This window comes from Lygodium microphyllum, chromosome 7, assembly GCF_053477565.2.
Source record: "Lygodium microphyllum isolate KBCC chromosome 7, Lygodium_microphyllum_v1.1.10, whole genome shotgun sequence".
In the NCBI taxonomy this organism is placed as follows: Eukaryota; Viridiplantae; Streptophyta; class Polypodiopsida; order Schizaeales; family Lygodiaceae; genus Lygodium; species Lygodium microphyllum.
The window spans coordinates 85,762,021-85,834,109 of NC_141141.1; the positions used below are offsets into that span (position 1 = coordinate 85,762,021).

General features: G+C 42.0%; 1 protein-coding gene and 1 pseudogene across 3 annotated transcripts; one reads left to right on the plus strand and one right to left on the minus strand.

Moving 5' to 3' along the window:
- Nucleotides 1–2,254: 2,254 nt before the first annotated feature.
- On the minus strand, nt 2,255–29,162 carry LOC148033649 (polygalacturonate 4-alpha-galacturonosyltransferase-like). 3 transcript variants are annotated; one of them, XM_087681568.1, is made up of 12 exons: nt 28,943–29,162; nt 28,424–28,800; nt 28,020–28,337; nt 27,897–27,937; nt 27,738–27,797; nt 27,526–27,648; nt 27,286–27,436; nt 27,127–27,194; nt 26,625–26,959; nt 4,040–4,397; nt 3,347–3,934; nt 2,255–3,254 (listed from the first exon to the last, which is right to left on the minus strand). In XM_087681568.1, exons 3-12 carry the CDS (start codon nt 28,177–28,179, stop codon nt 2,982–2,984), a joined length of 2,157 nt encoding a protein of 718 aa, XP_087537694.1. In that variant the 5' UTR covers nt 28,180–28,337; nt 28,424–28,800; nt 28,943–29,162; the 3' UTR covers nt 2,255–2,981. The 3 variants fall into 3 exon arrangements, with proteins under 3 accessions (XP_087537694.1, XP_087537693.1, XP_087537695.1); XM_087681567.1 differs by having other exon boundaries at nt 28,424–28,808; XM_087681569.1 differs by lacking the exon at nt 28,943–29,162 and having other exon boundaries at nt 28,020–28,277; nt 28,368–28,935.
- A 2,027-nt stretch (nt 29,163–31,189) lies between these two features.
- Nucleotides 31,190–33,118, plus strand: LOC148033650 (uncharacterized; annotated as a pseudogene).
- Nucleotides 33,119–72,089: the final 38,971 nt, after the last annotated feature.

Here is a 72,089-nt window from a genome sequence, read left to right on the forward strand (position 1 = left end):
GATAGCAAAATACTCAAGTCAAACACATATTAAGACAATCCAAGAGTCTCTAGACATTCACAGAGATACATTCCATCTCTTGATTATGCCATGGTAATAGACTGCAAAGAGCCTTCATGTTATAAAAATGTTATCTCTAAAAAAGGTAGTCGTAAGTGAAAGAAGGCTATGCAATCAAAGACTAATTCTTTGGTTAAAAGTGTAACCCGGGAGTTGGTTTTGTTGCCTTCGTTGCATTAGTACACAAACATTAGCAATGGTAGACTAAACCAAAGTGATATGAATGGTCTATCTTTCCCTTATTCTTCTTACACTATCCTAAACTAGCCATATACATATTTCAATAGTTATGTTTTCTCTAAGGGAGAGCAATGGCTTACTCAATCCCCTTCAAGCAATCAAGGCCTCCTTTTTGTCATAATGGTGGAAATATTATCACTTGAAATCTACCTTGGCCCTAACGATTGACTCATATGTTACCCCAAATGAGCTTGACATAATGGGACTAGGCAAAACACTTTAACCTTCAAGCTTGCTACTCTCCAAGCTCAAACAAGCTCAGCTAGTCAAGTGGTACAAGTGCTTTAAAAAATTAGTGCACTCCCTACTCTCAACCAAGCAATGGAAGCACACAACCAAACTCAAAAGGCACAAGGCATGATGTAGTAGACTCACCCCTCTTTCATTGTAGTCTATGCCACTAAGAAGTAAGGAGTAGTCTCACAATCCTTGCATTTGCTCCTTAAAAATGCCAAAGACTCCTCTACAATATCTGTACTGCCATCTCCAAAAGCAAAGAGAAGAACAAAAGAAGCAAGACAACAAGAAAACAAAGATTTCTTCAACCTCTTTATATGCCCTCTATGTATGTGTATGTGCATGCGTGTGGTAAAAGCAAGAAAGATGAAGAAAATAAGAGCAAGCTCCCATGTTTATAAGCACAAGAATGTAATCTCTAATTATTTTTGCACATTATATACATAGGGATTTCCTTTTCGATGTCACTCTTAAACTTAAATCCCTCTCTCATCCACTTAAAATACTCAATCTTTAGCCCAAACCTTTATGACTTGCTCATTTATAAAATGTGCAAATGCATGAGCTCCACAATCAAAATTTTCATTATACATTCTATGTATTGCAAATCTTCCAAAACTAACAAATTTTTTCATTATACATTCTATGTATTGCAAATCTTCCAAAACTAACTCTAAGATTGTATGGCATAGTTATGGAACTAAAAATAACTAGAGATACAACTTAAACAGATGAAACTCTTCTTTTTCTCTTGCCTTGGTTTACTATTTTCAACAACCAACCATCACTATTTTCAACGACCATCTTTTACAGCAATATGTAGGTTATTTTTAACAGCTTTTCAAAACAATGCTTTTTGTGACTGTGCTAATATACTTGGTATCAAGAATCCCTAATGGACACATGACAATGGGTGAAGAAGAAAAGCAACACAAAAGTTGGCACATACGTAGAGTCCACCATAAAGCATAGCGATCTTAAAATAAACAAAGGTACATGCGGATGCACTGAAGAGTTATTCTATTGCAAGTTTCTTCGTTTAGTTTTTACTCTAGGTTTCTAACAAGCCTTATCAAAAGATTCTTCAATTAATGTCAACGAGAACTCCAACAACTTATTGTGCAAAGTAGCTTCGTTACAGGGAGGTTCGGATTACAAGTTCATCATTTTTGCCCTATTTTGACTGAACACCAGGCCACAAAAAAGACACTTCGAGAGCTTTAATCGCATCTACATAGATTTTAATGCAAAGTTTATTTGAATCTACAACGCTTTAAATGCTGACAGTGGGACGGTGGGATTTATAATCGACGTTGAGTTTTATTATGGCTACTTGGGTTCACCCTCCAACAATTAAAAATGCGTCATGATGACCACCTCAAAGTCGGCCCTTTGATCTAGGTCATGGAATGATGGATCCCAACTCTTTGAGCCTTGAGGTATCTGTGGGGTCACCGATCCCAAGGTCTTTACTACCCCGTGGGGGATAGAATGCTTGAGGGCCGAGGCTCTTTAAGATCTTTCTTGCTCGGTGGGGTTACGGGTATACCCACCATGATGGATCATCACTGTATCACCAACCAAAAAAAAAAGGAGCAATCCGCACCAAAGTGTGCTGTGCCCCCATGCACTTCAACGTTACACTACAACTTCTAGTATTTATTTGTGAATAACACCTTCGGCGGACGCATAATGCATTGGGCAGGAGTCAAGCATGAGCAAGAAGCCTCAATCACCTCAATCATTAATAATGTGGACAGTATGTTGATTTGTGGTGGAGCGCAAGACGGTGGCCCGCGGGGCAATCATCCATTCGTACAACCATGAACTCTTTTATTTCAAAAACCGAAAAAGGCAGCTTTCTGATAGTAGGCACAAAAAGTCGATGACATTCGTTTATCCAAAACTTCATTTAACATGCAGTAATTTAGCAAAGTCCGTTTGGACAAATGTCGTCAAACACCAGCTCAACTCACTCTAGGTCCTGTAGATTAGAATCTTAATGACTGGTGAGTCCGTCTTTGTACTTACTACTGACTAAAAGGGTGGCAGGTCGATTTGCAAGAGAGTACGACACGAATTTGACAGGTATGTCCATCATGTGCCTTTGCTCCATGATATTTTCGTCTCCCAGAAGTGCCGCCCTTCCCTTACTCTTGACAATGTTTCAGCCGGAAGGCCCCTCGGGCCTCGATACAAGAATGGTGGCAGCATTATTTTATACAAACGGCAAAACTCTACCGTATAAATAAAATTACCGCTGCCTGTAAAACCCCAATACAACATACCTTTTTGGAGGTGACACAGGTAAAGGCCTTACTCCTGTGACCTGTCGCGATTCCAAAGCGATGGTTACATCCCCCCCCCACAACACGCACCGGCAAAGAATGATGGATCTCGAGGACCAACAAGCCACGAATCCCCTTGGCCCTTGGCTCCGGCTACTAACTGATATTACATTGCTGCAAAAAGTAGTGGTCGTATTTTACATACCGTGCCCAATAATGTTTATATTTGGACATCGCAAGCTCGAGCCAGGGTTTCATGTTCCCGTTGTAGTGTATAACGGCAGCACCTTCTATCTCACCACGGTCCACGCTAGGGTTGTACCCTAGCCCTAATACGTGCCATGACTTCTCCAATGGATGCGTCAAATTGTAGAATGTTATAAGACCCGGTGGCAGTGTCCCAAGCTTCCACAGAACCCGGTCCTCGTTCTAAGACAAAAGCAGTATATCAGTTTTACATTCACCAGCACTTGAGAAAATCCCATCGCCGCAGCCGAGTCACATAAATACCAGTCACTTACCATATTTTGCCACTTGTGGTAGATGCCAGTGATATCCCTCTTCTTCCATTCCTGAAGATCGAACATGTTCATGCCATAAGCCCATCCGCACGCACGAGGATCAAAGTTTCTTCTGATGTGAGGGTTTGAGAAGTTCAAGTATTTGTCAAAACGGTGGAAACTGTGGCCACACGTCTCGACCGCGCCATTGACTTTGCCACGCAGATTTACTGACCACAGAGGTGTCAAGTCCTTCTGTACCACGATGTCATCATCCAGGAAAAGAATCTTATCCAATTTTGGATAAACCTCAGGGAGGTAGAAACGGAGATGATTTAGCATGGACAGATATTTAGGGTTTCTGTACTTCAGGTTGGAGGAGCCTGCCGCTAGTGTCGTGGGGCGATCCGCTTTAAAATAGTATTCCTTCATTGCAGCTGATTCAAGCTGCCTTAATACAGGACAATAGGATGCATTCAACCAGGAGAATTCGTCAATGTTCTGAACATCAATAGTTGCATTGCCTGGTGGATTTGTCCAAAACCACATCTTCATTGATGCATAGTTCAGTTTGTCGGTGACCAAGTGAAAGACATGCTTCCACGGTTCCTGCCAGACACAACGAATCAGTATATGAGTTTTCAGCTCACCCCTTACGAGTAGTACTATAACATTAAGCATAATTGCCAAATTCTGTGCATAGCTTTTCCCAACCTTAGCATTGTGAATGGTTGAATTGACAACAACTGAAGCTGCTAAAACATTATCCGAAAATAATGCATAGTGGAACAGGCTGTTGTCATCTAGCTTGTCCCTGCCAGGAAACCCTCTTTGGTCCTCGCTCAGTCTGTGGTATTCAATTGTAAGGAACATGGATAGACAATGTATGCCTTTCGGAAGAGTCTTGGCTGCTAGTTGGCTCAAGAATGTGCTTTGTTTTTTGAGTACACGTGCCTGCTCTTCTGAGGACTGCAGCATGGCCCTCAACTTCTTCGTTATTCCAGCACAGTCATACAATTGTTCTCTGGCCCTCGATAGCATTTGACCCATTGACTTCACCCTTTCAGACGCACTGCAGCATCAAGCTGTACTATTGTTACTTGTAAGCAAAGTAGCATACTTGGAAAAGCTGTGTTCCACATACATACATGTACTACAAAAGCATAGACAAAGTTCGAATACAAGCAATCGATAAATTTGGCCGGTCTATGTTCACAGTTCAGGAATAAGATTTGTGCAGACCTATATGATCTATCTTGTTGCTAAGTTATGCAGTGATGTGAAATTTTCAAATGCATCGCTCACAACATGCTTGTTTGACATGTTGGCCAATCGACACAAATCCTGTCTAGCTTCGCCTACCCCACATTTCACTTAGGGTGCAGTAAGTTTCTGCATTTCAAAATTTATTAGGCAGAGGTTTCGTGGATGCAGTAAGTTCCTGCATTTCAAAGTTTCTTTTGCCGTGGCAGTTAAGCAAATGCAAGCGCATCTAGCATCTAGCATCAGAGTCCCTTAATGCCAATAACCAGCAGCTGTGAATATATATCTTTTGTGCGCAAATGCATTATTTAGACTTAGAGCAAGTTGTAAATAGCAGAAGAAACAAAGAACTTGACTACATTGAAAACATCTCTCTTAACATGGAGAAATAGAAATAGAATCCACGATACTCGGACAAAGTTGGCACCTCAACTCGCTCTATTCAGTAGGTCTATTTGTTAGATTGCTAATTCTCGTTCTTTCTTTTTTAGTATAGGAAGCTGTCTTTCAGAGTTAAGTTTGTACACATCGAGTTCTTTTTCCATTAGCAGATGGCCATGAACTTCTCTTTCCTATGACTATCCTAATCTATATGCTCATACGAGTGCTTAGAGGGTTGAAATATGACTGAGATCTCAAAGATCAATTGCATGGAAATTGATTTGTACTCAGCTCTGATATGCCTAAACTGAGTGTCATATGCTTGCATCCCGTTTGCCACATGGTCGCTTTGGCTTGGCCGTTAGTTTGAATGGTGGTGCTCGGACATTGCTATCCACAGTTTGCTCAATGGATTCCTAGCCTAGAGTAAGACACTGGCATAATTGTCTTACTCTAGGTAGAAATACTTTTATCGGTTAGTCAGCCAATTGATGCTCTCATGGTCAAATAGTATTTCTAGCCTAAACTAAGACAGTGGCACAAATGATCTAGCAAACCACATCCCTCAGCTGCATTTCGTGCATGCAACTATTATTCGTTCCTAATCCACCTACCAAGATGGCACTATGCATGCTTCTCCTGGGATCTCATCTATGGGCACAGCTCAGGACATGGGCCTTAGGATGAGGTGAAGCGAATCGATGCACTCCAGCACATCTTGCAGAAAATAGTACTTGATTCTGCCATGAGATGCACAGCGAGGGATCGGATTCTGGCTTGTAAGTCTTTCAAGGGCTCATTTGGTTGTGGTAATGCGCAGGAGGGCATGTTCACTAAGGGGGCTTCCTTAAGATGGAAGGGATTTGGGTAAGATGAGCCCAAGCTTCTAAGTGTCAGCAATTCCTATTTTGAATGATTGGCTCTTCTTGCTTGGAGCAATTGTGGAGCTCCTACAATCACATTGCCTTCAAGAAGAGGAGCAGCCTCGGTGTGCAAAAGGCTAATAATTTAGTCTTCGCCAATGCAAATTTGTATGTGATTTTTAAGTTCCCCCCGCCTCCCGGTTCCCTACCCCTCCCATTCCTATTGCTTTCCTCGTTCTTAGTACCTACGGTGGGCCTACCCTATTGTAGACGTCAATACCTACTTTATTTCTACACGCATGGCCTAGCTCCTTCTCCCTATTATCCTTACTCAAAGAGCCATCTAAACTCATGCTTCGATACAATTTTTCTCTTTTTTCCCTCGTATCGGTGAGAACTCTCTATATTGTTTTCGACAATCGTGAGAAGGGAGAAATATTACATTATCATAATCTATGATAGACCTCGACCTAAACATTTGAGAGTGAAAGCAAAACACCTAGGACAAATACATGGTTATTGCCATCACAATGACGTATATTTTTAATGCTTAGCTTTGGTATTATTGAGTTGTGCACAAGTGAGGTGCACGTGTGACATGCAAAACAGTTGAGGCATAGAGACAATCTAAAACCCTAAGCATACAGGTGGTGACAATGGCAAAAGTTGTTCTAAGTTGTGTTGGACAAGTATTTGTGGGGTGCCTTGGTGTTAGAGCATTAATTAGGCCCTAGAAATGTTGTATGGTGACATTTGGGCTAGGTAATAATTAAATAATTAATGCTAGACTACGACCGATTAAAGTTGTGAACAACTTTTAGGGACCAGCACATTAAGGTTGAGGCCAATTAACGGTAAGGGTCAATTGCGATTAATTAATTTTCAAAAATAATGCTGAAATTTGCCTTTTAATGCTCCCATTTGGCAAATTTGCCAATGCAAACTAAGGGAAGCTGTTTGGGGCCTAGCTGAGTGTGGAGACAACCATTTTGAGGCTGAGAGAAGCAGCAGCAGTTGGAGCTCGTTTGCTGCACCTGCTGCCAAGGGAGTTTCCAGCGCCTAGAAGACCATACGCTGTTGGCGACTGCTCCAAGAGGACTCCAAGCTATAGGCAATTGCTATACCAGCATCAAGGACAATAAGCAACAGGTTTCTAGGAGTGAAGATCCGCTAGCGACAACATATTTGCTGTCAGATCCCAAGCAACGTTGATTTGGGGCAATTTTCCATGAAAAATCTGAGAAATTTCTCTCCTCGACCCTTTCTCAATTTCTTTGAGATTCCCTCAATAATTCTCAACATAGCAACACTTGGTGAAGAGCATTAGTGGTCTACTACTATCAAACCCTAGTTTCTGCTGGGGTTTTCTCAACCACCTTAGGACCCATGCACATTAATTTAAGACCCAGGCAACAGATTAGCAGCCGTAATCTAAGGAATTGCAGCTGATTCAAAGGGTAGTTCCATCCCCCTTTTGTTTTATCCCACATGCAGGAGCTTGAAGAACAATTTGTGCACAAATTGTAACCCAATCAAGTGGCAAATTGATTCTTAGTGCTGCTGGTCATTTATGACAGCTCATAGTATTGAAGATTGAAGGAGGTCAGCCCATATATTAATGCAAGGGGCACCAGTTGTTGGGTCCAATCAAGTATATGCTGACCAAGATTAATGGGTAAGGTGTGTAATTTCAGATTTGTGTATTTGTTGCTTGATGTAAATCGTGTTAAAATCAGGTCACATACCAACCTATCCAAGAGATGGTCCCTTAAGCCGAGAACATCAAGAGTGCCTCTTAGGACAGAGAAGATTTCGACATTAGTCATATATGGTTTTTATTACGTTACACGTACAACCCACCATCCTAGAACATAAGATCCTGTTATTGAGCATAAAATACAAGTTCAAAGAGTCATACTAGGTAGGTTTAAGTTAGTAACATCTGGGTTGAGTAAGCGTGTCGCATAGGAAGATGAGATTTCAATGTCGGTCATAGATGATTGTTAAGTATAAACCAACTTAAGACACAAGGTCCAATTTTTTAGCTTAACGCACGAGTTGAAAGAATGTTCAAACTCCATCATTGCTAATAACTACTCTATAACACTAGCATATTCTAGTTTTACATGAAATATTTACTCCCATGTACTCTTTCTTTCCCCTCGAAAGTGCAAGACTCAAAAGACTTGCAATCACCGCCCCTATCAAAACCCAATTGCATGATCAAGCGGCACTTTGTTAAATCAATTGCCCATAGTCCTACACTAAATAGAGTTCCTATAATAAGGAGGCCAAATTCTTGACAACAATCTTCAAAGTCTCTTTCGTTTAATCACACATATGATTTGAAGGGAATATCTTGCTCATGCACCCAAGTCCCACATTCACAAGGAGACAGAATTGAAGATTAGTATTTGATTATATTGTCATGCCCTCCTAGTCTATTGGATCAGCTCACATAAAAGCTAGATAGACGTTGATATGAGGTGGAAGGCCCAAATTCTACATGTAACTTGTAATGGAACTCAATGTTGTAATTAAAGCTCTTATGAGTCATAAGAGGTTAAAGTTTATTCTGTCTTAGTTATTTTCTTTTTATGTGCCTTGATGGCAAGCATACTCAAAGTGGAATGTAAAGAATCATTTGATATGTCCTAAAGGTCAATTTTAGCCTCCAATGGATGAAAGTGTGAAAGAGTCTACCTTTACAAGGAATTCACTTAACGTCTACCAATACCTATTGGGCTGTTTGCATGAGTCTAGTTAGTTCAGCAACTGGACACGGAGTTTTGACAAGTGGCTTACATGCTCAGTGAAACTTCAGCCTTTTTAATGTTACCTGACAAGTTCATGTGGTTCATGCTTAGGTTTATATATCTGTAGGACACTTTTATACAGGAAGAGGTTTACCTAGCCTTAATGTATGCTTCTTGGGACTTTAGGAAGGGGCTTTTTGGGGTGAAATTGGACGTGAATGAGTGCAGGGAATTCAGCACAAATTCAAGGAGAACAAAAGCGCCATCTAAAGGGAATGTGCTGATCAAAATAGTGAAGAAAAAGGGAGATATCTCATACTTTTTGTTCATGAAGAAAAGTAGTTCATAGTAGGGGACGCTAAGAGAGAGCAAAGCTTGAAGAGAGAATTCTTGAAGGTCTTTTATGAGCTGATCTACAGCAAATCATTACTATAATACAAGATATATAAGCTGAATATTGCAGTCCATAGTTTTATAGTCAGAGCTCTCTTGATCCAAGTGCTTTCTCTTACCTGTAGCTTTCCCGATGAGACATAGTATGAACAAATTAGAAGATTTCTTGATTTACTATATTTGTAGCTTTCCCGGTGAGACAAAGTATAAACAAATTTGAAGATTTCTTGATTTACTGTTAAAGGTCTTGATGCAAGAGATTATTTTGGGTTGAAATAAGTGTCTTCTGAAAGCTCCAACAAAAAGCTTTTGGATTTATGCAGGCTGCTTTGTCTTGAATGAAATCTATGCATGAACGAACTTTGTTCCTAGTAAAGGGGTCTATGCCTTGATTTTGGATCATGTTTACAATAATTGGATTGATGCATACAAGGGATTTTTGAGCTGTCAGACTGCACTATCATCTCAATAAAATTACCTTGAACTATCGTCTCAAACTTGCCTAAATTGGATTCATGTATGCTGTATAAGATCTAAATCAAAGACTCCCCTATAACTGGGTTTCCGATATTTATTGTGTCTCTATTGCAGAATATATTCTTTCTTTCAAAGATTTCTTCTCTCTTCTTTGTGACTCTTCTTATTGAATCCCTATGATTAAACCCTTTCACTTAAGCTTCCCTAATGTTTAGTGAAGGCAACATGAAAAGCCATCTAAAGTCACAAGATGGGTGATGCTACAAGATCTTCTACTGGTTATTCTAATGAAGCTTTGTAGGCTGTTGAAAGTCGATTAAAATTATTTAATGGTCAAAATGTTTGGACCTATCTAAAGATATATGCACAAAAGATAGGTTTTTTGAGATAGTTGAAATTATTTGGAGTTAGTATTGTATACGGCTCACAATGCATAAACTGAAACTGTGTATCACTGAGTTATGTATGAAAAATGGGTTAAGCAAGAAAGATTATGCGTGAATGATGAGCTGAAGTAAAAGTTGAAACAAAGTATAAAACTATGGACAAGCAAGTAAAACCAATTGCAATGCCATTGCCACCAAACAGTGAAGAAATATACAACTGGGCAATACTTGGGTACATTAACAAGGAAAGATGGTTAGTCACATAAAGAGCTCAAGAGAATGAGGAGAAAATTATATGCTTATTTTCTAAAGGATGGCTTTCTTTGGAATCACCCAAAAAGAAAGAAGAATTTCCCATTGCAAGTGGTCTACAACAATTAAGGCCATTTAATTGCAAATTATGCAAGAATTCCATGAGACTTTGAGCTGGTCATAGAAGTGTATGGACTACTTTTGAGATGATTAAAGAGGTACTAGTGAAAAGCTATATACAAGGATGTTTCACAATTTGTTGAGTCTTGCAATACTTGCCAAATGTATTCATTTGGGAGATACAAGGATGGTTTGCAATCTACATATCTTCTCTTGATACATTATAAATAGATTGTTGAACCTCTTACAAGGCCTTTGGGACTATAGCAAATGAGGTATATTGTGCTTGCTCGTGAGGACCTTACTAGTCAGATTGAAGGAAGAGCCTTGAGAACCAAAGCTAAAAATGTTGTATGCAAGTTTCTACTAGAAAAAGTGTTTTGTTGCTATGGATGTGTGTGTAAGATTATTGCACATAGAGAAGGAACTTGGTACTCATGAGACTCGAGATTTCTTCTCTAGATTGGGGTCCAAACTTGTACTAACTTTAGCTTATAATTCAAAGAGAATGGAAAGAGAGAAAGAGAGCATCCTCCAATTGTCAAGGCCATAGCAAAGGCATACTGGGGTAAAATTTGAGAGAGGTCATGATTGCTTCTGTATACATTATGGGCCAATTGCACTAGTTATGATGTTGTACCAAATTACATGCCAATAGAGCTGATGTATGGGCAAAAACCAATCATTCCAACTAAAGCAACAGCTACTATTTGGAATGTCTTGCCATGGGAAGAGGAGATGAGCAAGGAAGAACTATTAGCTCTAAAGATTCGTCGGTTCAAACAAAGGCCAAAAAACATAGAGATTGCAATTGAAATATTGAGAGCAACTAGGATTCCAAACAAAGAGAGGTTTGACAAAAAGCACAAACTTACATTAAGAGCTATAGAGGACATAAACTCGGTACTTGTGTATAATAGCAGCTTGGACAATCGGCATAGTACTATCAAGAAGGTTTCTAAGAGATGGTTTGGTCCCTACATTGTTAAGCAGTGTTGGACAATGCTACCTATGCTCTTTGTGAGTAACATGGTATAGATATAAAGATTCCACTTGCACGAAAGAGGATTAAATTGTTTAAGAGAAGAGATTCAAACACATATAAAGAGGATGGACAAGATATTGAGCTTACTAATGACAATATAGAAAAGGAATGAGAGGAAAATCAACAAGGTAATGAAGATGAAGAAGACAAAGGCTTTGAACATGCTACAGACTAAGAAGTTTGGTACATATCAAGGAGCAGCAAGTTTAGAGTGGCTATGGTAGGAGTCGTAAATATTGTATATACGGGTTGCAAAGTAGATTATTGAAATTGATAGTTTTAGATAGGTTTAATATTCTGAAATCTGGTGTTGATTAGTGATGAGGCACAACACATCGAAGTGCATCTTCACACCTAAGAAAGATCACTACCAAGTTTGGTAGCCAACCGAGTAAATACGAGGTCAATATCTATAGTGGACAGCAAGCTATGCAAAGTTGTGATTGGAAAGTTATGAGCAGTTTTATACACAGTTGTCCTAATAGACAAGTTTTTGAGAGCAGAGAGTGACTAATCATGGTGGGTGAAAAGCACCAACTAAAAAGCACTAACCCCAAAATTGAGTAGCATGGCACTGAAGGATGTGTAAGTTTAGAGGGGGTGGATATCATGCAGTATCATATCCAATGGATGAAACAATGAAAGAGTTCATCTTTATGGGGAATTCACTTAGTACTCCTATTGACACTTGTTGGGTTGCCTACATGAGGAGTCAAGTTAGTTCAATGACTAGACAAGGAGGTTTAACAAATAGCTTTCATGCTTCGTGAAACTTCACTCTTTTTAATATTACTTGGCAAGTTTATGTGGTTCATACTTAAGTTCAAATGTTTACAGGACACGTCATACTAAAAAAGTTTTAATTGGCCTTGATGTAAGCTTTTGGGGACTTTGGAAGGGAATTTTCGGGCTGACATTGAACATGAACCAAGGAATTCAACACAACTCCAAGGAGAATAGGGACACCATTTGCAAGGATTTGTTGATCAAAAACATGAAGAGAAGGGAGATATCTCGTGCTTTTTGTTCATAAAGAGAAGCAATTCATAGGAAGATAACACCAAGAGATAGCAAAGCTTGAAAAGAGAGAGTCCTTGGAGGCCTTTTATGAACTGAACTACAACAAATCGCTATTGTAATACAGGGTATACATGCTTTTACACTCAAAGCTCTCTTGATTCGATACCTTCTCTTGCTTGTAGCTATTCCAATGAGACATAGTATGGAAAATTTTGAAATTTTCTTGATTTATTGCTTAAGGTCTACATACAAGAGTTTATCTTGGGTTGAAATAAGTGTTTTTTGAAAGCTCCAACATAGAGCTTTTGGATTTATATGGGCTGCTTTGTCTTATGCCTATACGTGCTTTGATTCTGGCAAAGGGATCTATCTTGATTTTGAAATGTGTATAGCAATTCGATTGATACATAGAGGATATTTCTAAGGTATCATCTCACTAAAATTATCTCCAGCTATCATCTCCAACTTGTTTGAATTAGATTCATGTCTATTGTATAAGATCTGAATTAAAGACTCTTCTATAGCTAGGTTAGCAATATTTCTTGTGTCTCTATTAAAAAATACATTCTTTCTTTCAAGAATTTCTTCTCTCTTTTATGTATGACTCTTCTTACTAAATCTTGTAACTAAGGCCTTTCACTTAAGATCCTCCCAACAACATTAATAGAGCGCTCTCTCTCTCTCTCTCTCTCTCTCTCATATCATCTTGCATATCACCAATCTTCGTTCCAACTTTGTATCTAAGCGGCTTGAATTTTTCTTATCAAAGTCTAATTTCAATCTTCTGAGGCTTTCTTTTCAAGCTTGAAGGATGCTTGGTCTTTAATTTGCAACTATAATTTCGTCTACTCCTTCGACTGTGGTCCAAGAGTTGCGGATTCCTTCTGCATCGTTGGTGCTCCTCGAGTCTTCTTCATAGAATAGTGGCTTTCGACATGCTTCATCAAGTTCTTTTAGAAGCTGCTTTCAGATGACTTTGGTGGCTCCATCTCTATGTATCCAAATGAGATGATATCATGCTTCATCATTGGTGATCATACTAACTGATCAACGGTGGTGACCAATCCAAAGAGTCACAATATACTTTTGTGCCAGTGTGGATTATGGCAGCAGTTGGCAAGGGGTGGACAGCCACTGATGGCTGGAAATTGCACAGGAGTGATGACCTACAAAGAAGGAACAAACTGAATGGAGTAGGTAGCCTTCTATTTATAGGTATGGATCCTTCCAAAATCAAGGTTTTGGCTTATGGGACACAAAAACTTTGGTAATCTTTGAGGTTTGGGGCTGTTTTAATGAGCTAATGAAGATGTAATGTGTAATGCATCGGTTTGTACAATACATCTCTTGTATCGTGTTATGGATACCATTGCCCATTCATTAATTGTTTGGTTCTTGTGTTCTTTGTAGTATTCTTCTCTATTCTTTGTGTTCCTACAATCTATTACACCAACGTTTCTCACTTCCATTGTTTCCCCCTATTTTGACATATGACCCTTCCCCTTGGCCTTGGCTCAAAAGGGCATATCACCCTATGCCAATGGTCTGTCTTCTTCATTGAAGGAAAAAGGAAATGGCACGATACCATCTAAACAAAGACCTTTGTGCCATCACTTGCCTTAAGAAATAGATATTGTATGTTTTGCTAGAAGCCCACTCATATAGATGACAATTGTATTTGAAAGGCCAAGGGTATTACACCAATACTAAATATCAGCACTGCTAAGGAAATTCTATCCACACAAAAGCTCAATCATATCCCAAAACCAACCTTAGTCCTATTCAACCATGGTAGTGCCACTTCATCATGGTTGACATGAGTTCATCCCCAAGGTGGTCACGTAGTTTCTACACCCCACTTGCCTAAAGAATATAGATATTGTAGATTTTCCAAAAACTAAACCACATAGGTGGCACTGTCATTCAAAGGCGAAGGGTATTAAACCAATATCAAAAATGAAGATTGTTAAATGAATTGTATCCATATCAAATCTTAATCCTATCCTAAAACCAGCCTAAGTTCCATCCAACAACAGTAGTACCACTCCATAGTGGTTGACAAGGGGTTATCCCCAAAGCAATAGTAAAATTTGTCTTACCCTATTGCTATCTATGTTCATCAATGGCTAGCCAATAGTGTGGTGGAATCTCAATCTTTCCCTCAACCAGTGCCTTATAACTTATCTTACTTGTTCGATTGGTATTCTCCTTTAGGCCCTTTTTCTTAGGATTCCTAGGTATTATGACTATAAGGAGGCTAGTCAAACTACAATCCTCTAGGTTTAAGTTAGGCTTAAAAACACCATAGGCTACCATAGGGTAAATTTTATTTAAGCCCTTCTTTTGTCTTTCATTGCATACTCAAATCACCTATTTTTTTTTTTTTAACTTCCATTGCTCATACAATGAGAACCATCTAGCTTTTAGCCAAGTATCAAAGTTATCTTAATATGATCTAGCTTTAGCTAAGTACCAAAAGTATCTTAATATGAAACATCCGGTACATAGGTTGTAGTTCCCCTTATAGCACTTACATACTAGGTTTTATACTCTAGTAAGAACTAGCATTGCAAGATTCTAGTGGTCTAGATTGAATCGAGGCATGGGCTTTTGATCCTTACCTTGGTGGGTTGTGCCTCCACTATCCTTGATCAATATGGAGACAAAGATGGTATTCTCTCTTTTGATGCCAAGTCTCGGGTATCATTACACTTATCATGCCAACTATCTTTCCTCGTTCCTCTTCCAATTGAGGCATCCTTTTTGTTAAGCATCAGTTATTATCACTCATTTCATGTTTGATGGACCGCGACCTTGGTGTTGGTGGATTTGCATTCTTGATTGGCATTGAAGCCATCTCTTGAGGTCAAGTTTCAACCACACCTATGACACTTGGTCAAGGGAATGCCCCAACTAAGAGCACCTTGTGAAGAAAAAATCTACACAAAAAAAGTGTTGGGCTACAAGTAATGTACCTAGATGAAAATTTATTGAAACATGATTATTGAGACTTATGCTCCACTTGGAGACCGTAATGTAAGCTTAACCTAGATGAACACCATAAGATCCCAAGTTGAAGGAATCTAAGCCACATTACAAGTTAGATTCATGTTGGTTATGTAAATCAAGTTTTTCATCATAGCAACAAATAAACTCTTTGAAAAAACTAAGGCTTCAATACCATGTGAAGATTCTATGGTTGGCATAGAGAAACACTCAAAAGTGTACGAACACGAATGTAACAAAATGAGCTAACCTAAGAGAAAAATAAGGGACGATGGAGCTGTGAGAGTGCGCAACGGAAGAAGAACACGAACACAGAGGAGAGGAGAGAGAAAGCAGAGAATGAAGGAAGAAAGTTTGCACTGACTGAGATGAATGCTGAATACACTGAAATGGACAGAGCAGTCCCTGCACGCAGCCCGGAGCGTCAGTGAGGGGACCAGGACAGACTGGAAGCATTGGCAGCACCAATGCCGGAGACGGAGATGACGGAGGCAGTGCTGAACCTGCAGAGCATAATACTGGAATGACTGGGGGGGCTGCTATATATAGCCCCCAGGCCAGAAAACTGGCTGGTCACCTGGTCAGATTTGGCCGACCAGCCAGATCTGGCCGACTTTGGCCAGATCTGGCCGACTGCCCAGAAAATGGGCAGACTGCACAAAAAACAGCCCAGTTTGGGCTGTATGACACCCACAGGCTGCTGGCTAACCAGGACAGCCACAAAATGAACTGACAGAGCTCCTCTGTCTCCTATCAGACTCTGACAGGAGCTCACAACCAGGAGATGACAGACTGAGAATGATAAAGAGCAGGCTAACACCCCCTCTCAACTCCTGGGAGAGTCTGAAGACCCAAGAACCGCATGTGATGAAGCAAAGAAGCCTGAGGCAAAGGCTTCGTAAAGAGATCAGCTGCATTGTCCGCCGTAGGACAATAGACCACCACCAGCTCCGAATCCACGATCCGCTCTCGAACATAGTGATACTGAACCTCAATGTGCTTTGTGCGAGCATGAAACACCGGGTTTGTGTTCGGATGGGAATACTCCATCCGAATACCATGATCCCTGCAAAACTGAGAGAAAAGGTGAGAAGTGAACTCGCCGCCGTGATCAGCTCGAACGCCACGAACCTTGGAAGTTGTTTGGGTCTCCACAAACACCTGCCACTCACAGAAACGGGAGTACGCCTCGCTCTTGTACTCCAAGAAATAAGGCCACACATAACGACTAAAGTCGTCCACAATCAGCATCAAATACTTGGCCTTCCCAAGGGAGGCCGTGCCCATAGGTCCGCAAAGGTCGGTGTGAACCAACTCAAGCAGAGAAGTAGCCCTCCTAGAAGCAACCTGCGGGTGAGGCTGCCGGTGCTGCTTGCCCCTCAAGCAGCTAGGGCACAAAGTGTGTAGAGGAGGGAAATCAGGAAGTCCCTCCACCATCTTCCTCCTAGAAGCCCAGCGAAGAGAATCGAGGTTCAAATGACCATACCGAGCATGCCAAAGCAGCCCAAGCTCATGGGAAGTCCGCGCAACCAAGGCTGTGAGCGTATAAAGCCCACCCTCTTGTGTACCTGTCCAAAGAGCATCACCTGTAGAAGCATCCTCCACTGTGACTGCATCCTGAGTAAAAATGACTCGGGTACCTAACTGAGTAAGACCATGCACAGATAATAGGTTGAAACCCAAATCAGGGACATAGAGAACTTTGGCGGAGAAAGACCGTCTGTCTGAAAACATAGGTAAAGTCCCCACACCTCGAACAGGAACTGTAGAATTGTCACCAATGGTGACTGTACCCCCTCTGGAACGAAGATCCTGAAGCCAATCCTGACGGAAGGTCATATGTGAAGATGCTCCACTATCGACGAGCCAAGGCTTCTCCTGTGTGGTAGAAGCTAGGGCAGTGTCCTCCTCAACAAAGACATGCACAAACGTAGATTCTGTTGTGGCTGGGGCCGCCTTCGAGTCCTTCTCCTTAGGCTTCAAATGGGGATACTTCTGCCAACACTTCTCCTCGGGATGAGTGCCCTTTCCACAATGGGGACACTTGGGCTTCTTCTCCTTCGCATCCTTCTTGTCCTCCTCCTTCTTGTCCTTGGCCTTCTCCTTCTTTTGTTTCTTCTTCTTGCCGCCACCTGTGCCGGCCGTAAATGCCTTGGTGGAGCCACTGGCTCCCACCTCTATGAGTCGCTCGTCATGCTCCAAGACAAGCGGGGAAAGCTCCTCCCATAGGAGTGTCTCACGGGACCTCGAAGTGATGAGGCTGGTGTAGAAGATATCATAACGGGGTGATGGCAGCTGAGTCAACAGAATCATCGCCATATCCTCAGACGATATCAGACGACCAAGAGAGGCTAGCTCGCCTCGCATATCCTCCATCTTCGTGATGTGCTCCTTCATGGAAGAAGAACCATCAAGACTGAGCATCCGCAACTTCTTCTCCAGGGAAATCTTGTGGGCAAATGTCTTGTGCTGATACAAAGACGCAAGCTTCGTCCACACTTCCGCCGTGGTCTGTAACCTGTGAACATGTACAAAAACAGAATCATGGAGACTCATAAAAAGAAAGGAACGGGCTCGAGAGTTAAGCCTATCCCATAAGGCTGCACGGTCCATAGAGGTGCCATCGGACGAATCCACAGGGGGACGGTCGATGGGTGAAGAAACAAGCTCCCAAAGGTCAAAGGTATCGAGGATGCAGGCCACCTTGCATGACCATAGGGAGTAGTTGGAACCATCCAACTTATCTTCCTTCGGAAAGGAAGGGAGAATCGGCACCTGAATAGAGGGAATCAAGGAAGGCATCCGCACATCTGAAGCAATCTTCACTGAAGAAACCTTCACGGTAGATGGAACCCTCTGAGATGCATGGACTGAAGAAGGACGAGTGCGAGGAGGTTCTTCCCGATGTCGAACTTCACGATAATCCCGCCTCCGCTCAGAGGAAAGATGAGAAAGAAGTTCATCCTCTGAGTCTTCAAAGCCTGAAAACTGGTAAGACATCTTCCAATCTGCAAAATACCAAAGAAAGTTGTGCCCTTGTTGAAATAGGACCAGCAATGTGGTCACCAACCACCAAGACGCAGGCAGAGAGTGCCTACAAACACCTGGATCTGCAAAACGCAAAGATAACTGATGTCGATCACCAAGAAAGAGACCACCAGCACCAGGAAAGAAGTCGCCAGCAGGAATGTGCCGTCTCGAGGGAAAACGACCAGCAGGACAGCAAAACGCAGCCTGTAGGGAGGTCGCCCAGCGGAAAGAGGGACAGCCTGGTGGTAAACGCAGGATTTCTGCGTTGCTGGATGACGTGGCAGCCTCTGCAGGCAGCGTGGGCAGCAAAACGCAGGCTGAAAGGCCTCCTGTAGCAGTCGCCTGGCAGTTGTTGATCTGTTGGCAACAGCAGTAGAGTATCTCACTCTTGAGGGTATGTCCTCCGTGCTTTCAATCAGGCGATGATACCATGTGAGAGTGCGCAATGGAAGAAGAACACGAACACAGAGGAGAGGAGAGAGAAAGCAGAGAATGAAGGAAGAAAGTCTGCACTGACTGAGATGAATGCTGAATACACTGAAATAGACAGAGCAGTCCCTGCACGCAGCCCGGAGCGTCAGTGAGGGGACCAGGACAGACTGGAAGCAGTGGCAGCACCAATGCCGGAGACGGAGATGACGGAGGCAGTGCTGAACCTGCAGAGCATAATACTGGAATGACTGGGGGGGCTGCTATATATAGCCCCCGGGCCAGAAAACTGGCCGACCAGCCAAATCTGGCCGACCTGGCCAGATTTGGCCGACCAGCCAGATCTGGCCAACTTTGGCCAGATCTGGCCAACTGCCCAGAAAATGGGCAGACTGCACAAAAAACAGCCCAGTTTGGGCTGTATGACACCCACAGGCTGCTGGCTAACCAGGACAGCCACAAAATGAACTGACAGAGCTCCTCTGTCTCCTGTCAGACTCTGACAGGAGCTCACAACCAGGAGATGACAAGACTGAGAATGATAAAGAGCAGGCTAACAGGAGCAAGCTATATCTCATGCAAGCAAATTAAGAGTGTCAAAGTGTCATCCTTCGAGAACAAATTCAAGTGCAACTAAACCACCAAGAATGATGTGATGCAATAGACTAGAGTTAAAGATTATGAAAGCATAACCATTATGGGCCGATTCTATCAAAGTAAAGCAATGCAGAAGCAAATTACCAAGACAAAGAGTGAACAGAAAGAGAAGAGAGAGAGAGAAAGAGGCAGCGAAATGCAAAAAATCTGCAGTGATAAGGATGCAGAAATATACACAGGTGCAAAGAGAATGTATGCGTATGTCTCCATCTCGAAGATCTTGGTCTCCGTCAGCCCCGAGGGTAGTCTCCATAAGTCTGCAACTTGAAATCTGGGAGCACAACTAAGGAAGACTGCAAAAAACAAGGCTAATAAATAGACAAGCAAAAAATGCCAAAAAATACCAGGTCAGCTGCATTGAATGCAGCTGACTGGTCAGCTGCCACGTGGCACTCCTGCTGCTCTTGCCTGTCCACAGAATGTCCAGCTCTAACACCCCTCTCAGATCTTGGACACAGTAGAAGACTAAGGAATCTAGAGTGTTGTGGAAGTAAAGCTTGGGGAAGCGCCTTGGTAAACAAGTCGGCAAGATTATCCTTGACTTGCAATAAACCAAGGAAATGATCTCATCCGAAATCTTCTCCCGAATGAAATGGTACTAGATCTCAATATGCTTCATCAGAGCATGAAACATAGGATTCCTGGCCAAGGCAATGCAACTCTCATTGTCACACTGTAGAATAGTAAGACCACTCTACGAGCAACCAAGCTCTGCCAAGAGCTTGCGAAGCCACACTGTCTCACATGTAGTAGAACATGCCACCTAATACTCCGCCTCAATCGAAGATAGGGAAACTGTGGGTTGCTTCTTGCTACTCCACGAAACAATACTAACACCCAAGGTAAAGCAATAACCTGTCACGGACCGTCGATGATCCACATCACCAACCCAATCTGAATCACTCCATCCTGTAAGTACCAACTCTATAGGACCACTACCAGCTGGATAATAGATCCCAGCTCAAGAGTCCCCCATAGGAAGCGCAAAATTTAGCAGCTTGCCAATGCACCATCTTGGGTGCACTGGTGAGCTCGACCAACACATCTACAACATAACATAAGTTAACACAAGTATTAAGAAGCCATATCAAGGAGCCAACCAACTGCCTATAACAAATAGCATCTGCCAAATGAGAATCTAAATGAGCCGAAGCCTTTCAATTTGGGTCCATAGGAGTCGTAAGAGACTTACATCCCTCTATCTCACACATAGTCAAGAGCTCTTGTACATACTACTGCTAGGAAATAAAGATCCGCATCGGAGTTTGATAGATCTCATAACCTAGAAAGAAGTGAAGAAGTCCCATATCCATCATCTCAAACTTATCATGAAGTGCTGCCTTCGTCTGCTCGACCATCTGAGTATGGTCACCTGTCACAATCAAGTCATACACATAAAGGACAAACAACACACAACCTCCACTTGAGGTGTATACATAGAGTTGGAGGTTTGTTTTGAAATGCCGATGTCCCAATTTCTCCTGGAGGAACAAGTCAATCTTCTCATTCCAAGTATGAGAGTTTGCTTGAGGCCATGGAGAGCCTTCCTCAACCTGTACACTTTACCATCAAAAAAACCGAAGCCTGGAGGCTACTCAATGTAGATCTCCTCCTTCAATTCCCTATTCAAGAAGGTAGACTTCGCATCCAACTGATAGACTGGCCATCTCATATGACTAGCCAAGGCAAGAAATACGTGAATAGTAGCCATCCAAGCTATAGGGGAAAAAGTATCATGAAAATCAATACCCAAGTGTTGTGCAAAACCTTTAGCAACAAGGCGAGCCTTGTGCTTGTCCAACGTGCCATCAATGCAATGCTTGGACTTGAAGACCCATTTGACTCCAATGATCTTCTTATAAGGAGGTTTCGACACAAGATACCAAGTGCCATTCCTCTCAATCAACTCCCAACTCCTGCTCTATCACTTTCTGCCAATGATCATACTGTAAAGCCTTCTTCGCAGAGATGGGCTCCCAATCCTACATGACATAAGTCATCATACAATAATTATGTAGATAAGCTTGATGTGATGTGGTTGATTCCTCCAAGAATGCCGCAAGCCATCCTGCATTAGCTCCCATTCTCACGGATCCGCTCAATCCCTACATTACAAAAAGTATCATGGGCCCAACGAGGAGGAGGCCGGATCTCGCCTCGTTGCTCTCCGTCTGCTGAAGTTTTTGGAAGGTCCACCGACAACTAGGAAGAAATCAGTGAATCTTGTGACTGAGAACAGAGCTCCTTATCCGAAGAAGAGTCTCAAGAGGCACAAACTCCAAAGAAGCGATTGTTGGTGCCCAGCTATCACCGGGATCTCCAAGAACAAGGTGGTCCTCACCCCCCTCTGAGGCTAGAATTTCCATGAACCTAACATCACAACTCATGTAGACATCCCATTGAGCAAGATCATACAATCAGTAGCCTTGAGGCTATAGCCCACGAACACCTATTGTTTGGAAGCCACTTTAAATTTGTCATGCTATGTCTTTAGAATGTGAACATAGGCATCACACCCAAAAATCTCGAAATAAAAAACATTTGGCTTAGACCCAAAGTACACCTCATAGGGAGTCATACCAATAACAAAAGTAGGGGAACGATTAAGAATGTGATCTGCAATAGCCACAACCTTAGCCCATAAACACTGAGATGTCTGACAATACTCCATCATGGTACGGACCATCTCGATCACCCTACAATTCTTCCGCTCCATTATGCCATTTTCTTGAGGGATTTTTGTATTGACAAACTCCTGGTAAATACCATGATCTGTACAAAAACGAGTAAGTTTATTAGAAACGAATTAGCCACCCTTATCCGATCGTAAGGTCTTTAGATTCCGGCCCAATCGGTTTTCCTCAAAGAGCAACCAATCCTTCAAGTTGGAGAAAGCCTCCGACTTCAGCTTCAAGAAATAAACCCATGTCATCCTATTGTAATCATCCACAATTAGCATGAAATACAAACTCCCTCTAAGTGACTCCATCCTCATTGGTCCACAAAGATCAGTAGAAACAAGCTCCAAGGGTACTGAAGATCACCTCAAAGCCTTACTAGAAATAGCATCACGAGTCCACTTCCCACAAATGCACAATACACAAGGCTATTGGCTCACCTCAATGTCCAACAAACCTCGAACAAGCTATCCCTTTGATGCCTTCCAAAGGTAATCATAATTGAGGTGGCCAAACCGAGCATGCCAAAGCTCGGATTGAGTTTGTGAGGTAAGAAGAAGAGAAGTCAAGGCAACAAAAGACCACAAATTGTAGACTTCATTCTCCTCATAACCTGAAAAAAAACTTGTCTCAATGCATGATCAAGAATCTAAAAAGAATCCACATCAAATTCGACCAAGAGACCGAGGATGGCACCACCTTGGCCATTTGGAATAAGATGCATGTCTCCCCATCTCTGTATTGGAATAGACGAATTGTCACCAATGAGATTTGGCCATGCAAAGGCCACAAATGAGTAACACCTGCTGAAGGAGTCATGTGTCGTGAGGTATCACTCTCAATAATCCACTCCTCGAGTCTATGGAGCCATGAACATAGCATCAGAAGCTATAAGGGTGGAATCCTCAACCACCTCCAAGTGGAGGAAAGCAACTAATGAGAAAGCAACCACTGCTCGGAAATCCTTTGAAGATTTCTCATTCTTCTCCTTGTCAGGGCAATCCTTCTTCCAGTGACATGTTTAGCCACATATGTGTTAAGTAGACTCTTTTTCTTTGTCGTTCTTGGATTTGCCCTCCTTTTGGTGCTTCCCTTTCTTTTGAGATGACTAACCAACTAAAACCTCAAATTTAGAGCATCGATCCCTTTCAATTACTTCTCTTGATCCAAGATCATAGAAACCAACTCTTCCCATCAAAAAGTCTCAAACCGCCTTGAAGCAATCAAGGCACAATAAAAACCACTAAAACCGGATGGTAACTGTGAAAGAAGAGTTATAACAATGTCTTCAAAACTGATCACCTTCCCTGTATTTTGAACCTACATCTGAAGCTACCCTAGCTTGTTAATATGCTCCCGTATAGAAGATGACTTGTTGACACTCATAATCCGCATCTGCATTTCCAAAGAAACTTGCTTCATGACGGTCCATTCGATTGTACATCTAATCAAGCTCCAACCATATCTCCTGGGCCACCGTCAAATGCTCAATATGAGAGATAACAGCCATAGTACATGAGAGAAATAAACACGAGCAAATGCAAGCATTGAGTTTATCCCAATGTGCTTGAGCCTTTGCCAATTCCACCTTATCACTAGAAATGAGTCTAGACTCCTCTTGCAAAGAAGGATGATGAATAGCCTATGTAACAGGCTCTGCCAAATCATAGAACTCCAAAATAGCAAGCATCATGACCCACCACATGCAGTAATTCTCACCATCAAGCTTTTGATCCAATGTAAGAGCCGATAAGACACGCACCTTCCGGTCCATGATCACCTAAAACTCTATCTCAACCTCAAAAGATATCTTCACCTACAATACAATACCTGTACAAAACACAAAATGCAAATCCCTCTTACTATGAAAATAGAGCCTACTAGAGCTGTTGACTGCTCGCCCCGCTCCTCCTTCACCTATCAAAGGCGATGACAAGGTAAAATCTACACTTGAAGGCCCAAAACACAGCCTTCTTCCTTCTCTTACAGCAAAGACCAACAGCAACTTCAACAAATCTTCTCCATTCTCACACGCCCACACTCACCTCAACCTCGTTCTAATGCACAGCCCTCCTACTCACTCTTGAACATTGAAAACGCAGCCTTGTGTCACTTTCAATGCTCTGATATTGTGTCAAAGTGAAGCAATGCAAAAGCGAATGACCAAGACAAACAATAAACAGAGAGAAAAGAGAGAAAAAGAGACTGAAACACAGAAAATCTACAGTGAAGAATGATAAATAAGGACGCAAAAATATACACGTGCAAAGAGAATGTTTGTCTATGTCTCCACCTCGAAGATCTCAATCTCCGTCAGCCCTGAGGATAGTCTCCACGATCTGTACCCTGAAACCTAAGAGCACAACTAAGAAAAACTGCAAAAAACAGGGCCAATAAATAGACCAATATAAAATGCCAAAAAATACCAAGTCGATTGCATTAAATGCAGCCAACTGATCAACAATCTGGCCAACCCGCTAATCTGACTTGAAAACTACATACGCCTAACACGTCAATTGCCATGTGGCACACCTGCTGCTCCTACCTGTCCACAGAATGTCCAGCTCTAACAAATTCATACACGAGTCAATGACATGGAGAAATTGGCAGCCAAAATGCACTCACCTAGATATAAACTCAAAAAAGGTGACTGTTATAGATGAGAGTATCAATACTAGAGAACAACCTAGAATCAAAACCATAATGTTCAAGATAGGATGATGACCAATGGCAACAACTCAATGTAAAAGTATTGAAGCAAAAAATGCAAACCAATTAGAGTGTAGTAAAAGGGACAAAGAGCCAAATGCAAGCAGAAAATGCAATTGATATAGCAATTGATCCTTAGAGCAAGGCTACAACAACTAACAAGCGACTGCAATAGTAGCTAATCCAGTGACACCACTAGCGGCCAAGTGACAACAACAAGAACTCCTTTGGCAATTGGAAAACACTTGGAGAAGCTAGGTAGCACCTTCTCACTACTGATGACAAGTACAATAGCAAGGTGGCAACAACTAAGAGCATATGGAAGCTTATGTATGTATTGTTTTTTATTTGGCCCACCATGTTTGAAGATATATCAAAGCACACTTAAATGCTTAAAGAAGTATTGAGATAGGTTGGGCACCAATGGATTTACCCATGAAAGAATCTCATGTCAATCACATATTTTAAAGTATTTCAGCCCATTTATAATATAAGAAATCATCCAAAGGCTTACCATTGCTTGGAAATCAAATATATGAAACTAAAATAAAAGATATGTGAAATTTTTTGTCAACATGTAATGAGTTACTCTCAACTCTTATTTTGACCGTAACCCTCAAGATATAGGCTCCTTTCAACCCCACTTGCTATCTTTTGAGGTGCACCTTGCTCTAATAAGTGATGGGTTATGATACATGATTGGAGGAACTTATGGGCACACGCTCTAACTCCTATGACATAGAGTATGCACTTTCCTATGAAGATAAGATGGCCCATACAATAATAGACTAGGGTTTGCAAAGAAGACGCAAAACATACAAACGTGACTGAAAATGAATATAAGATGCAAAATTGGAGATATGCAATAAGTTGCTCTCAGTCCTTGTTTGATAAGGAACATTGAAGATGTAGACTTAACTCAAACAATAAGCTCTCTTGAGATGTGTCTTGTCTTGTTATGAGCAAGAGCGGTAGGCTAGCTAGCTCCTCGATAGCCCAAACCAGTTCTACCCACAACTAGCTAAGCCCTCTAAAAGAAACTAAGCATTGAAACATATAAATGATCCAAGATAACTAATCCAAGTGCCATGGACTCCTTTATATAGAGGAGATCCCTAAAGTAGCCCTAGTCCATGGCCAATCTTCAAATTATGTTCACCATAAATGCATGCAAGGATCAAAAAGTAACAAGATCACAAACAGCCCACACTCTACACAATTAGCACTCAAAAGGATACATACACATTCATAAAGTATTTAATCGCACTTATTTATGAAGAATCTAAAGGATGAGAGGTAATCCGAGACAACACAACCCTTGTCTAAGTCTATCACTTGTACCCCATTCGCGAACGCATCATATCACTAGAAGTGAGCTATTACAAGCCAATTGCAAATTATTGTGTCAAAAGCGAGTTAAATACGTTCAACCCTGTTAGATATGGTCAATCCCCTACGCTTGTAACCTAGACAAATTCTGCCTACGCAAAAAAAAAAGCGTAAGCGTGCGATTCTCTTTCTCGTGCTGCGTCGATAATAGGCTAGTCCCGCAACACCATCCCTACATGCTTCAATAGAATGTGTTATGCCGTGCAAAAAGAAGACATATCCCTTTCCTATGCCCTTAATCGTGTTAAGTCATGCTTTCTTTCCCCTTATGAGGCCTCTTCAAAGTACTTACAAAACATTAGTGCATCTGAATTTGTTATGGTCAATGATCGTCAACCTATCGTCAGTATATTTAGTATTGGGAAACTCCGTACCTTTGCACCCACCTGAAATTTCGGTTAATGATAGATACGTCAGACAACTGAAATTAAGTTGTGAAGCTAACCTTCGAGGAAGATCTGAGTCCAAGTTCGCTTCTCCAAGAGTTCGCTGACTTTCTTTGATGCGCTGTCTCAAATCTCGCAGTAACTGAATCTGGTTGTGTGACTGAGCAATGCCCGCATAGACTCTAGCCATTATCAACTGATCCCTCATTAATCTTACTAAAGAATCTGAATTTTCATTGTTGTCCCGCCTCCAAATGCTGTACTTATTCAAGACATTAGCACTACCAATAGCTCGTATTCTTTCCATGGCCTCTCTCTCTAACCTTGCAGCTGCCGCATCATCCTGCTGAGTGAGCTCTCTCAGGCGCTTCCTCTTCCTCTCATTTCTTATGTCCTGAATAGTCATGAACATGGACTAAAATGTGAGATTCTGATCAGAAGCTATAGCCATTTCACAGCCAGAGATTCCTGCATAGAACAAATCTGAATTCTTAACGTGAGTGCCTAGGTGAGCTGCCATTCCAGATTGGAAAGCATCAAGTGGAAGTAGCAGCAGCGTACTCTTCTTGTATTTTGAGCAGGAGACAGTTTGCCAGCAGAGAATTGCTCCGAAGTGTTCATTCGCACTCCTATCATGAGTGACAAAAAAAAAGGACGAATGAACAGCGTGACCCAATTCGTCGAATACCTTAGAATTTTCATATGCAAATTAGAACGTACGTAGGGTTACGTTTTGCTGCTGTCTTTGACCCTTATTGACTATTGGCCCTTCCCGCCTCTCTAGAACCTCTATTGGCATTGCATTCAGATCAACAAGTGATGTTGATAAAGAGCTCTTTGCTGCTTCAAGACCTTTATCTGATACATTTTCCTGCTTGCACCGGAATCTCGAGATTAAACGTGCAGACAAAGATAGGAGCAATGCATACGACAGAACCATTCAAGACCTAATTACCCTACCAACTTCAAGGATGCACCCGGATGCTTCTCAACAACCCAAGACGATGATAAGTCTTTCCTGCTAGCTGTATTCAGACTCAAAGGACCAGAATCGTCCGTATTGGAAATGATAACGTCAAGCACCTGCTCAAGTATCGGTCAAACATGGGATACAAGGTTACAAAGACACTTGAAATCAAGTCACAATCGTCAGTTGCACAAAAGGGACTAACCTCTTTGGGAAACAAGCTTTCTATTTGCTCAAAGGCGCTGGACCGTTTACGTTCCTTCACCTACACACGTTAGAACTCCGGCGATATTAGGGAAATTTAGGGAGGAAATCATAGAGTTTGTTCCAAGTTTCAAAAGCAAACATAATTAGCCTTACTGACCGTGCTCGAACGTTCATTCCCATCCACAAAATCTTTTCCTCCTGCAAAGATTAAGTCGTTAAATTAGCAAATGAAAACAAAAGGAGTCTCGCAGCTTGCGATAGAAGTGAAAAAGCGTAGTACCAAAAGTCGACCAGAAGCTACTTCCGCTGTGTGTTGCCAAGAAAACTGAAGGCGTGAGCAGCGAAATGAAGAGTAGGATAAGCACAGGAACCCGGCATTTGCTTGCATTCCTGGAACGGGGTAGGGTAGAAAGGTTGCTGTTTCCTCGTCGTAACGGCATGTTGTTGCCTCACGTTCAGTAGAAAGCCATTTGAATAGCAGACGCAGGCACCGTAAACAGAGGTCGAGGTAGTGTCAAGAAAGGGAAGAATGCACGTCCTGCGCAGACCGATGCGAAGCATTTGTGAAGTTCCGAGCATGTGGCTTACGCTTTTGGCACTGAAACAAAGAGAAAGAAAGGCATCAAACCCGTGAGAGAAGAAAAGCCTGCTTCAGTGCTTCTGCAATGTATATAGGTTTCCTACGCTGGGGGATTCACGTTCTTTGAAACATGCCGAGGCTTGAGGAGGAAAAAGTCAGATGATGAACGTTCAAGTGCACCTTCTTCTTCAAACTAGAGCTCCTAGAAAGGATAACTTGCATGTAGAGGATACCGCAGGAGTGAAACTTTTTCATATTAGATATTCCTGCTTCTCGACGAATTCAGGAACTCTCATCAAGGGAACAGGAAATGTAGCTTCAATGGACCAGCTGATGTGGCCTCTCCTGGATTCGCAAAGCTGATCATGCACAAACGGACAACGTCGACGCCAACGGCCTGAGGTGCAGCCTACAGCAACGTACTTCCCGATCCCTTCCACAGAGAACTTGAGTTGCGGATTCTTCAGGCTGCCTTGCACTTCTGTTACCCTTTCGGCGCCATGAAAGCACACAGCAACAGTAAAAGGCCTCGAAATGAGAGCCGTTGCCGAACAAGAGGGAGAGACAGTGAAGCTGCAAGAATGGCGTGATGAAAAGATGTTCAAAACAAAAATGGACTTTACCTGCGTTAGCTAGCCAGGTGTTGCCGAGGACGGTGAAAAGAATGGCACAAGGAGCCTCAGTAGAATCGCGCCACCGCCATAGCCAGCCGGGCAAACAACCGTGACGACGCCACCGACGGCGTCAAAAGGCGAGCCGGGGGGTGTGATGTGAGAACAGGGGGGATGGACAGGGTCGTGTGCGGACGCGTCAACCAAACGGTCCCGCTTCCGGGAGCAGGTGATGGCTGTGGGCCGTGGGCTTTTACCGGGTGGAATGCCGCCAAAAAGGCTAAAGTGGGGGGTCTGGTACACGTAATTTATACGGAAAGCAAAGGGGGGCTTTTACATTTCGTAATGGATGCGATCATGCGAGGCGCGGCGGCCCTGTCTATCTACTTTACTTTACTAATAAATATTATTATTTGTTTTCATTAGGTGCGATTCCTACTCACAATTTACGACCTGAAAACTTCAAGTTCACCTTTCTTGCTTCGGGACTCGGGAGTTGCAGCGGACACCAAGGATATATGTTCACATTGTGCAGAAGATACTTTGATATTTAGATGTAAGGACAAAATATCCACTTATGCAGAAAAGGAGTGGCCAATTCCAAAGAGCAACTAATTTGGCCAAGACTTTTGATCCATTTTTCCAACCATGCAACCAATCCTCTACCAATTCCAAGCCTTATCCACACTTTTTCTAGCTAATTTCATGGCTAGCTCCATTAAATAAAAATTTGTTTCTATTTTAAGTGTGTGGATTGTCAAGAGCTTGAATTTGTCATATATTGACAGGCTTTAAATTTGATGTCCAAGGTTGGGCTTCGAGACAAAATCAATGATGCTTTTATCCTTTTTTGTGAGCTTTATTTTGACGCCTTTGCTCTAAATTTAGGCATCAACTTCCAACGAGCTTACAAGTGAGCATTCTTAGACGTAACTTAAGAGATAAACAAATCTCAACATAAGATGGTAAGGTCCCATAAATTATAATACATGATACAAAAAACAAGTATAAACTAGCGTGGAAAATCACAATAAAAATTTTGGTTTTATATTCTTAAGACCAAAAAAAATTTCCAAGGTCTAGACTCTTGTACATCATAGTTAATTGATAAAGTTCATCATTATAGAAAACAAGGTGAGCAACAAGCAATAACTACAAATCAAGTAGTCTTTGTGTCTTCACTAGCTCCCATTTCTCATAGACCAAGGCCCAATCAATGCTTTTGATGTCAGGGCCAATAAGAGAAATTCACATTAATGCTTCAAGAGTCGACACCTTCAATAGTTGGCAACGATCACTTTTGATTATATTCTGCTTAGAGAAGCCTCGTTCCCATGCTACTCATGAAGTAGCAAGAACTAAATGAATTTGCCATAATCTCATCAAGTTTGGATATGTTGCTTGCCAATCTGAATTGCTGGAGAAAACACGCCATACATCCATCATACTCATTCTCTCACATCCAAAATATAGCGTGTCAGTGAATGCATAGATTTCATTTTTGCATCCTTGAGTATCTAAAATAGGAGCACTAAACTTTTGCACTAACCTGTCCAACCATAGATTGACCTTCTTTTCTCTTTCTTTTGGATCATGTGGATATTCATTCAATTTTATACCATGTTAATATATTAATATTTACAAGTAGAAACTTACACGTCACTTTAGGTTCACAGGCTTTTGATGAAGTGAGTATATCTACCGTTTGTGAGGATTCTACACAACTTATAAGGAATCCAAAAGGCATCAAGGTACGAGTTCTTATTCTTCCAAGTATGCATCTAGTCAAACTATTTGAGAAAATTTAAAGTTTGTGAAAACCATTATTGAAATACCTCTTTTTTATTGGTTAATAGATGAGTCAACAAACTTTATTTGATATACTTGGAAAAGAAAAACAAAAGGAAAAAGTTAATCCAAATGTCAACCTAGAAGTAAATCCAAATATGGACCTTAATGTCTATCTAGAAGACAATCCAAATGTCGATCTAGATCTTCATCGTCCTATTAACCAATAAAAAAAAGGTATTTCAATAATGGTTTTCACAAACTTTATTTGATATGCTTGGAAAACAAAAACAAAAGGAAAAAGTTAATCCAAATGTCAACCTAGAAGTAAATCCAAATACGGACCTTAATGTCTATCTAGAAGACAATCCAAATGTCGATCTAGATCTTCATCGTCAACTCTTTGGCGATACTCCAGAGCATGATGAAGATGAAGACAATGAGATTGAAAATGAAGACTAGGATAATGAAATGGAGGATGATATAGAAATGTTTGATATGCCGGGTAGCACTTTAGAAAATGCAACTAACACAGGAGACACCATGACAACATCAAAAGAGTATTCTAGAAAATTTCGAATAGAATGGACTAGAAAATATCATTTTTTAAAACGTGTGGTGGAGGAAAAGAATGAGTATATGAAATGTGAGTGGTGTGAAAAGTTTAGGGTCAAAGGACCATGGGGAAAAGGAAAGGGATGTAAAACCATGCAGCTTAGTGCAATTCGAAAACATGTCATCTCTAAGGAGCATCAATGGGCACAAGCCAAACATGATGCTGATGTAAAGGGAATCAAAGTATCTACACACATCAAAGCAATTAATGATAGAAATAAGGAGAGAGTAACTACGGTAATGAAACTCATGTACTTTGTGACAAAAGAAGACTTGGCAATCCAAAAGTTTGTTAAGATTTGTGAGCTGGCTTATGCAGTGGAATTGGAATCAATGCCTTCTTATCATGATTATTCATCTCATACTAACATTATGGCTGGTAAGGAGTTTGCTTTCTCTATATCACAACATCTATATACATTGCAACTTCAAGAGATATTGTCAAGTCCTTACTATGCCTTAATGGTAGACGAAACAACTGACAAGGGTTTAGAAAAGCACTTAATCATTTAGTATTCATTCTTATCCTCCGAGGGAAGAGGTTTTTGCAAAGTAGAATTTGTACGACTAATCTTGGTTACTGATGGCACTGCTCAAACAAAGTTTGATGCTATCATGCTAGTTTTGAAGGACATTGGTTTGATCATACGTCTTGTTGGCATTGCCACTGATGGAGACAGCTCAATGACAGGTTGTCATGAAGGCTTGGTTGCAAAACTACAAAGGGAAGTGCCTCATCTTATTAGCACACATTGCATTGCTCATAGAGAAGCCCTTGCCATTGTTGATGCAACTAAGAGTTTTCCTTGCCTTTCTTATGTCGATAAAATCGCAAACAAGGTGTCCTCTTGGATAAATGCCTCAAGTTTACGTCATACAAATTTCCAAAGTCTTTTACAAGAAATGAATATACAAGTTTTGAAAGTACTTCAAATCCATGATGTCAGATGATTAGCAAGAGGTAACGTAATGGAAAGGTTATGCAAGCTAATGCCTGCAATTTTGACATTTTGGAAAGACAGCGCACGAGCATGGTATCAAAAGTTAAGGATCTACAAAGTGTTGTTCTGTACTTATATGCTTGCTGATGTCCTAAAGGACTTAAACCTCCTAATGAAAAGTTTCGAGAAGATGCTTTGGATATCACAACAATCACTCCTACCATCGAAGTGACAATAAGATCTCTTACAAGGAAGTTCTTAGAACAGCCATTTGGAGCAGGTACATCATATCTTCTCGAGTTTGTGAATGACACAAGAGATGGTTTATTACAGCATGTAAATGAGAATGGGGAAGAATATATGCATCAACTTCTCTTCACAAAAATGCCTGGACAAAATAAAGCAAGTACTGCTCTTGATAATGGAAGGGGTGATATTGATAGTTGTGTTCAACTTGCAAAAGAATTTGTTGGAACGATCATAGATTGTGTGAATGAGCGATTTCAAGATATGTATGTTTTTGGGGCAACAAGACTATTCTCTCCACAATATCTTTCACATGATCCAAAAGAAAGAGAAAAGAAGGCCAATCTATGGTTGGCCAGGCTATTGCAAAAGTTTAGTGCTCCTATTTTAGATACTCAAGGATGCAAAAATAAAATCTATGCATTCACTGACACGCTATATTTTTGAATGTGAGAGAATGAGTATGAAGGATGCATAGCGTGTTTTCTCCACCAATTCTGATTGGCAAGCAACATATCCAAACTTGATGAGATTATGGCAAATTCTTTTAGTTCTTCCTACTTCATCGGTAGCATGTGAACGAGGTTTCTCTAAGTAGAATATAATCAAAAGTGATCGTTGCCAACTATTGAAGATGTCGACTCTTGAAGCATTAATGTGAATTTCTCTTATTTGGCCCTGACATCAAAAGCATTGATTGGGCCTTGGTCTATGAGAAATGGGAGCTAGTGAAGACACGAAGACTACTTGATTTGTAGTTCTTGCTTGTTGCTCACCTTGTTTTCTATAATGATGAACTTTATCAATTGACTATGATGTACAAGAGTCTAGACCTTGGAAAAAAATTTGGTCTTAAGAATATGAAACTAAAGTTTTTATTGCGATTTTCCACGCTAGTTTATACTTGTTTTTTGTATCATGTATTATAATTCATGGGACCTTACCATCTTATGTTAAGATTTGTTTCTCTCTTAAGTTACATCTAAGAATGCTCACTTGTAAGCTCCTTGGAAGTTGATGCCTAAATTTAGAGCAAAGGCGTCAAAATGAAGCTCACCAAAAAGAATAAAAGCATCATTGATTTTGTCTTGAAACCCAACCTTGGGCATCAAATTTAAAGCCTGTATATTGAACATTCTCTAAATATATACAATAGTATCCTAAATCTATTCAATGCACATGCAACAATGCAACTATCCCACAACAAATTTTATAATGATTTCTATTTTTGCATGCATCTCCCATTTAAGATACCTCTCTTCTTTAGCTCATCTCCTGTTAAAATTTGGTCCTTCGTGCAAAAACCCATCCCTAAACGATAGCTTCACGATCCAAATACCCTTGATTATGCTCTCAAGCCTATTGCCTGACCGTTCCACATCCCAAACCTTGTTCATTCTCTCCACCATAGAGTCTCACTACAATAGGACCTTAACCTTTGTTGTGTGAAGCATTATCTATAATACATTTGTTACTAAGCTTGAGGTAGAAAACACCTCTATGTGCTCCAAATAGTCCGTGCATTGCCACTCTATTCAAGCTTGCCACAACAACTTCTAAGTTAATGTGGATGCTTTTGTAAGATTCCACTTCTCCAACCCTATGTTGAATGGAAATAGTGGACAAGTAGACAAGCAAACAAGAATGCATTGTACACAATGTAGAAAATATAAGAGAGTAGAATGAATTGGAGTCGCATTTCGCATTACTCGTGGTTGGTTACATATGTAATACATTTGATAGGGTAGGCAAAACACTTTACACATATATCTAAGATACTTACATGAAAGATCATTATAGAATCTCTTTCTCCATGCATTTCTAACCCTTATCTTCTTTACATTCAAATATCTTATCCTAGTACAAGCTATCCTAACATCCCCCCTCAAAGGGATTCCATAAAGATTCTATATAGAATAGAGTGATACAATTGAAAAAGAGAAGTGAAACGATACCAATTGAGTCCAACAAATGAAAATCCATGTATCCAATTCATTCCCTCTCCTTAGAATGCTAAGGATTTGCATGCCCATCCTATGCTTAAGATGAGGGCCTAACCTTGTAAGGAAGTTAGTCCAATTGTACATCCTCGAAGCATGACAAGAGGATTTTCAGCTAGTTCACATACTAAATGGTACCACGTGTTCATGTTAGGCTTAACTTGGGTCCTTGGACCACAAAGATACAAGACTTTCTTATTAGTAATTTTTGGAATACATTAAGAGTGATGTCCATAGCTTGTATCTTCAAGCAACTTCTTAACATATATGCCTTCTTGAGTAGCCATGTTGTGTACTTTGCTCAATAGTAGAGAGATCCTCTGATTGTTGTTGCTTTGGTGATCCAAGACATAGGACCACTTGGCAATGTAACAACAAAACCTATAAGAGACCTTCACATGTCAAGATCTCCTCCCCAACTTGCATCTAAGTAGGCCTTCAAGGTAAATTCACTTTGTTCCTTCTTGCTAAAGCAAATACCCATGTATGAAGTAGCCTTGAGGTGTCTCAAGACTCTCTTCAACTGTTCCATGTGCTCATAAGTGGGTTAATGCATTGCCTTGGTTAAAGTGTGACGCATAAGAAAGATCTAGTCAAGTACAAGCGATTAAATATTAAAGATGCCCCCATGCTTCCATGTATGGAATGGATTCCATTTTTGTGTCCTATTCTACAGAGATGGAAGGAGACAAATAAGAGTTAAGTTGAAGGTTTTGAGCAAGAGGAGTTGTTGAGGGGTTACATCTAGTCATTTAGAAATGATTTGGAGCTTTTGGATATAGGTGTGTCGAGGTAACTTTATTAAAGTTGATGATTAATTGATTTGTATGCCTAAGAAATATGTGATGGGACCATAATTGGTAATTGTAAAATTAGAAGAGATGATGGATTTGGTTGTATTCGTAGAGCTGAAGAGAAATTGGTGAGGATTGATCTATCATCCACACACGATCCTAAGAAGATTATAGTATTGGCTTGGATGAGAACATAAATGTTATGGTCTTAAGATATCTAAAGCCATGGCAAATGAGATGATTATGACTTCTAGTATGCCATTGTTTGAGAGCTTGCTTAAAACCACATAGTGCTTTATCAAGGAGACATGCATGACATGGTATACAAGAGGTGATCGATAAGCTATAGCCCATTGGCATTTATTCCAACAACCTCCCACTTAAAGACCAATGTGCCTATAAGAAAAAAGTGAAGATACTATTCAATGCGCATTAGCACTCTATAGTGTGAAAAGTGCTCAAAAGGTAAACTTTTTGTGAGAAGATCTACACAGTTATCATTCATATGGATCTTGTAAGCTCAATGCACTTGTCCTTGAGGGCACATTCTTGAGATGAAGTGATACTTCACCTCAATGTGTTTTATCTTTGCATGAAAGATAGGATTTAGTGCTAACTAAATGGCACTTTGATTATCAACATGCAATGTAAGCACCTCTTCTATATTGTGACAACCAATTGAATCAGAACATGAAAAAGCATGTAAATCTAGTGATAATGGCACCCCTTGGGATAAAACAACCCAAGCTGTCAAGTACTACTCAAGTAATAAAAGATTTGCTTTACTACCTACCAATGCTTAGTATCAGGGCTACACATGAACCTACTTATTTGTGAGACTACAAATCCAATGGAAAGCCTCAAAATTTATACATAAATAAAGAGTCTAACAACTTGTTGATAGAGCAAGACATCAAAACTAGCTTTAGTGTCACGAAAACTCAACTTTAGACTTGTCCCTATACGAGTAGCAATAGGCTTGTAGTTTTTAAGACCAAATCTCTCCAATAATATCTCAATATACTTTGTTTGACACAAAGCAACACCTCCATCATACTACTTATGATAAATACTCGAATAATGAAGTAATGGGCCCAAATGTGGCATGTCAATATCTGAAGTTAGCTCTGGCTAAATTCAACAATATGTATCTTGTTAGAGTTAGTGAGCACCATGTCATCAACATAAATCACAATTATCAAAGGCACATCACCCTCATGTCTAACATATAGTATGCTCTCGAGAAGATTATTCTAAAAACCATGTGCAATCAAGTATGTGTGTATCTTCTCATATCAAGTCTGAGGTGCTTGCTTAGAGCCTTGTTCAATATGTGTACTTTGTTTTCTTGCTCCTTCTATGCAAAACCATAAGGCTTAAAAAAACACATGCTTCCTCATATAAATCACCATTTAGAAATGTATTTTTGATGTCAAAGTAGTGTACATTCCAACCATTATGAGCTACTAATGTGCCAATACTATAAATAGTTGTCCTACAATAGGTGGAAGCAAAGGTCTCATCAAAAGCAATGCCCTTCTATTGAGCACTACCCTTTTGCCCCATAAGTCTAACTTTGTAGCGATGAATACCATTATCTAGCTTGCACTTTAAGTTATAACCCATTTGGTGCCAATGGCCTTACCGTGAAGCACATCATAGAACCATATATTTTTTATAATAATATCATACTCAAATTCCATACAGCCCTCCAAATTTTTGACTTTTGTGTCTCTTTAAAAGTCAGAAGCTCATACTTATCGCCAAACTAGAAATAGCTAATGCATAACAATTCGATGCATAAGAGGCACTTCAAGAGTCCAATAAGTACAACTAAGCAACGGTGCATCCAGCTTACTGTGAGTAATGTTTATACTAGCCATTTTGGTATGATGGGGGTAAAGGCACCTCTGCCTAGTCGCCCATGTATTATTGCACCGACAATACCCACACCTACACACTGTAGGCGGCAGGTGCCCATCACTATCACTTCATTCTTTATTCTTTCAATGACATTTGAATAAAGGGAAGGCATGTCACACATTGTGACTGTTGGAGTTCCCACATTGTGTGTGTCTCTCTCTCTCTTGCTCTTGCTCCTTCCAACATAGCCCTTGCTCCTGCTCGTGCTTCCACTTCTTTAGGGATCACATCCCTTCAACTAGAATTAGAACCTTCTTCTTCGCTCAAGCTTGGTCCGCACACTCTCAACTTCCATTCAAATACCTACAATAGTCATCTCTTTGTTGGCATCTATAGCCACTATGTTCGAGCTTCCTATCGGTTGCATTCTTCTTGGGCACTCTCTGAGCCTTATTGAGTAAGTTGGAGCATCCCCCATAGCCCTCACCTTGCTGGTGCAACATCACGTTTTTCATCTCCTACAACATATCTTCTTCATTGGGCAGCTATACAAGCACTTATACACTTGATTTTGATGCTTGAAATCGATCCTTCCACTCTTGGCATTCCATTTGAGTGTTAAGCTTTAGTTTTGGACTGTTATAATAGTCCACAAACTGTCATAAAATAGGGCAGCACTTATCTTTAATGTCTACACTCATTGCCATTGGTTGGATGATAGCCAGTTATACTTGGTTGATGCTTCTATATTTGAGGATGCTATGTCATTTCTTGGAGTTGATTTTGGACTGATTTAACCACTTCATTTACTCTGTTTTGACTGAAAATACAAGGCAGCACTCTATTCGATGCTTCTATGGTCAGCTTTGTTGGTCTTATGATGTCTGATTATGTTGAAGTGATATCTACATGTATGAAAATGCTATGCCCGTGTTATGGGTTGGATTTGGAGCTGATTTTGGTATTGAAATAGCTTAGTTTGACAATGTATTCACTGCTGTATACAGCAATGCTAAACCTCTTTTAACAGGGATTTTATGTGCCTATCACTTTGGCTATGATATGGGTGTTCTATATGCAGCCTTGATGTGTACTATTGATGCTACTACATTGGCATATCATATGCCCATGATTTGAGGTGGCTTTGAGCTTTATCTGAGGATTGATTTATTCAGTTTTGATAGTGAATTTATTGTCATAATAACTAGGGCTAAAGCCTATTTGGTCAGTGTATGCTCTACCTATTGGTCACGGGTGCTTCCCAGGACTACACGGATGTATAGGAGGTTGGCACATGTCTTGTATTGCTCCAAAATGCCTTTTGAGATTTGGTCGAGCCCCATCTTGGTTGGCATTTGATTGACATTGATCCATAGTGGCATGCTTTGTGACAATCATTATGCCTATGGTCTATGCTTGACCCTTTGATACATGCTTTGATGCATATGTCAAAAATGCTTGCTCCTAACATTGTCTGTGTTTGATTGCCACTTGGAGCTTTAGTTGGGTGTTTCTTTGCATACTTTGGAGCTCTTGGATGCTTATTTGGGTTGTTAGAGATTTGACATTAACTATTACATGATGTACTAGATGTTATAGGTGATGCTTGATTGATCCCTTGCTCTAGATGCTCTGTTGATATAAAATTTTGGCTCCATGATGCCTTATGCATTCACATGCTCTCTTTGATCTTGGTTACTCGACTGACATCGATCTTTTTGCCAGTGGGAGCTTCATGCTATCTCTAGATATTGCGAAGCTTGTGGTTTATGCAGTTGAGTTTCTTGAGTAGATGAGACTAGGATCTCTTACATGTCTATGCCCTTGATAGATACTTGTCTGCATTGGATGCTTTTGGACTGATTCAATCCGTCTTCTCTTTGAGCATACAAATACCTTTATCAAGTATTTAGGTGTTTGGCTACTACAATGTTTGTTACATGTCCGCTTCATGCAAAATCTAACCTAGTAGTCATACTTGACTTTGGATCACAATTAACTCATTGTTTGCTCTCTTTTTCTCACTGCTATGATTTATTATAGCAAGCTATTTTATGCAGACTGTGATGTATTTACTAAGCTTAATCATATAATTTTGGTGTATTTTTTATACTATTTGGTGGACAGCTAGTCATTTAAGTAGTTTATCTTATTTTCAGCTTGTTTTGGCAATGGTTTTGGCCTGTTTACTACTAATTACATCATGCTATTTTCTACATAGTTGACCTTTGTTTTACTCATTATGACTAGTCATATCAAAGATATGGCTTTGTTTAACATTACAAGCTGGATGGCACCAACTATGGCTATTGGAAGTCTCAAATATGGCAGGTTTTTGTGCAGAAATTGTAGATTAAGCCACTAAGAAACAAAGGTATTTAACCCAAGAATATGGATGATGATGATTGGTCTGATTTGGATGCACTATGCAATTCCACTATCATGTTATTACTCTCTAAATAGGTCCATAGTAATGTTGTTGAAGATGAAGATTAGAGTGCATGGAATCCATGGGAAAAGATTTAGGAACTTTATGCAAAGCAGAGCCCTACTTCACAGATGTATTGGCTTAAACACTTGATGGATCTTTGTATGGAGGAGACCCCATTATCTGCGCACTTTTTAGCCAATTTCATTCTATCATGAAGAATATGCTTTAACAAGGCATTGAGTTTGAGGATAATCTACATCCTTTGTTTCTGCTTGGCACTTTACCTAAGTCTTGGGATGTGTTTCACACTGCGATTTGTACCAACAAACTTGATGGGCTGAAATTGAAAGATGTAGAGAGTGCTCTTTTGATTGAAGAAATTAATAGGAAAAAAAACGATGCTTCCCACAATTCACATGCTTTATTCGTTAGAGGTAGCAAAAGTGGCAAGAAATATAATGATTGTCATGGGAAGAACTCTCAGAAGTCTCGTTCTAAGTCACGTGGATGCGGCAAGTCTCATGGATGTAAGTCAAATCTTGTTGAGATATTGAGCTCCACTCGTGATATGCCAGGGTGACCGTTGTGCATTTATGTCACCGACGTGTCAGTTGCAGATGCGGTTGGTACACCGCCTATGAATAATAGCTAGATAACAGCTATCCTTATCTACTCTAGTTCGTGGCTCAGTTAGTATGCCACCTTAGTTATTTGAGTTTGGTTTGAGACCCATATATAGGGTTCTTCTATTTCTTTGTATGAGAGTTCTTTTTGGCTTACACAACTAAGAAGAGGAAAACTGTTTTCAGCCTCCACCTTTGTGTGTATTCCCCCATTGTGCAAGCAAGAAAGCTACAAGTGAGACTCCTTTCTTCTCTCTCACAATCTTGACATGGTATCAGAGCCTTGTTCGTGGTAAGGAGCTCAAGAAAGCAAGCCAAGCTCGCGGTGTTCTGGTAAGAGGAGCAGTGTTGCTTTCATTTTCTGTTTTGGAAGCAGATCTCTGCAGGTAGCACAGCCGGAAAGTGCAGGAGTGCATTGTCTCAGGTCGAGACGCCCTTCGCGGTGAAGCAAGAGGGCAGTATATGCTGCGGGAAAGGGCTTTCGCCCTTGGCGACCTTGTTTTTTTGATTTGAGGCCATTTCGGGGCCTGTTTTGGAGGCGGAAGTTTTTTGCACGCACTCAGGAAAAGGCCCAGTTTTATGCTGTGCAGCCACCACTGTTCTACAGGTCAGTGAAAAGTTTCTATAGAAATTGTATCGTATGCTTGTGCGTAGAGACAGTGGGAGCTACAGAATCATCCTTGTTGCCTGTTGATGCAAAATCGTCACTAGGAAGTGACTGTGTGGTCAAAACCACTTTCATCAGTTTTGCAGATTTGCCTTTGTGAGGCTGAAGCTGTGTTGTTTGCAGTGACAGAATTTTTTGCAGTGTTCTGTAATGGCGTCTGATTCTCTCTCACAGATTGTCACTGAAAAGCTTGACAAGAACAACTTCCAAGCATGGAAGTTTAGAATGACGAATTTCCTTATGGGAAAAGGATATTGGAAATTTGTTGCAGGAAATGAAGAAGAACCAGTTCTTCCTGATGTTCCCAATCAACAGCAAATGCAGGCATTTAAAGCATGGCATGAGAGAGCCAGGAAAGTTATGTACTGGCTGTCTAACAGCATTTCAGACTCTATGATTGTGCATATTCAAGATGCAAGTACGCCAAAGGAGGCATGGGATACTCTGTCAAAGATGTATAGCACAAATACACAAGCTAGGAAAATGCAGCTCAAGCAAGAGTTGCATAATGTGCAAAGAGAAAATATGAGCATCAATGACTACCACATGAAGGTAAAGAAGATTGCAGATGCACTTGCTTCCATTGGGTCACCAGTGGAAGATGATGATTTAGTTTCTGTGACCTTGAATGGTCTAGGAAAGGATTATACACAGTTTCGGACATCCATTTAAGTTCGTGAAAGATTTCCTGATTTTGAGGAGTTGATTGCTCTTCTAATTTCTGAGGAGCAGAGAAATGGTGGTGCATCTTCTTCAAGAGGAACTTCAAAAGAAACTGTCTTCTACTCAAATTCTGGAAGAGGTAGAGGCAGAGGTAGAGGAGGCCGATTTGGAGGCCGTGGTAAAAATCAGAATATGCAACAAACTCAAGAAAACCAGTCCTATGGAGGAGGACGTGGTAACTCTAGAGGCAGGGGGAGCCAAAGAGGTCGTGGTGGATGGCAAAGAGGCCAAAATGCAAACAGTAATGTTGAATGCTACTACTGTGGTAAAATGGGTCATATGGCTAAAGACTGCTATAAAAAGCAGAATGACATCATGAATGGAAAATTGCAACAAGGGAATTATGCATCTTCTAGTAGACAGGGTGATGACAGAAATGAGCACTTGTTTATGGTGCAGCACATGAACAATTCTGTGACAAGTGCAGAAGAAAGCAATGATGTATGGTATGTTGACTCAGGTGCATCAAACCACATGACAGGTCATGGAGAATGGATGGAGGATGCAAGGAAAATGAAAAAACCAGGATTTGTGGAGACTGGTGATGATACTGCACATCCTATTGTGCAGATTGGAAAAATTCCTTTGTCTATGCAAGATGGGAAAAAGAAATACCTGTCGGATGTATTTCATGTTCCGAATATCACCAAGAATCTGGTTTCTGTTGGTCAAATGGTTGAGCAGGGCTTGCAGGTCAGATTTAATCCTCATGGATGCTTTGTTGAGGATATGAAAAATAAAGGTCGCTTGATAGCAAAAGGAAAGAAGAAGGGCAGAATGTTTACGTTGGATGCAGACATGTCTGAATTGAGTGCAGCAATGTTTGCTCATGGGATTGGTGTAGTTGCAGATATTGATATCTGGCATAAACGCATTGGTCATGTTAATGTACAGCGACTTAAATCAATACAGGCCCAAAATATTGTTGCAGGATTGCCAAAATTCAAGGTTGCAGAAATGCATAAGGTATGTGAAGCCTGTCAGTTTGGAAAACAGGCAAGGAAACCATTTCCTAGACATGTTCAAGAGAGTGAGAAGCCATTGGAATTAATCCACTCTGATGTGTGGACTACTAAAGCTGCATCTCTTGGAGGCTGTCATTATTTTGTCAGTTTTATTGATGACTATAGCAGAAAAGTTTGGGTGTATTTTATGAAAAAGAAAAGTGAAGTTTTTGGGCATTTTAAAACCCTTAAAGCTATGGTTGAAAAAGAAACAGGCCTATAGATAAAATGCCTAAGGCCAGATGGAGGGGGAGAGTACCTCTCAAATGAGTTTGCAAGGTTCCTGCAGGAGCATGGCATAAAGCAGCAATATTCATGCAGTCATACCCCACAACAAAATGGAATTGCAGAAAGGAAAAATAGGCATATTGGAGAGGTATCTCGTGCCATGCTCAATGAAAAAGACTTGCCAGATTTTTATTAGGCTGAAGCAGTTGCTACAGCAGTCTATATAATGAACAGGACTCCCACTGCAGCAATACATGGAATGACTCCAGAGGAGAGGTATACTGGTAGGAAACCAAATATTTCTCATTTGAAAATTTTTGGTTGCATTGCCTATGTACATATGCCAGATGAGTTGAGATCCAAGTTGGATCCAAAAGCTGAGAAGTGCATCTTTATTGGTTACTCTCTGCAGCAAAAAGGGTATAGATGCTATAACCCTTCTACTCGTAAGTTTACAGTGAGCAGAGATGTTGTTTTTGATGAGATGAGTAGCTGGTATAAACCAGTAAATGTGATTGATGATGTAGATGCACAAAATGGTAATGCTGCACAGAATTCACAGTAGCAGTCACAAAATATTAGTGGACCTGGAGCATCCTCTAGCAGTGGTTCACATTCTTCGCCATGGACAGGTAGATTGAGATTAGGAGAATCTTCTCAAAGTAATGCAGATAGTGGTATGCAGGTATCACGAAAAGGAAAAGAGAAGGTTGATCAGCCCATGTTTGATGTGAATGCAGGTCACTCTTATGTGGATGGTGAATCCAGTGGCTCAGAACAGAGCATTGATAATGAGTTGGGTATTCCTTCTATTGTTACACCTGGAGTAAGGAAGACCAGGGATGTTTTGAGAGCACCTGGGAGTGAACCTACTTTGCGTAGGTCTACGAGAGCTAGGTATCCTGTGGATAGGCTGAAATATGGTGGATTTACAGCCATTCACTATGCATATATGGTCAAAGTGATATAGGAACCAGAACCCACTTCTTTTGAGCAAGCCATGGGAAAAGAAAAATGGGAGAAAGCCATGGATGAAGAAATGGATGTCTTGGAAGCAAATGCTACATGGGAATTGGTACATTTGCCTAAAGGTAAAAATGTAATTGGTTGTAAGTGGGTTTATAAGGTGAAGCACAATGCAGATGGTTCTGTGAACATATACAAGGCAAGATTAGTAGTCAAGGGGTATGCACAAACATATGGCATTGACTATGAAGAAACATTCAGTCCGGTTGCAAGGATGGCAACCGTAAGAGCAGTCATTGCTATGGCTGCATCAAAGGGATGGTCTTTACATCAGATGGATGTAAAGAATGCCTTCTTGCATGGTGATTTGCAAGAAGAGGTCTATATGGAGCAGCCACCAGGTTATGTGCATGCTATTTATCCTGAGTTTGTTTGCAGGTTGAAGAAAGCCTTGTATGGCTTGAAGCAAGCACCTAGAGCATGGTCTGACAAGATAGGACAGTATCTTGTCACTATTGGCTTTCAAATTTCCAAGGCAGATTTCTCACTTTATGTGAGAAAAACAGAGAAATGTATTATGCTGCTTGTCATTTATGTTGATGATTTGATTATGATAGGTGACAGTGATGAAGATATCCTTCATGTGAAAATGCTATTGAAGCAAAAGTTTGAGATGAAGGATTTGGGAGAGCTGCGTTATTTCTTGGGCATTGAGGTGCTTAGATCACCAAGTGGGATACAGCTCTTGCAGAGGCAGTATGGATTGGACATGCTGTCAAAATATGGGATGACAGGCTGTAAGCCTATTTCAGTTCCTTTGGAGCAGAATGTGAAGCTGAGCGCAGATGCAGGTGAGCTTTTGGAAGACCCTACTATGTACAGACGCATAGTAGGAAGTTTGATTTATATGATTATCACTAGGTCAGATTTGAGCTATGCTGTTGGATTGGTAAGTCAGTTTATGCAGGCTCCAAGGAAACCGCATTTGGATGCGGCTTGACGCATACTCAGGTATGTGAAGTCCACATTGCAGTATGGACTATTTTATGAGACTGGGGTTCAGATACAGTTGCATGGATACACTGATGCTGATTGGGCTGGTAGCATTTCTGATAGACGATCTACCAGTGGATATGTATTCTCTTTTGGGAGTGCTGCAGTCACTTGGAGCAGCAAGAAATAGTCTACAGTTGCCTTGTCGAGCACAGAGGCCGAGTACAGGGGTGCAGCAATGGCTGCATGTGAGGTAGCTTGGTTGCATAAGCTACTTTATGATATGCACCAGTCTACAGATGGGCCAGTTGTCATTTATTGTGACAACATGAGCAGTATACACTTGGCAAATAACCCAGTCTATCATGCTAGAACAAAGCACATTGAGGTGCATTATCACTATGTGCGAGAGAGGGTTTTACTAGGTCTTATTGATCTAGTTTATGTCAGCACAGAGGATCAGGTAGCTGACATATTTACGAAGGCATTGGGCGCAGAGAAGCTGCGCAAGTTTAGAGACCTGCTTGGTGTGCAGGAATTGGGATTGAGCTCGAGGGGGAGTGTTGAGATATCGAGCTCCACTCGTGATATGCCAGGGTGACCGTTGTGCATTTATGTCACCGACGTGTCAGTTGCAGATGCGGTTGGTACACCGCTCATGAATAATAGCTAGATAACAGCTATCCTTATCTACTCTAGTTCGTGGCTCAGTTAGTATGCCACCTTAGTTATTTGAGTTTGGTTTGAGACCCATATATAGGGTTCTTCTATTTCTTTGTATGAGAGTTCTTTTTGGCTTACACAACTAAGAAGAGGAAAACTGTTTTCAGCCTCCACCTTTGTGTGTATTCCCCCATTGTGCAAGCAAGAAAGCCACAAGTGAGACTCCTTCCTTCTCTCCCACAATCTTGACAAATCTCACATGCCATTATCGTGGGAAAGTAGGACACACATACCCGCAGTGCCATAAGATGCACAATGACAAGCACAAAGAAAATGGAAAAGAAAAAGTGCACGAGAAATCCAATGATCACAACATTATACTTGCAAAGTCTAACATAAAGATTGAGGAGATAAATATTGCAAAGTCTAACATAAAGATTGAGGAGATAAATGTTACGCAGCCTAAGGAGTCCGATGGTGACTACATCTTAGTAGCCTCTTCATGTGATGCCTCTCAGCTGACTGAGGCTCAATCTATGCATGCACGATGTTGGCTCTTGGATTCGGCTGCATCTTTTCCTGCGACTCCCTATCGTGAGTGGTTTCATACTTATCACAGTGTATTTGGTACTGTGCGCTTACGTGATGATCGGTCTCTTGCTATTGTTGGCATTGATGATGTCACTCTATAGTTTCCCTTCGGTAGCACTTTTATTTTGCATAATGTACATCATATACCCGCACTGACTAAAAGCTTTATGTCTGCTGGGTAGCTTGACAATGTAGGTTATCATATATGCTTTGGTGATTCTGCATGGAAGATAACTCATGGTGGCATGCTTGTTTTTGCAAGAGGTGCCAAGTCTGGTAGCCTCTATCCCTTGGTTGTATTTGGTACTATTGACCATGTTTTGTCAGTGGGTTCTATCCCACATGTATCTCTCTAGCATGCTCATCTTTGGGCATATGTTGCTTAAGGGAATGAAACTGCTTAGTGCTTTGCAATATCTTCCACATTTTGTCTACTCGTATTTTGAGTCGTGTGATCATTGTTTATATGGCAAGTAGACTAGAAATTTGCATAAAAAGTCTGGTATTCCATGCATGGGTGAGCGTTTGGGTCTTGTGCATTTAAATATATGTGGACCCATGCCTTGTCAGTCATTAGGGGGTGTGAAGTACTTTGTCACATTTATTGAAAATTATTCACATAAGGTTTGGGCTTATCCCATAAAGTAGAAATTTGATATCTTGGTTGTCTTTCAGCATTGGCTTGCTCTTGTCAAGAATCAGTTTGGGCATAGGCTAAAATGCCTAAGGACCGATAATGGGGGTGAGTACGTCTCACATGCCTTTGAGTAGTTTTATGATGAGAAGGGTATTAAGCGTCAATTGACCACTCCTTACACCCCTCCCCAAAATGGTATGGCTAAGCGTATGAATAGGACTATCCATGAGAGGGTCTGCAATATGCTTAGCCAAGCAGGCTTACCATAGCATTTTTGGGCTGAGACAGTCTCTACCATCATGCATCTCATTAATAGGTCACCTTGCAATGGTATCGACTTTCAGATTGTAGAGGAGGTATAGATAGGAAAGCCTCCCTCATATACTCACTTGCGTGTCTTTGGATGTGAGGCCTTTTTCCATGTGCCCAAGGACAAATGCAATAAGCTCGATCCTAAAAGTGTGAAATGTATTTTCCTTGGCTATGGAGAGGCAGGTTAGATGGGATGTCATCTTTGGGAGATCCGTAGGTGCGAAAAGTGATTCGTAGCCATGATTTTGTGTTCCATGAGGACAAAATGCATATGCAGCTTGAGAAAGTTGTTGAGATACATAGGGTTATCTTTCATGAGGAGCCCCTTAATCTCACATAGCTAGCTAGATAGCTTGCACCAGTAGCAACCGATCCTCATGGCCAGGATGTTAGATAGACAACCGTTATGAGCCCTCCATAAATTATGTCTTGGTTACATATGCAGGAGAGTCTCTCACCTATGATGAGGCTATGCGCAAGGGTGACAGTTACTCTTATGAGAGGGCTACGCAATTTGAGATTGACTTGTTTCATAATAATCATATGTGAGATTTGGTTTCCTTACCTAGTGGCAAGTGGGCTTTGCCTTGCAAGTGGGTATACAAGTTGAAAAGTATCCCTGGATACCCTAGGCCGGCATACAAGGCCAGAATGGTAGCAAAGGGTTTTAAGCAGGAGTATGGTATTGACTTTGATAAGGAATTCTCTCCTGTGGTTAAGATGATCACCCTACACTTAGTCTTGGATTTGGCTACATAGCTTGACTTAGACTTGTATTAGTTGGATGTCAAGACAACTTTCTTACATGGGGACTCGCATGATGAGATATACATGGAGCAACTAAGGGCTTTGCAAAGCCTGGCAGGGAATACCTAGTGTGCAAATTGAGGAAGAGTCTTTATGGCTTGAAGCAGGTACCTAGGAAATGGTACCACAAATTTGATGCATTGATGCAGTCATAGGGCTACAGTTGTAGTGCTATGGATTCGTGCTTGTACACAAAGAAAGCCCGTGATGGTTCATTACTGATTTTGATACTCTATGTGGATGACATGCTTTTAGTAGGAAAAGCTCATGATGAGCCAGATGCTCTTAAGGCTCAGCTCAAGAAGAGCTTTGAGATGAAAGATCTGGGACATGCCTCTCATATACTTGGTATGCGCATTACACATGACAAGTCTCAGGGACTACTCTATCTATCAACAGAAGGAGTATATCCATAAAGTTCTTGAGCACTTTCGTATGTAGGATGTGAAGCCTATAGGTTGTCCATTGCCTTCTCATGTGAAGGTATCATAGGCCGATTTTTCGTTGACAGATGAGCTAAGGGCTAAGATGGCCAAGATTCCCTCTGGATCCACAATGAGCAGTCTTATGTATGCCATGATAGCCACCCATCCAGATATTGCATTTGCAGTTGGTGTTGTGGCATGTTATGTGGCTACACCATGCAAGAGGCATTGGGATGCCGTGAAGGCTATCATGAGATACTCAAAGGGCACTACTAATATGTGCATACGTTATAGTAGTCAAGATACAAGAGTCATGGGATACACTGACTATGACTATGCAGGGCATGCAAATAGTAGGAAGTCCACTTTTGGCTATATGTTTACTTTTGTTGGAGGTGCTATTTCATGGATGTCCAGGAGGGCGCATAAATGCACGGCCCTTTCTACTACAGAGGCTGAGTATGTTGCAGCCACCACTGAGGCTTGAAAGGAGGCCGTTTGGTTGGGTTGTTTAGTTGCTGACCTTGGTATTGCAGATGCTATCCCTACATTGCATTCGGATTCTATGAGGGCTATCCAATTAGCCAAGAATATAATATTCCATGCGAAGACAAAACACATTGAGATGAGATATCACTTCATTCGCGAGGTCATTGAGGACATGTCTGTTGACATTTTTAAGATCTCAACTAACCAGAATCCTACAGACTTGCTCATGAAAAGCCTCTCTACAAAGCGCTTTGCCTTCCTTAGGAGGTTGATAGGCATTGGATGAGATGACATATTTCCTCATCTTATTGTATCTATGTATATCTTGTATTGTCTTTTCTTTTCACTCCTCATTGAGGTAGATTCACCTTTAAGTGAAAGGTTGTTGGGGGTAAAGGTGTCTCTGTCTAGCCACCCATGTATTACTACACTAATAATACCCACGCCTGCACACTGTAGGCAGCGGGCACCCATCACTTTCATTTCATTCTTTATTCTTTCAATAACATTTGAATAAAGGGAAGGCCGGTCACACATTGTGATTGTTGGAGTTCCCACATTGTGTGTGTCTCTCTCTCTTGCTCTCACTCCTTCCACCATAGCTCTTGCTCTCGCTCGTGCTTTCACTTTAGGGATCACCTCCCTTCATGGCATAGACCTACATTGCTTTTCCTTTACACTCCCATCAAGAGGTGCATCATTCATTTTTTCATGAGAAATAGGTTTCTCTATGTTATTAGGAGAAACCTACATAGATTGAAAAACTACATCATTTAGCATTGCATGTGATTGTGCGCCATTCAAAAGAGGTAACAAAGTGTTATAGATATCCAACAAGTATATATCTTTCTTTTTCAATTTACGAATGTAAAAACTAAATAGCAACTCTTGCAAAGACAACATCGTAGTTGACCAAGATACGCTTATGTTTACCATATTTACCGCAACACAGAGGAGCGAGAAAATGGAAAAAAGTAAAAAAGGGGAATAGCAAAAAAGGCGCATGATAAAAGAAGGAAAAGGCGTCGTGGAAATTTAAATGCTCGGGCACGACCCCCGAAAAGTCTCAGTGTCGCCCTGAGACAGCAAAAGAGTAAAAGGCGCACCATTAAATGTGGAAGCGCTCTCGAATCCTTGTAAAAGAGCATCAGGCTCGCTCCTATACAAAGTGTACGCATTAGTTGGGAATAGGATAAATTAGAATGGTGGGAAATGGGAAAAAGGGCCTAGGCTACGTCCGGCCATGTAAAAAAGGGAAAAGGGGATGACCGCCCAAAAAGGATTTAGGGCTTTGCATATAAAGTTGAAAAGTGAATGAGAAGCTCATTCTTTGGTGTGTGACAAAAGGAGTCTTCTTCTTCCTCTCTTCTTCTCTCCTTCTTGCTTGTGTGTGCTCTTGAGAGAGGGAGTGTGAGAGTGTAAGGGAGTGAGGGATCAAGAGGGTGAAGCTCTTCACCATCTCCTCTTCTCTTCTTCTCTTCTCTTCTCTTCCCTTGCGCGCGTGGCTATGGAGGATGGAGCTTGGAGATGGAGGAGGCTTTAGGATGCTTGAGCTAGCATCGAGAATCATGGAGCTACCGAGGTGTGCAAGAGAGAAGGCTACTTACATTGGCATCAAGGTAAGCTCACTTCACTCGTAGGATCGACAGCGCGTCGGTTAGGTGAGAGATAGCCATTAGAGCTCGCTTGGAATGCTTGAAACAATAAGCGGTCCGTGGGTCTTGGTGGTTGAGCGAAAGCTCCCACATTTTGGTTCCATTGCCGGGACCAACGGATTCAAGCTTGAGCACTTGCGTGCCTCATGTCGAGCATCGAAGTAGGGGATTCATCCCTGAAACGAAGCTTGAGATAGGTAGGAAGTTGAGTGTTTTTGACCTTCAAAACAAGTAAGTATTTTGGGATATTTTGGTTGTTTGATGATTGGAAAACATGGAGAAATTAGTTCAGTTTTTGCTTTTGATTCGTGTTGCGTTTAGAGTAGGCTAACATTAGGAAATTGCACCCGAGAGGCATAGGGTTTGCTGTTGTATAATAGGGAGAACATCGAGAAAAACGAGTGGGAAATGGAAAAAATGCTAATTTGAATGTATAGGAATCGCAAGGAGAGTGATCAGTAACATCCGAGTAATGTCCAGCAGGGGTATAAGTTCTTGGAGGGCAAGGAAACCCTCATTTGCAACTAGTTGAGAGAGAGAGAGAGAGAGAGAGAGAGAGAGAGAGAGAGAGAGAGAGAGAGAGAGAGAGAGAGAGAGAGAGAGAGAGAGAGAGAGAGAGAGAGAGAGAGAGAGAGAGAGAGAGAGAGAGAGAGAGCTTGGGTGATCCATTTTGATCAATTAGTGCGAGGAGTTACATTGCTATCGGCGATCCCCAGGTATATAGATCTCTTCTCCATCACTCCAACATCATTCCTGTTGAATCTTATAGCTTGTAATAATCGATACTGTCAGATTTTAGACGATTTTATGCTTGAAAGTGTGTTTGGGTTGGCGGGATCAGATACTCGATCCAGTGTTTGATTCTGAGAATCGGACGCTCGGACAACCTTCCGATCAGACCTTTCTGTCCGATCGGACCACTCGGACACTCGTCCAACCCCGTCCGATCGGATGCTTCGTCTAATCGAGAAAATCGGGCCCATGGATTAGGACACGTTAGCAATCGGATCACCCACCTGGTCCAATCGGATCACTTGTCCGATTTTCAAAAATCGGACACTTGACCCCTGTCCGCTTCTGAGAATCGGATAGCTCAAACTTGGACCCACCTGGTCTGAGTCCAAGAATCGGACCACTGGTAAATCGGATCACTGATAAATCAGATGTTCGATTCTCAGAATTGAACACATCCTTAGGCAGAAAAAAAAACATAAAAAATTGTTCCCCACGACCGACTGGAAGCGAAACCCACTCCAGGACAACATAGCGAACGCCTTTAGGCAGTTCCCGACGTGGGAGTCATGACCAAGGGACAGGGGGACAGTGCTGGAGCACTCCCCATCGACCTGACATGTTGAGAACGGAAATCCAATCGTAGGACCTGATCGATCCCCGAGTGAACAGCAAAAAGCAGCGCAGACCCTAGAACCCGCTAAAATGGCCAAGACTTGAGCAACGAAGCTTATCAGACTCGAGACGAGACAAGAGGGTGTAAGCATGTAGAGATTGATTGCCGCACTCACATTGAATTCCGCACTTGAAGTATATGTAAGAGAGCTGAAAGCCTAATTGACCACAAGTGCACGAGAAATGACACACACTGAGTGATCATAAATTGAGGACTGTATTCAATAAGTCAAGGAACTCACTCAGATAAAACCACTCAAGAAACCCACCAGTAGGAGAAAACCAAGACATAGACAAACCATCAAAGCACAGAGTAGGACTAAGCAAGGAGTGCCAATGACGAGGATCTGTCAAGTCAATTCAACCGGATCGACAACATAGTGAAGCGCGAGAACTCGACCATGATGGAAGAGAGCTCAGACCATCAGTCTAATGAGGAGCTCGATTTGAACGTATTCCCAGATGCTATTCAACAGCTGGTGAGTAGTTACGACGCGCACGCCCGATACGAGCACCGCGACAGGACATCAGACTCAATCATCGCAGATCTAGAAGAGGAGAGAAGGCTAGTCCGCAAAGCATTACAGGGCATAGCTGAGTACAATAGGGATCAGCAGGCTAGGAGCCAAAGGCAAAGCATGGAGCTGCATGAGGTGCAGCGAGTGCTGAACTTGGCTGGCTAAAACCGAACGGACCATGAGAGAGCACTAGAGGGAGACTTGACGTTGAGCGAGCTTATCATGAAACGACTGCTCGATAATACAGAAGTAGAGCTGAGTGCCATCGCACTAGCGACGTCACTACTCGCAGGATTAGGGGCGAACCAAGGCTCAAAGAGCCAGGCCAAAATACCGATTGTTGCCAAGCAACTCGATAAGTACCAACCTCATGACAACCCATACAGCTTTGTTGAGCAGTTTGAGCAAGTCTGCGAAGCCAACGGCCTCAACGACCAAACTCAATGCTCGCAAGCATTCGGGCTGTGCTTGGGCGATAAGGGTAGGACATGGTATATGAGCCTAGATGATGTAGAGCGAGCCAACTTCAATGACCTCAAGGATCTCTTCGTCAAGAGATTCGCCGAGCCCGGATACTCCGATAACCTGCTAGTACGCTTAATGAACATCAAGCAGAAAGAGAAGGAGGACATCCGCGACTCGTGACCCATGTGAGGAGTCTCTTCAAGAGAATCCCTCTGAGCGAGCGACTGACTGAAAGAGTAGTTTCAACTGTATTCATCAACGGAATTCGAGATGAGGAGTTATATAAGGCTTTGGTAGGCAATTCAAGCTTGCAGAGGGACGCGGTAGCTAGAGTGTTTGAGGAAGCCATCAGAGTCGATGATCAGCTGAAAAAGCGGAGCTCCAGGAGCTCAAATCTAGAGGAGACCAACTCGCAAAGCTCAGAGAGAACGTCAGCCTCTAGTGAGCGGTCAATCCCATCATTCCAAGATAAGGGGAAGGCCACCAAGACAGACCAAGGCTTGGCTGAGGTTAAGATGGAATTAGCCAAATTGCAAGACATGTTGAGACGACCAATGCGCCCGCACGTCCAATGTGTGTACTATGGCGAAAACCACTTGCCGGTCGAGTGTCAAGACCCTAGGTCAAGACCTTGTGCTAACTGCGGTAGGTTCGGCCGTGATGTCGCACATTGTAGATTACCAAGAAGACTCGCGTACTCACAACCCTATGGCCAGTCTTACCTAGCGAACAGGCCACAGCCATTCTTCGGAAGGGGAGCCCCATTGGCTCTTCCCGCGCCTAACGATATAAAACCAACCGTCCCTAGAATGGATATAAACCCTACACGCATTCCTAGACCGCCTGGTCCTTACATGACCCATCCACTAAGCGACGCTCTAGTCCACTATGTGGAGGAGCCGAATGAGGAAGAGACCTACATATGCCCTTACGTCTTGTACAACAACGAGGGCAATGCGGTCCTCATGGATTATCGACCTGTGCTGGTGATGGCATTAGGAAGGGGACAAGGTAGGGGCCTAGGAGAGCAAACGCAAGATCCAGTCACCTGTTGGACTTGTGGTCACCCTGGCCATGTCTCATCACGCTGCCGTGAAAGAGAGCAGCAAAACAGAGACAAGGCTGACCAAAGATGCGCAGAGTGCGGAATCACCCATCTTTTTGTAGATTGCCCAAAGCGAAAGCCATCCTCTAGCTCAGCCAACGTGCCATCCGTCCCATTGGGGTTGTTTGGTGTCGAAAACCTCGATGGTGGGGAGGCCACACCTATTCCATTGCAGGTCATGACCCGAATCCAAATGAAGCACGCCGTCATCTCTCTGTTAGGACCTAGCAATCTTGACGTGACCTCGATAGGGAAGAAAAGCCGCAGGCGGAAAAAGAAGAGATCGGAAGCTAAAGTCGCACTAAAAACCGAGGGTGCTACGACCTTGCATGCGGGAAAGAAGGTTTCAGACGCAGAGGCACAAACTTCAGCCCCTAAGACAGTCGAAAAGGGAAGTGCTAGGGTAGGGGAATACCCACATCCGAAGCGATAGTTAGAGACCATAGAAAAGGTCAAGGAATGGGTTAAGGAGGCTCAAGAGCATCTCAAGGATACTGAGCCCATCATAGAGGATGAGATCGAGGATCTCTCCAATGTAAGAACGCCAATATCACCGCCTCAACCTAAGTCAGCAGAAGCAACTGCGTCACAAGTAGTGCCGCTAAGACCAAGCCTTGATGAGACAGAGCCACAGATCAGTCAGCCATTGGCCCGAAAAATCTCAGTTCGGGAGAGGGCAAATATCCAACGATCTCGTGACCATGCTAGTGACTATCCCTGCAACACTTAGCCTGGGAGATCTGCTTAGGTAGCATTCTACCCTATGGAAAGATGTTAAGCAGTGGGTCGAAGGGTCACAAGAGCAAGTCACGGCAGACCCTCAAGACCATGGTGCAGAAACACACTTACCAAGTTTGACGCTGCACTCCGTGCCTAAATCCTTGCACGTCAATGCCTTTTGGGAAGGCTCTGAGATGTACACAGTCTTACCGGTCCTAGCCCTAAGTGACACAACAAGAAAGGGAATCATAGACACGGGAGCTGGGGTTAGTGTGCTTAGCCACGCAGTGCTCCAGACTTGGGGAAACCCACCTGTCAAAACTGCTAGGTTCAATGTCACGTTAGCAAATGGTATGAGAGTGAAGCCATTGGGATACTTAAGAATTGGCAAGTGAAGATCGCAGATGTCCAGTTCTCTGTTGACTTTATAGACATGAAGGGAGTGGACTACGATATCCTATTAGGCCGACCCTGGATGCGCAACGCTAGAGTCATTGAAGATTGGGGTAACGGCTTGATCTTCCTTGGCAATAGAACGGATGCTGTAAGAATAGAAATGGACACTTGGAAGACCTCACCAATCGACCTAGACACCATCTCTGCTATACTCAAGGGGAACACTCAGGTCAGGAAGTCCTATGGGCCCTTGACCAAGTATATCCCATGCCTAGAGGATGAGTGGGATCGGATGCATGTTCTTGCTACAATCGACCTGCTATTCTTAGATCATGAGGCATATAAGCAAGCCATTAAAACGATCGGCAAGTCTAACACCTTTCAAGTACCATCCAACAAAAGGGAACTCCAGGGGATACTGGAATACTTAACGGACAAGCTAGCTGTCAATCCAGCTCTGCAAACTTCAAACCACTCCAGGATCTCTTAGAGAAATCCAAGTGGCAATGGACCAGGGTGCATGATTTAAACCTCATGTATAACTGGGCCCTAGTTCCTAACCAACGACACGAGACATGCCAAACCCTAGGAGACGACGAGCAGTCAGATGACAAAGATTCTAGCGGCGAATACGAAGACTGCCAATCCTTCAGTGATGAGAGTGAGGGTGAAGTAGATACTGTAGAATACGACATTGAGGGACAAGAAATTGAGTAGATACGAGTAGACTCCAAGCCGCAGAAAAGGCAGACCTTTAGGGTAGACCAAGGAGTCATGCGCATGGAATGTGATCGCGCTTGGTTGGAACACGTAGGAGCCATAGACCTTGAGCAAGCAGGCCTAGCCCAGCCAGGAACGACATCAGTGCTTAGGACTGAATCACCATCTGAACTGCGGCCACCAGGGGAGACCACCTCTTCTAGTGAAGACGGAGGGTTTGACTCTGAATCGGAAGTTAGTTCGGATAGTGATCTAGAGATCCCTAGGCCACCCACGACCAGACGTACCAAGGAGGACCTACCTGTCCACCTGAGGTGCAGACAATTAAGGCAAGAAAAGGCAAATCAACCCAGGGATACACGAACAGAAGAACAGCGAAAGCCGCAGGACCTCCCTAAACGCTTCACGAAATTCAAAAAAGGGGATATGGTAGTAGTTCTGTTAGGAGCCAAACGTCAAGGGCAGAGAGCAAACCAATAGAGGGACCAGCCAAAGTCAATGAGGTAGACTTAGCCCAGGAAGGGGAAACACACCGGCCAGTATTCATTGCTGATGACTTGACCAATGAAGAAGAAACGAGTCTTGTTGCTATCTTGCAAGAGTATATAGACGTGTTTGCCTGGTCCTTAGAGGAACTTAAGGGGGTAGATCCGAGTGTCGTGACTCACAACATACCCATGACGCCAGACGCAACACCGGTCAAGCAGCGACCGTACCCTATGAATCCAAAACATGCTCATGCTGTCAAAGAGGAAATTGACAAGCTAATGAGGGCTGGATTCATTTATGAAATTGAGCACATAGACTGGGTATTACCCATAGTCATCGTGATGAAAAAGAATGGAAAAATCTGAGTATGTGTCAATTACAAGAAGGTGAAGGCTGCTATGAAGAGGGACAACTATCCATTGCCGTACACCGAGCACATGCTTGAGAGGGTAGCAGGCAAGGAAGCCTTTAGTTTTCTGGACGGCTTCTCGGGGTACAACTAGGTGCAAGTGCATCCTGCGGATAGGCACAAGACCGCCTTTGCCACTGAGTGGGGCGTCTTTGCATACATAGTCATGCCCTTTGGGTTGACCAATGCCCCTGCCACTTTCCAACGTCTCATGTGCACCATCTTTAAGGACATGCTTTGCAAGGAGTTAGAGGTCTTTGACGATGACCTGTGTGTCCATTCGACCTGGATCGAACACTTAGACAAACTCCGCACAGTCTTTGAACGGTGTCGCTTATATCGTCTCTCCTTGAACCCCTTGAAGTGCCAGTTTTGGGTAAAGCACGGATGCATCTTAGGACATGTGGTGTCGAAGAACGGCATTGCCACTGACTTCTCAAAGGTCAGGGTTATTGTTGACCTTCCATCCCTAATTAATTACAAGGGAGTTCAATGCTTCTTAGGCCATACAAGATACTATCGGCGGCTTGTACTGAACTATGCGCTGATCGCCAGACCATTGTACAAGCTGCTGATTGTCTTCGAGTGGACCAAGGCATGCCAACGAGCGTACGAAGAATTGAAAAAGGATCTAACAATAGCACCAATTCTATGAGCCCTAGATTGGACCATTACCTTCCACGTGCACATCGATGCTTCTAAGTTTGCCGTGGGGGCAGTGTTGTGTCAACCTGGTGAGCACAACTTAGATTATCCAGTGAGCTTTGCTAGTAGACAATTCATTGAGACGGAGATGAACTACTCGACAAACAGAAAGAAAGGGATTAGCCATGGTGTTTGCTATGAAGAATTTCCAGCATTATCTATTGGCCACACCCTTCATCTTTTTTTTGGACCATCAAGCTCTGCTCTATTTAGTAAACAAACCTTGTGCTACAGGGCGCATAGCTCGATGGCTCCTCCTGCTTCTAGAGTTCGACTTCTCCGTAGTAGTACGAAAGGGAAAGCAGCATTACATGGCCGATCACATGTCACGCATCCCCATGGGAGAAGCCGCTGGACAGGGCATCATTGATGAGTTACCCGACGTCCACCTATTCCACCTATCCAGCGAGAGAGATTTATTTAAGGCTGATCTAACGCCATATTGGGCAGACGACATAGTCCAAGTGCTGGAGCACAGACTACCTGAGCGACCAATAGAAAAAGGCCGACTTAGGCGCTTGATCCTGAAAATCCAGCCCTACCCCAGCTGATTGCAGGCCAACTCTATAGGTTGGGGCAAGACGGATTGCTGCGTAGATGTGTGTGTGAACATGAGATGCACGGTGTGCTCTTAGAGGTGCACAATGGCATTGCAGAAGGACACTTTAGTGGAGACACGACAACACGAAATGTGCTGCAGCCTCAACTACGGTGGCCCATTCTTTTTCGCGATGCCAAGCAATTCGTCAAGTATTGTGACGAGTGCCAACGGACAAAAGTCCCGACTTGTAAAGATCAAATGGACTTGATCCCAATTATTGCTCGCCAACCCTTCGAAAAATGAAAAATCAACTTCATAGGGCCCGACGCTAGGATGACTGCCAAGTTCTTATGGGAGTAAGTGATCTCGCGCTTCGACTGCCCCATCGAACTGGATAGTGACCAATGTACCCACTTCATCAACGAAGTGATAGCACATCTCCTGTCCACCTTTCTCATTATCCATCGCAAATCCTCACCATACTACCCTCAAGCGAATGGCCAGGCAGAATCAACTAATAAGATTCTTATCAATGTCCTGACTAAAGTAGTCTCAGTCTCACGCAGCGACTGGGACAACAAGCTGATGGCAGCCTTGTGGGCCTACCACACAGCTTATAAAACGGCTGTCGGCCAAGCCCCCTTTAGGTTGACCTATGGAACTGAGGCAATTCTACCATTAGAAATTTTCATTCCTAGCCTGAGAATAGCACTTCAAGAATGATGGGAAGGGAAGGAGGCATGGATGCAACACCTGGTTGAGCTTGAACACCTATCAAAAACTCGTCTTCTAGCCACCCACGCGCTTATCCGTGAGAAAGCCCGACGCAAAAGCTGGTTCGACAAGCATGTCAAGTAGTGCAAATTTGAACAGGGTGACTTAGTGCTCCTTTACTTAGTTAAGGGGCATAAGCAAAAAATGAAATTCAGAGGTCTCGGACCCTTCAAGGTTCGTGCAATCAGCCGAACCAGCAATGTCGAGCTTGAGACACTAGACGGTGAGGGAGTAGGCTTCTTCAATGGCAGTTGTGTCAAGAAGTACTACCCTCCCATGCATCCTCTGCATGAGCCACCATTGTTAGAACCGCCGGCGGTCAAAGTACGAGTAGCTACAATCACTGAAATCAACGAAGAGGAGGAGGAAGCCGTAGAACCCGCTTACCTCTGTATCATGATCACTGCCAAGCAAACATGCACTTTCAACGTCTTGATCGACGAGGGAGCAGAATTTAATGTCTTAACCCACAGTCATTGGATCCAACTTTGCAAACCACTACTCCAACCCACAACTGCCAAATTAAACCCATATGGGGCCCACTCATATGCACTTCTCGGCAAGTGCAGAGCCGCCATTTCTATCGAGTCTGAGACTGTTCCAATGCTTTTTTACGTATTGCCAAGCGCTACAGGCGCAGGCACAGAGTCATTGCTGGGGCGAACCTTCAAAAAGTAGACTCACTGCAATGTTGATTATGAGTCACAGTGCATCCACCTGGCAATAGGCAACGTGTGCATTGTCATAGCTTTCAGTAAGGGCTGTGCGACACCATCACCATCCACAAAGCCACCGGTAGAAACATCCATAGGCAAGACTAAGGAGGGGGTGGTACGCGGCCGCCACTCCCTATCTTCCATAAACCGCAACCCACGGCAACCAAAGCTAAGGCCCAACAGCATCGCCTTTAATGGGTGCCTAAACAGCCGCAACCATCGCCTAGGAGTCAATGCTCCTACTCTTATAAGACCCATAACTCTAAACCTAGGAGGCCAAGATGCAATCACATGAAGTGCCGCATGATCAAGCAAAGATGGGTCCCTAAAGCCCTCTTGCATGCGCAAGGCTACTACGAGGGAATTACCTGGCTGTGGATCCCTAAGGCCCCCACTGCCAGAGGCACTATTCATACGCCACCCTCAAACTTGATCAGCCCACGCCCCATAACACCTCAAAACCAGAAGCTGCAGTGCTCTCTAGAGCCCCAACCATCCGACTCATCTACGCTTCGGCGCAAGAGAGTCGCACAGACCTACCGGCCCAAACCGCAGGCTCCGTCACAAGAGTCATCACCACTGAAGTCAATCCGCCTCCCCAACTCCAACCTGGATGCAGCAGCCCATCCGTCATGGCTACCCCCAATCCACTCAACATCCAAACAGCCCAACCACAAACTCACGAACCCTCCCAACCGCCCATCTTCGTTGTCAAAAGTGCTTGTTCTATCAAACCTCAACCACCTGTCGGCCTTACGCCCTCCTACGAACGAAAATCCTTCCTAGTGCTAGCCCGCTGACCTTGCGGAGGACACCGGGGATGACATGATGGAAAGCATTAAACGACTCGATGCCACCTTTGTGTCACTAGCGCTTAGCTATGACCGCTTGGACTTAGGTCTATTGGAAGAACCCTTTGCAAATGGAAGTGCGCAATATGCCTTGCTCTTGGGAGACCTTTGAATTCGCATTTGCAAAAGCTTCTCGCTCTGCTGCGGAGTTGCTCAACAGCGAGATCTCCAAAGAGCAAGCCATTACGCAATGTCTCATCACATCCTACGATCAGCGAACCACTTATGCTATCACTAATCAGGAAATCACCGAGTTATCCAAGCTCGCTGATACTGACTCCACATTTTTGAAGCATTGGTATACTCTTAGGTTGCAATGGGAAGTTGAGGGGTACCGCATAATGATTAACGCTGAGCAGCGATGTGCAATCAAAACAGCAGAGTACGACCCCACCTACATCATGCCAACCTCGTATCAAGTATTAACCACTCTTCGTGGCCGACCCATGGAAGAGCACGTCAAGGGGCATCCCTACCTTGACTGCCTCTTAACAGAGGAAGAACTCCACATTGCAAGTTGGGTCGATTCTGGCGATCTCTTAACCAATGTTCTGACATACATCATGCACGTGGGTATCCATCCATTCGAATTAGACCATGAAGCTCAACTAGAGTACAACCCCAACTTCTATGCTTGGCTCCTGTGCAAATAGACCGATGCTCTTTATGCTAAACGCCCTTGTCCTCTCAACCTCCAATCCTGGGACGGATTCTTCTCATTCCAAAGGGGGAGGGGGTAAGGCGGAATTAGCGGAATTTAAAAAGTGAACCAAGTATGGAATATCAATAAAAATTGAAATGCAGTGGTAACATGTAATGGTAAAATTTTGAAAAGAAAAATTAAGGCTATACTCAAAATATTTTAGATCAATAAAATCTGCTACGCTTTTATTCTTTCAGCAAGTTACTTGTCAAAAAGCACTAATGGTGGAAATGGCTAAACTTGCAGGCATCGATCATAGCAAGCTAGGACAAGGCTGGCAAGATCCCCTTCTCGGAGGAGGAGCAAGCGAAGTACGGCCTCACGGTGGAGACTAGAGCCTTTAACCAGTTGAAGTTTCGTCACATCTTCAACCTTGAAGACATGGCCATCGAAGAGCCAGCAGTGCGCCAAATTATAGACCAGTGCCATCTGCAGAAATACCTAGACGCAGTGGGCCACAGGGTGGACTACACCCAGTGCACCGAATTTTTGTGCACCTTTAATAGAAACAGAGACACCATCACGGTGCTCGAGAATGAAGCCACCTGGCAAGTACAGATTGAGCTGACCCCGGAGTTGGTGGAAAGGGCACTGGGGCTGCCAAATAAAGTGGAAAGAAAGCCGAAGAGGGACGTCTACGCCATGTTGGGAATGGACAAGGTGAAGGTCCATACCAATGATGGGATTAGCTTGGCAGACATCCCAAACCCAGATATCCAGCTGCAAGCAAAAATGGTGCACACTTTGTTCTTGAGCCAAAGGTACAATAGCATAATGAGCCGGATCAACGTGCCTTTGCTCAACAGCATTGCGGCACAATCACTGGACGAGGTAAACCTGAATGGGTTTGTGAGGAGAACCATAGAGGCTTCGGCTAAGGCTCTAGCAACGGGAGGAAGAGCCGCTGGAGGAGAATCCCCATTGTCCAGATCAACACGCAAGGCATCGTCCTCCAAAGCCTCAACCATAGGGTTTGGAGGCATCCTTACTGCCATAATCCAAGAAGCACTAGGGCAAGGATGGGAAGAAGAAGATAAGAAGGGAGGCGAAGAAGGAAGTAATGAGTCACTGTCACAATCCCCACCTCACACAGAAGAACAACATAGGTCTTCAGATGAAACAGAGACTGATGAAGACGAAGAGGGAGAGTCCCAGGGCAGCCCACAGAGGCACACAAAACAAAGAACGAAAGCCCTGCATGGAAAGAGGGAAGAAGAGCGCAAGAAAAAAGAAAAAGAAAATCTGGAGAGGGCTCGGAGGGAGTTGCTCAAGGATGAGGATGAGAGAAAAAAGAAGACTGAAGAGGAGTTTAGAAGAAAGGAAGAGGAAGAAATAGCGTTGGCCACCCGTTGCTCCATTGAGGAACAACACAAAAGAGACGAGGAAGGTGCAAAGAGCCCACACAGAATAGAAGCACCTGGTTCCAGTACCAGTGTGCCAAAAATCGCACCCCCACCCCCAGTAGAAGGAAAAGGCAAAGAACCAATGACGCCAACTCCCCCTCTCTTCGTACCTACCACACCAGCTACTCTCATCATGACAACGCCTACTACCACCGCCACCCAAGGCTCCACTCCAAAGGTCGATGAGGGCAATACGGTCACTTGGTTGCAGTTCCTGGTGGAAAGGGAGTTGGCAAGAGAAGCAGGTGTGGCCACCCTAGCATCAGGAGTGAAGAGGGCAGCCACCGCTGATGTGGAGCTAAGGCTAGAGCTTAAAAAACAGAAAACAGAAGCCACCATCACCGCCGCCACCCTATCCCACCCCCTACCTCCAGCAGGCCAATACGATGAATACGTTAAGGAGCTACTCTCGTACCTAGAAAGGGCCAAGAAAGAAAAGAGAACTACCATGAAAGAGTTGGCAACAGAGCGAGAATCAAGAGCCGCTCTCCAGCTGGAGAAAACTAAGCAGATAGTAGAGTACCAAAGGGAGATTACTATGCTAAAGGAAGAAGCCAACAATAAAGATGCAGAAGAATCAAAAGCCCTGAAGGAACGTGATGCTGCTTGGGAGGAAAGAAGAAAAATCTTAATGGATTGCCTCAACGGAGAGAGGGAGACCAATGCCCACATGCGGCGCAAGAACGACCAGCTCACTATAGTTAACCTGGAGGCACAAAACTAGCTCGAGAAGATCAGACAGGAGACTGCAGAGCTAGACCAGCTAAGAGGAGAGTAGGTGCAAAGGATGCAGGTGAAGCTGGACCAGCTCAACGCACAGATCGCCAATGAACACCAGGAGCAGTCCCGCCTACACCGCGAGCTCGAGGACCAGGAGCAACGACTCATGACTATGACCCTCCATCAGGGGGATAGCCTGGAAGATATGGAAAAGAGAGTGAAAGAATGGGTTGACCACAACGAAAGGAGAGTACGAGACCTGGCATGCGGACTGGCGAAAGCAGAAGGAGACATAGTGTTGGCTGAGAATCAGGCAGAAGCTGCCCAGCTCTCTATGATAGCCCAGCAGTACACCTTCCTCAACACGCTGGTCCACTCCACCAAAATGGAAGAAAACGAGGCGAATGATCAGCTCTGTAGAAGAAGCTAGCCATTGCATGCAGAGCCCTAATAGCAGGCCTGCATGTGCCACTGCAGCTAGGAGGCCCGCCGCAGAGCCTGGAGGAGCAAAGAAGATATCTTACACAGGTAGGCCTGACGGTGCAAGAAATCGACGAACTTGGCTTCACAGAAGAGAACGTGCAAGCAGAAGGAGGTGAACCAGAGTTTGATCTGGGATCTCAAGAGGAGGACTATGTCCCACCACCCCCTCCTCCACGACAAGATGAAGTGCAACCCCACTGACACATCCGCTAAGAGGAGAGCAGCCCTGGCTAAGCGCAGAGGAGAAATGGTGGAGAAAGCAAGGAAGAAGCGAAACGTTAGACCTGTCCCAAGACAACCTGCCCCTCTTCCACCATGCCATGAGGACCTCCTCGCTGGATTCCATGCAGAGCTGATCATCTGGGAACAACAGGAGTGTGCCCGCAATCCCTTCGACTTGAGCTTTGAGCTTTCCACTACATTGAATAGAGTAATGCCCATTGAACTTGTAAACAATGTAATCGCTATGGATGCAAGGGTCAAGGACAAGTGGCTGACGGAGCGAGAGGCCAACCCAATTGCTTGGGGAGCCGAGGACCATGACTTTTGGCATGATAAAGTCCTCCAGGTGCCTAGATCGGTGGAGGGCTATAATTGCCAACCCACCTGGAGACGACACATTTTTGATGTCAACCTTGACGCTTGGATGGCGTTTTGTAACACCCTCCCTTCTGAGAGAAATGACCCCATTTTCATGCCGCATCCTTGAAGGGTAGGCGTGGATTTTAATCCGTCCATCCATGGCAGGTTCGACTTCCCCATCATTTATAACACCAATAGCACCTCCTACAAGGATGCCCTTGTATTTACCCTCCCTAATTTGTACAGTTCTATAGATAGATTGCTTAGTGAGTTCACCTCCTGTCCTGACCCCGCCTTCATAACAACTTGCAATTATCTTAGACTAATTAGGGTCCTAGTCCACCAAGATCCTGCACCTCAAGAACGCCACCTCCCACCCCTTTACTTCGACCCAAACGCCATAGATAGCAGCACCATGACTCGCCTCATGATGCGCGCTACTCTTTTGCCATCCTTCTGTGTTGCACTGCTTGAGGATATGAGCGATAGCAAATTCACACAGTGCAACCACCCTTTCCTTTCCACCACCACTCTCCAAACCCGCCTCAATCTCAAGGGCTACTTGCTGAGTCGCAGATTTCTTAACAAGGCCCCCCGCGCTCCACAATCCCCTACCCACTATTCGGATGACGAGGATTAAACTCCCGTCATGCCCATGTATCACATGCATCTATGTATAAGCCTCTTTATATTTTAAAAAAAAGAAAAGAAAAAAAATGAAAAAAAAACCCACAAGGCAACAAAAGAAAAGGGTGAAGTGGAAAGAAGAGACAACAGCAAAGAATAGCAAAGCCAAGGGATGAATCTACTATTAAGCAAAGATAAGAGAGAGAGAACTTCACAAGATGCACTTGCAACTCCCCTTCGCCTCGTCGTGCACCACAGTCATTGCACTTAGGGTTCTCCCTAGCCCCTTCCCCACTTCACGCTTAGGGCACATCAAGGGCAGGACTATTAGACCTGTCACCCTAAGACTTGCACCGCACCTCCAATGAGACACGAACTGGGTCCTCAAGTGTGGGACATTACCAAGGGCTTGCCCAGGGTTAGACCCATCTCCTAGTTCCACTGCCACGGGCACCACGCACTACATGGAGAGGCAGACACACCCCTTAGGGAGTGCACGACTTTTCTTGCAGGTTATGTTCGAGTTTCAAGAACGGGCTGCTCAGCTGAAAAAGATCACCCCCGTCATCCTTTAATGACCAAAACTTTTTCCATGTGCCAGACATGACACCATTGCCGTTGTTTTAGGAACTTTTCTGCATTGGGGTGGAAGGACCAAGATGCTTCATGTCGCCAACCATCTGCCTGCTGATGGCTACCATGATTGAACCAAATCAAGCAAAAGGAGTACTCAGTAATGGATCTGCGATTGGCATAGATATTGGAACCTCATCTTCCAAAGACGCATGCCTAATGCCTCAAGATCTACGAATTGCTTATTGATTCCACAAGCCTGAAGATTTTCAATGCAAGGCAGAAGATCTTCAACACAGCACTGAAGACCTTCAACTCAAAGACAAAGATCTTAAAATCAAAGACACAGATTTTCAATGCGAAGACAAAGCATATCTTTGTTAAGGCAGAGTTCGAGGGGGGGGGGGGGGGGGTTCTCCAAGCTAAATCCCTCCAATACCATCCTCCTAAGGGATTGCTTATTGATCAAGCATTTTTTGTGCTTAAAGGACGACCGGCTACACATTTTCCACCAGCCAACTGGAACCCCAATCAGCCGCTCACAGAATGGAAGCCACAACTGTGTGAGAAATGCCGAGCATCTTCATGAAGCCTAAAGCACGCCGGAATCTCTCTTGGTCATCGTCATTAAACTCCATCACCTCTCATTCACACAATCACCTTTGAATCAGTGTCATCTACCTACCAGTTCCGCCTAGCAGCAGACACAACTAGCCACTACTTCCCACCGCAGTGCCATGGGATTGGCACTTGACTAGGAGGGGGTTAATGTTTACCGTATTTACCGCAGCACAGAGGAGCGAGAAAATGGAAAAAAGTAAAAAAGAGAAATAGCAAAAAAGGCACATGATAAAATAAGGAAAAGGCACCCTGGAAATTTAAATGCTCGGGCACGACCCTCGAAAAGTCTCAGTGTCGCCCCGAGACATCAAAAGAGTAAAAGGCTCACCATTAAATGTGGAAGCACTCCCAAATCCTTGTAAAAGAGCGCCAGGCTCGCTCTTGTGCAAAGTGTATGCATTAGTCTGGAATAGGATAAATTAGAATGGTGGGAAATGGGAAAAAGGGCCTAGGCTACGGCTGGCCATGTAAAAAAGGGAAAAGGAGATGACCGCCCAAAAAGGATTTAGGGCTTGGTATATAAAGTTGAAAAGTGAATGAGAAGCTCATTCTTTGGTGTGTGGCAAAAGGAGTCTTCTTCTTCCTCTCTTCTTCTCTCCTTCTTGCTTGTGTGTGCTCTTGAGAGAGGGAGTGTGAGAGTGTGAGGGAGTGAGTGTGTGGGAGTGAGGGATCAAGAAGGTGAAGCTCTTCACCATCTCCTCTTCTCTTCTTCTCTTCTCTTCTCTTTTCTTCTCTTTCCTTGCGCGCGCGGCTATGGAGGATGGAGCTTGGAGATGGAGGAGGCGTGAGGATGCTTGAGCTAGCATCGAGAATCGTGGAGCTACCGAGGTGTGCAAGCGAGGAGGCTACTCACATTGGCACCAAGGTAAGCTCACTACACTCATAGGATTGACGGCGCGTCAGCTAGGTGAGAGATAGCCATTAGAGCTCGCTTGGAATGCTTGAAACAATAAGCGGTCCGTGGGTCTTGGCGTGGTTGAGCGAAAGCTCCCACAGCTTACTTTGTGGATGGTATAACTTATAATCTTTGCTTTCATTATTGTACCCAACAAAAATACATTTTACAACCTTATCATCCAAGTTCTTGTGTTGTTGCACTAGAGCCAAAGCACAAGCCAAGTAATAAAAAGCATGCAAGTGAGCCACATATGGTTTTTTACCATGTCAAGCCTTATATGGAGTGATAGATTGCAAAGCCTTAGTGGAACACCAGTTAAGTACATAGACTACATGTAAAATACCTTCAAACCAAAACCTATGTGGCAAAAGTTTGACTCTTAATCATGCATCATGCCATCTCCATGAGTGATTTGTTTTTCCTCTTAGCTCTACCATTTTGTTGTGGTATATATGGCATAGGATATTGGTGTTTTGTCCCATAGTCAACAAAATATGCATTAAATTCCTTAGACATATACCTCCTCTTATATCGAAATAGAGGGTGGCCGCTTTATATCCTAATACAATTCCAACCATATTAATAAACTATTGAAGCACAAAAATGCTTAGGACATAGCTTTTAAACTATATATTTATGCATGCTTGGAGTAATCATCAATAAAAATCACTAAGTACATGCAATTTCAAAAAAATATTGTTTGCATTAGACTACAAACATCATTCATACAAGCTATAACTTATGAACAACTCTTACTGAACCATCTTTTGGAAATGAAGCAACCACATTTTACCCCATATGCAACCTTCACAAATGGTGTTTTTAGATTATGTAAATGGGTATGCTAAAGCTTTGCATCTAAAACTAGTTCCAAATCTCCAACAACACATGCCACGTCTTCCATATATTTTCCATAGTAATTTTGTTTATACAACTTGCAACATAGTAAACCAAATCTAATAATGTGTCACTATGTAGAGGGATCATGAATTATATATTTGTCAATCAATAAGCTTCATAATCAAGCCAATATTGGCAAGTGCAAAAATTGACATCAAATTCTTATCTCTAGTGCATACAAAGTATCCATAAGTGTGAAAGCACTACCATTAATAATAGTTAGCATAAAATTTTCAACTCCTTTGACAAGATAAGAGGAGTTATTGACACATATCATGGTATTGCCCTTAGGGGAAGGCTCAAGAGAAGTGAACAAACTATGCAAATAAGTAATATGCTTCTTGGCACCATTATTAAAGTACCATACATCTGGAACCACAGTAGAAATGCGAGAATAATGTAAAGAAGGGTCATAAATACATTACACACTAAATGTCCATTTTGTAACATGCACATTGTTTGCAGATTTTGAATTAGAAGGAGAGGCATCTACAACAACTATACTAGCCTCTTTCACAGCCAATTTAAGATAGTTCTTTATGACATGATCTTTTGCAATGCTTGCAAAACATTTGACTCTCTATTTTCTTCTCATCCTTATAAGCCTTCTTCATCTGAGCAACATTTGTAAATTTTTGCTTATTAGCAAAAAAGGAAGCTTTCTCTTTACCTTTCTAGCTAGCCATAAAATCTTAGTCTATAATATGCATAATGAACCTAATTTATCTCAATTGTCCTTCTTGCAATAAAATGGAAACTAGCTCATCAAATGACAAAGCATTCAGATTGCCTTTCATCATCAAATGAAGAGTAGATGTAAAACTTTGATAATAATCAGAAAGACCATTGAAAACAATCTACACAAGCAAACTATTTGGCAAAATCTCATCTTCTATAGCAATCAATCACTCCTTAAGAACTTTGATCTTTGTCTGAAAACTATCCATGGAGTCATCTTTGTCCATATGTTCACTTTCTAACTACTTACATAGGTAAGTGACCCAAGCCTCATTTTTTCATTGTTGATACAAACATGCAAGAGTATCCTATACATCATTAGATTTCTTACATGATTAAATATATGGGATCATGGTAGTTTAATAACCGATGCAATCAAAGCACGAGCCTCTACATATCTGCCATCCCAACAAATCTACTCAAGAGTAGATAGTTATGGCACTCTAGCATTAGTTGGAGTAAAACCTAAATCTATAACATCCTCAATATCACATGTTTCTATTAATTCTATTGCACTTGCAACATTTGAAGTACCACGAAGATGTCTTTCAATTCCATATACAATGTTTCAAAGTCCTTTTGCAAACAATATATGACACATCATTTAAGCCCATAGTGGATAGTTGGTTCTATCTAATGTGTTGTGAACAACCAATATACAAAATACATCATTGTTTCCAAATGTAGCCGTTAACTATACTTGATGTAAATATTGCATGTATAGAGAAAATAATGTAAAAACCAACCTATGCTATATAGCATAGTATAAAGGAGATTATAAGGTTACTTGTAGAAATGATTGATGTTAAGATTTTATATAAAAGGATGAAATATCATATGTAGTCTTAGTAGTAGTGTAACCAAAGGCCAAAATGAACCCGAATAAAAAATTTGACGATGCTGAGCTTTTATGAGCTCTCAACAATATTTGATGACCTACGAACAATTGTTCAATCTCGTCCTAGTTTGAAGAATTCAAGAAGAGGATATTAACAACTTTGCCCAAGGTGTTATGGAAAATAGACTTCACTTGTCATTTTGTGAGTTTTTTTTGTAAATTATAAGGCAAAGAATGTGATAGGGATCAACTTATGCTATGAGATTGTGAAATAGATATTATAGAAAATATTATAATAATAAGATGACTTTAGATTTATTTATATGTAGATTTGGATTATCTATTTGCTATATAATCATCATTTGTTGCACATAAGCATTGCATGTGACACTGGTCGCATTGTGCTTGGTAAATAGATAGTAGAAAATTCATATATTTAGTACTAAGATGAGTAGATTATTAGAAATAATTATGTAATTATTTAAATTAGTATTTTTAAATGAATTATTGATTATAAAAAATCTTTAGGTGAATTTATATAGTAAATATAATATATAATAATATATATTTACATAATATTACTATTAATTTACTTATTTGTAAATTACAAGTTTATATTGATATGAATGTAATTAGCATTTCATAATATAGAACAACAAACCATAGCTTTTGTTATGGAAGAGGCCAAACCCTATCATGTGTTTCTCTTATTCTTTCTGGATTTGTTCAAAATTTTTATGTTTCATAACTTTGCGTATAGTTAATACTTAGAATGCTAGACTTACATGTAGTTCGCTTTGCAACAATGGTATCAGGGCTTAGCTACACTCCAACTTTCAATTGTTTGGTATTTTGCATACCATTATAATTAAAAGTTATAGTCATAGAAGCTATGGTCATATTTCTTATGTTTCCAAACCCTCAATTTCATTACTTAGCTATGTTAATTGATTCATATTTCTTATCTCTAGTTTTTTAAAAGAGTTATTGAATCTTGACTTATTATATAGGTTGCTTGGACTCCGAAATCTCAAAGTCGTCATCATGACAATACTTCAATCTCAGATCCTCTTATGGAGATATTTTACAAATACTATAACTTTCTTTTTCTTTAGAATTTGAGGATGACATAAGAAATTTTAGAGATTAAAAAGTTTTATAACTCTTATTAGAGGCACAATTTTCAAAATTTAAATATTTAATGGGATATTTCAATCTTAAAGTAACCCTAAACCCATATTTCACAACAATAGGTAGAAATCTATGTTCCAAAAAACTTTGGGTGCTATTTTCTCACTCTTACCTTTTGAATTAGCAAGTCACCGATAAGAGATGATGTCTAAAAATTTTTGTTATCTCTAAATCTCTAGCCTATCAACTTGAATTGAATTTGAATATTTGGAAATTTATTTGTCTCTAAAGCCGACCTTTAAATTGGTTTAGATAACCAAAATTTTCAACTCAAATTTATATAGCGATCCAGTTTCTCCGCAAAATAACTTTTGATTTATTTAGAGTTTATATGTACTACAAAAAACAAAGTTATAGTTTATAGAAATAAATATAATATGTATTAGAGACGGTTTTGACTAAATATACGTAGTTTTTAAGTTAATCTTGGCCAAAGTCAACCTCTTAGTCTAATTTGATCCAAAGCCTTATTGCAATGTATTTATGTCCAGTAACCCTATTTAAATATTAACTTCAATCAAAATATGGATATGATTATCTATGATCTCTTCAATTACTTTTCCTATCCATTGGTAACCCTAGTACAGATTCGCCACATGAGGCAATATTGGTAACTAGCAATATAGATTAGTTGTATGAGACAACATCACTAGCTTGCGATGCAAATTTGCCACATGAGGCAACATTGATATATTTCTTTATGCAGATTCACCACATGAGGCAACATAGATGATTTGTGGTGGAGATTTGCCATATGAGACAGCATTGATGTGTGATTGATCACCCATATCTATTATGGAGTTTATATCTAGACTTATTATAATGACTCAAATCTTTGTTTATAACCATTTTCAATCATTCAAACATGCTTTTTACTATTGCTTTTCATGCTTTTTGTCTTCCAAACTCTTTCTATTTACTTTATTGCTTTTCTTGATTTTCTTATATGCCTAGTTGCAACTTGTTTTGACCATAATTTTTGGATATAAAACTCATAATAGGGTCATCTAGACACTCATATAAAAAAGTGCAGATTCATCACATGAGATAGCACTAATATATTGAACTTGAATTTTATCAAGCTTGACTACCAATGATATTTTAATTTATTAAAATATGACACCTATTCCATATTCTAATGATATGGGACACTAAAATGTGTTCTATGTGGATGATAGAGTACATGAGTTGTTTATGCTTTTGCCATGAGTATATTAAATTTGTAATACTTTTTGTTTGAGTGTTGATGCTAATTCATGTTTCTTTTAGTAGGACTATATGCAACTGAGAACAATTGCTTCTCAACACGGGATTTTCTTACAAAAATTAGAGGTTACTCGTCATTTTTTGAGTTTTTTTGTAGATAAATTTATATAACAAACATAATTTTTAATAATATGTATTTACATGATATTATTAGTTAATTTATGAAATACAAGTTTAAACTTCTTTAGTAATAATTTAAACTAAATCATTGATCTTTAATACTATTAATTTATTTGACTTAATATCTTTGATATAAATAATATTAAAGTATTAGATTAAGATATGCTTTTATTAAAATAAACTTTTTTAATGGGATGTTTTTGTTAGATATGATCAATG

Bases quoted from the DNA above. Each gene is read 5' to 3' on its own strand.
- LOC148033649 (XM_087681568.1), bottom strand. From the start codon at position 28,179: ATGCCGTTACGACGAGGAAACAGCAACCTTTCTACCCTACCCCGTTCC. The intron at 26,960-27,126 runs GTACGCTGCTGC...ATGACTATTCAG, and splicing joins CTGCTCAAAATACAAGAAGA to GACATAAGAAATGAGAGGAA. The intron at 4,398-26,624 runs GTTAGCTTCACA...TTGATGCTGCAG, and splicing joins GACTCAGATCTTCCTCGAAG to TGCGTCTGAAAGGGTGAAGT.